The sequence below is a fragment of the Marmota flaviventris genome, chromosome 2 (genome assembly GCF_047511675.1).
Source record: "Marmota flaviventris isolate mMarFla1 chromosome 2, mMarFla1.hap1, whole genome shotgun sequence".
In the NCBI taxonomy this organism is placed as follows: domain Eukaryota; kingdom Metazoa; phylum Chordata; class Mammalia; order Rodentia; family Sciuridae; genus Marmota; species Marmota flaviventris.
The window spans coordinates 98,656,835-98,728,923 of NC_092499.1; the positions used below are offsets into that span (position 1 = coordinate 98,656,835).

Here is a 72,089-nt window from a genome sequence, read left to right on the forward strand (position 1 = left end):
TGGAATCTGATGTAATAATGAACCTTTGCATAATGTGATAATTTAAAAAGCATTCTGTGAGTCTTAAAGCAACTCTTTAAGGAAATATTTTCTATCACCTACATTTGTATAAAGGAATTGAGGTCCAAGAGCTATGAACGAGGTCCATGGTCATACTACACATGGTTGGGCTGGGACCCAGGGCCAGGTTGATACCCCACCCCCAGGGTTTGTCCCAGTGGAAACTCAAGGGTCCAGAAGTGCCCCAGACACTGGAGGTTGAGAGCAAGGTGGTCTCAGTGAAGGTGGACTTAGCTCTTCTTCCTAATGGGAGCACGTGGATATTACCTACTCTCCTTCTAGAACAATTCTGCACCTGGATTATTATGGATTTCTATGTGTCCTCTACTTAGGCCTCCTGATTTGGATCCTAATCTAAGATGGGCCTGATCTGTACCTGTGCAGGGTGTATTTAGAGTTAGGCTCTGGATGAATCTCATCTTCCTTAACCTCAGTTTCCCTCTCTGTAAGATGAGGATGTTAACACCTATCACCTAGATATAGTGACAGAGAAAAACAACATGTTTGGAAAAAGCTTTTTACAATGTATAGAACCACCAAGTATTAGAACTTGGAGATGGAGGGAGAGAGGAATTTACCTGTCAGTTTCTTCCTGACTCCTGTCTTACCCATGCAGGTTGGGTGAATGATCTCCCAGCAGCTGCTAGGGAAGCAGGCTCTCTTCCTGAGCACAGGATTCCCAGAAGCTGTGAGAAGGATGGAACATGGGGGCAGACCTACTGAGGCTTCAGTAATGGCATTCATGATGGAACATGAGCTAGAATCAGGCCCTCAGTCCAGGGGAAGCTGAGCCAGCCCTAGGGATCAAGATTTAAGAGCATCACGGCTGCTAGCAGTTTTCACTGAGCAAATGACTGAGATCCCAAGGAAAGCTGGGGACAAGAGAGTCTGTGGAGGCCCCTAAAGTTGTTGTCATCCAGTAATGGATGCCTGTGAAGCCTAGAGATTCCCAAGGGAAATATGGGGCTAGAGATTCTGAACTATCAGGGATGGGAATTAGAACCAGCCAGATATGGCTATTACTGTTAACATGACCTCATGTTCAACCCTAGTATTATCTGGAGAAAAAAAGAGTTTGCAAAGAATTTTTATTATTTTCTTTGGACCGCACACATTGTACATATCTATTTAGCTCTAGTAGAGTCTAAGGCAAGGTTTTTGTGGTAAAGAACAAATTATTTCTGTTCATTTCCAACCCATTATGGACTGAGACTTTTAAAAAATACAATACAAATAAATTACTAGAAAATGAAATTTAAAACAAACAAATTCAAACTACCAAACAAGTCTTAACTAAGTTCTGATCTTGTGCTTGAATGAGGTGGTCGTGTCTAGTTGTCACATTACTAAATGCCACCTCCGCATCTGTGTCCATCTCATCAGGAACCCCAGTTTTCAGACCAGCCTCAGCCTGTGCACACACTTTGAGAAGCAGTAGCTGCTCTTAATTCTGGATTCTCTGGAGAAGAAATAAATCTTCACAACTACAACAGAGATAGTAATTTGTAACATATGGATAGTTTCCTTGAGGAGGGAAAGAGGAAAATCCGTAGCACTTTATTTATCAACACCACACTTGCCAAATGATACCATCACATTAAAGATATGTAGTTGTCCACAATGACCATGATGTGCTGAGGGACAGTACTGGGTTTCTCAGCATCCCTGGAGAGATTGTCCTCCTCCCTTAAACTTGAACAGGTTCAAGTAATCAGATAATAAAAACTACAGGAACAATAAATAACATATTACTCCATTCATATGCAACTTTACCAAAGTTGCATTACTGAGAAAAATGGCAACAAACAGGGATTGACTTTTGGGAGACAGGGCAAGAATGGACAGTGGGCAGCTCATCACCTTTCTTTTGTTTTCTGTGTATTTTCAGCGTTCAATCCTAACTGCATTTCATATTTTGGCTTTGACTTTGGACTTTGGCTACAAAGCAAATGGCATTTTATTTGATTAAAAAATAAGAATTTCTTTTATCTCAAGTATTAGGTACATTAGCAATCTCGTTTTAAAATTGTCCTCAGGTTAGGAAATACCATGATGCTCTAAAGGAGTAGCCAGTACGCAGGGGCCTGAGTGAGGTGTCATTTTAAAGGAAGGTGCCTGTCTGTTCAGCTGACATTCTAAAATCTCTACAGTCAGAAGAGGGGTCACACTGTTATTCTAATCATTCTGCCACTGCTCAGAACATTTTTAGAATGCCTTTTTTTTTTTTTTTGGCATTGCCTTCAGAGAACAGTTTTGAAGAAAAATGAAAAGAAATGATGTTGACTGTGTATGACAAATGCCACTGGCCTAAAAGGCTCCAGCCTAAGTGTCCCTAACTTCCTGTTCACTTCAAACACACTTTATGGTAATTCGATACAGTCACATCATTCAAACACATTTTAAACTACTAGTGCCTTTGATGGCACATTTAAAACAAAGACCCCAAACCCCACTGAAGACAGTGATAGTTACAATGAAATTAAGAGTTGTCACAATGCAATCACCACTACAAAGGATGAAGTTGTCTTGGAGGATTTGTAAAATCACATACAGTTGGGGCTCTATTCACTTAGTCATCTGGGCCACAGTTTGAAAAAAATTCTTGCTGCCCTGACCCCTCACATTGGTGAAGGCCAGTGTCCCTACATGTCCCCTGGGTGTCCTCAGCACCTCTGCCCTGTATTCCTGCCTCTTCTGCTTGGGAGTTACAACTCCTAACACCACACTGCATCACACCTACTACTTGCTCAGTATTTTGTCTGGTAAAATCACTGACATCATGTGTATAGAGGTCCATTTCACAAGCTGGTCACCCACAGTATAAATGTGACTGCCAAGCAGAAGGGATTTATGAGGCAGTGGCTGCAGCACAGGGATGGAGCAGTCTGTTCCCAGCAATCTGTGGACACAGCCTTAGATGCCCTCCTTAGCACACTGTGAGGGGCACAGTTCTTTTCATTTCAAAGCACCCAGATCATAGATACTGGCCAAGTGTCAAAAGAAAAACCACAGGAGAGATATCTAGGGACATGGCCAGCACCCTCAGAAGGAAGCAATCAACTGTCCTGAAGAAATAGAAGTACTGGTTGCACTATAATGAGAACCCCCAAAATTCTTTTATATTAATAAGTTTTATTGTTTATAGTGTGCAGTAACTTTAGATTCTTGGAAATAATTAAAATAGAATATTCTAGAAATGTATAAAGTAATAGAATCGTAGGAAATACCTATGTCAATTCAGGCGTAGGTAAAACAACTAGTGGAAACTATGTGAAGCAAATATTTGGGGAAAATATAAATGCATTTGTTTCAAAATCTGAGATCTCTGAGGATACCTGGATAATGCCCTAAATTTATTTACTATTATAAATAGATAATGCCATTTTTCTGTCATTGATTATGCTGGAACACCCTTAGAGTTTAGGTTCTAACTTCTACACGTCTGTCATGCAGAAGACCCATTGTTCTAGAAGTCCTGGCCATCATTCCAGGTCTCAGGCACACAGTGCTCCAGAGCATCCCCAGGGTTAATATACTTAAGCACTTCCTTGTCCCTTCTCCAATCCATCATGTGACCCATTCTTCCTCCATCACTTCCCCTTATACAATGTGTTCTCTAGGTTCATTATCCCAACACTCCAGTTTTATTAAGTTAGTTTCCCTCCTCCAATGGCCATTCCATAGCTGCTGCCCCATCTAAGTCATGGGAAGAACCCAATCTGTAGGAGAGATGAGAGGCAACTGAGGCACTGATCACAGATCCAGGACCTGGTGGCAGAGGGGGTGACCCAGTGAGTAGAGGTACCAGAGACATGGAATCTGAGTTGGTCACTTGGAACAAGGTCCTCCTTTCACTTTGTAACCTGCTGGTTGCTCTGTACTATGCTTGTCAGGGCCTGTATATTTGCAGTTCATCTGGGTTTGTGGCAAAGTTCAGGGCACTTTTTCCTAACCCATCTGTCAATTACAGGAGAACATCCTCAACTGTTTGCTCCACTTTCTCTTTATAGATGAAGTCTCCATATTGTGCACTGAAAAAGTATTATGAATTATTTAAGACCAATACATAAAAGGTTTTAGCCACATGGATGACATAATTACTTTGCTAATGTATTTTATTTTCCATGAAAATTATACATGTTTATATGATTTTCAAGCCCGAGTTGAATCTCCAGGACCAGTTGGTTGGATGAATGAGACAGAGAGAGGTCACATTGTCAGTCTGAGGAATTCAGCTAAGGAGGGTGCTAACTGGCTGTAAGGGAGATTTCATCACCAGCTTCTCCTGGCACTATCCAGCTGCTCGGCCTGGCTACCTGTTTATCCTGAGGAGTGGGATGCATAGGGAAAAGGAAAGGGAAGGAGTAATAAAGATAAAGATGGGAGGTCCCCTGGGGCAGGCAAAGCAACCCTTCAAAGAAGGCACTTTCCTCTATCTGCCTTCTGTTTTGCCTCATGGTCTGATGTTTTATTCGCTTTTCTGCTCAATGCTTTCTGTAATATCTTTTCAACAGCCATGGAAAGATGCCACTTTTGAAGAATGTGTGTGAGAGTTAATCTCTTCCTCACTTCCCACCCCTCTGTGTGCGGGGTAACTCTGAGATCAGAGGGCAGGAAACCATAAGTGTGAAAGTGGAGAGCAAGAATCTACGAAAGGAGTAAGGTGCGGGGGGAACCAGAGCACCCACCCGTCAGAGCTCTGCTGAATGTCAGAGATTTAAAGCCCATGCTGGTAGAGACTAATGTTTAAATCTGACAGGTCAACCAGAGGGAAAGTCTGGTTTTTTGTTTCATTTGAATTCCATAGGCCAGATACAAATTTTGAGAGAATTCCCCATCTGACTCCTCTGCTTAGAAGAACAAGCCTAGACACAGAATTGAGGTGGGGGGATTAATCCAATTGGAGATTATAAATTGGTTCTCAACCATCTCACACCCATCAGAATAGCTACTATCAAAACAAACAGAAAATGACAAGTGTTGGAGAGATGTGGAGCAATTGGAAGCCTGCGCTCTATTGGAGGGAATGTAAATTGGTTCAGCCATTTTCAAAAAACTAGAATTCAAATCCCACTTCTGGGTGTATGACTAAAAGATTTGAAAGCAAGACCTTGAATAGGTAGTTGTATATGCCCCGTGTTCATGGGGGTGTTATTTACAATGACCAAAAGGTAAAAGCAATCTAAATGCCCATCGCTGGATTGGGGTCTGCAAAGTTGGGTTTGAGTCTCTCCTATTGAGCCCCCTGGCCTCCACTCCCATCCCCCAAGAACCATTTATCCATACAGCAGCCAGCCATATTGAACAGAACATAAGCCAAGCCATGTCCTCCTCCCGCTCAAACCCTCCAATGACTTTCAATCGCGCTTAATTTGCACATATATTAGTGGTGTGCTGGGAAATATTTAACAACTGGCTATCCTGGAGGGCAATCTAGAAGAAAGGAAAAGAGCCTGAATTTGTAATAATTGCCAATTTTCATGGTATAAATACTTCTACAAACTACCCACTTGACATTAACCATTTCACAGAACTCCTGATTTTTTTACCAAGTGGCTCTTGAGAGTTAGAATGACCTAGACCCAGTATATCCCTCCTACTTAAAATTCAGCTTCTTTCTATGGCCCTTGAGGCCCAGAGAGGTCTTCCCATCTTGCCAATGTCATCTTGTTTTATGTTCTCTTTGATAATGTCACTGCAGTCACACTGTGTATATAATCAGAGACTCCATGACTGGTCCCATGTGAGGGCTTCTCACTTGCTGTTCCCCCTACCTGGAGCTTTGTTCTCCAGGTTTTGACTGGTTGATTATTCTTTGCCCTTTTGGCTTTAACTTCACTATTTCAGAGAAACCATGCTTGGGCATTGAATTCTGAAACAGAGCCCCTCCCACATTACTATCTCATCATTCCCTTTATTTCCTTCATAGCCCTTAGACTACCTAAAATAATCTTGTTTATTATTTGTTTCCTTACTTATTTTGTTTTGACATGTAAGGTGCAAAGGAACAGGCAGTTAGGGCAGGGCCTGCTGTGTAATATGTGTTCAATAAATGTTTGTTGGAGAAATAAGTGATTAATAGGACAAGAATAAATTACTTCTGTTGTAAGTTGGAGGTTGTTTAAGCATAGGAAGAAGTGCCACACTATTCTGGAGATTTATAAAATTGGTTTTAGATTTTTTTTAAGTTAACATAGTTTTATTTTGATGTGGCAATATGTATATATAGACCTCTTAAGGGGCAGTATTTTCTTCAAAATGAACTATTTGAAAGACCTCTAAGTCAGGAGGAGAGAGGAGGAGAAAGAAAAAGAAAAGATGTTCATTCATTTTCCTAAGGGCCACCAGAGCAGAAAGGACATTCAGCACCTTTGCTGTCCTAATATGCTGTATTCTTAATGACTTATAGTAATTCTTTCCTTGTCACTTGCCTCAAGGACCATGCGCAAAGATGCACGGGCCATTCCTGCATTGTCATGGGTAGAATTTCTCCAGAGTGAGAGTTCATTTCTCTTTGCCTGCTTGCTAGACCTGCACGAGTGGTAAAAGTAGTGACTGCATTTTGGGAAGGTGATAAACATGCCAGAAGGGTTGCTCTTGCCCAAATAGAGTGCAAATCTTAGCAGTGAAAGGAGATACTATTGAGATCTTAGTGATTCAATTAGTCTGGATATGAAACCACTCAGAAAAAGAGATTATTTCCAAATACATTGGCTTACTCAGAAGTCCAAGTAGGGAATAAGATAATTATTTGTGAGCCAAATGTGTTCCACAAACATCCTCATTCCCCCTGTGGCAATGTTAGGGCCACATGCAGACATATTAGTGTTTGGGGGGTTGGAGTGTTCCAGTTGACTTACAATGGATGCTCAAATCATCTTTTCAGAGACCAAATTGCATGTTTGACCTGAAAGTGAGAGTGTCATATGCATTAAATTACTATCAGGGCTTAAACACAAAGGGGGAAAATTGGTGTTATAAAGCACATTAGTAACTTAATGGAAGTTTTGGACATTACTATAAAGCTCCTCTGGCCTAATGCATACTTACAAATGGCTCTACTTAGGCTTGAATTGGTGAAGGGCAAACAAATAATCATCAGGATATGTACAGTGATGCAGAGAAGTCAAACTGGGTGAAATCAAACAGCTCCCAGACTTGCATCCCCAGGATCTGGCATTTACTGTGTGACTTTGGACAAAGTATTCAGCTTCCTTGTGCATCAGTTTCTGCTTCAGTGAAATGGGGACTTTTCTTCCTTCCTCACTGGGTGTGTGAGTGGGTGGGTAGAGGGTACACATAGAACACTCGATGTGAAGGGGTTGATGTTAGAAACTGTAAGTCACAGGTCCAATGCAGGTCAAGGATGGGTATGCTTTGGCTGGCACTGTGTTTTAAGAACATTGAATTTGAAGGCCTTTACTCTCAGCATTCTCTTTCCCACACAGGTTATTCTTAGAGCTGCCCGATCATCTGACATGTTACCTGCCTGCCTCCTATGGACATTCTGATTTAGGAACACCTGTGACTGAAACACTGTATAGGTAGGACCAGTTTCACATATGGGTGAAGTGCCTTTTAGGGGTATCTGGAAGGGACCCCCTCCTCCCCCTCCTCTTTTCCTTCTACCAGCCGTGCCTGCTGATGCTTATAATTCTCTTGTGCAATTCTCTAGGGGAAAAAGCACCTCTATTGAAAGAAAGATAACATTTTGAGGCTTAGCTTTGCTTTATAATTTAGGTAGATAACTTTAGCAGGCTAAAACAATGTTGAGAGTGGTTTTTAATTTTTATTTTTCTGTAGTTATAGATGGACAGAATGTCTTTGTTTATTTTTATGCGGTACTAAGGATTGAACCCGTGCCTCACACGTGCTAGGCAAGTGCTCTGCCACTGAGTTACAGACCCAGCCCCAAGAACAGTTTTTGATAATAGAACTGGAGACATTGGCCACATGTGTTGGATTGTGTGGGTAGGAGAGGGAAACTACCAAGCAGGTAGGCCTTGGCTACATTTTACAGGAGAATAAAAATAGATGGAGGATTTCCTTATCTGTAAAATGGGGATAATACTTACTTCATCATATTTTTGGGAGAATTAAATAATTGTATAACTGATAAGTATCATAAATTCTGTTCAACTCATTATCAAGTTTAATTTAGCAAGCATTTCTAGAAGTGGAGGTCAGAGAGTCAGCCCCAGAGCCCAATTGACACTGGAGACAGAAAGGTCCAGTAAGCATTCTTTCAGTGGGTCAATGCTACACACTCACGTAGAATATTTGCAACTTGAACTGAGAAAAGTGCTGCTTAGAAATAAAAATAACAGTTTTCAACTGGCATTTCTCAACAATGAGAGGGCTTTCTGAATGTGATTAATTTCTACTTGGGTGAGATAAAAGTGTGATCTCAATGAAGGCACTGGAGTGAGAGTGTCTAGCACACCTGAGAGGATATGAGGGTACAATTGTCCTTAACATTTGACAGTGATAGAGCCCTTATATGCATGCATTTCACTGGCAATTTACACATTCTAGTTCTTCAGAACTGATGAAAACAGAATCGACAACACATTAAAGAGTGACAATTAAGTACTTAACAATGAGGCAAAGTCTGAAGAGATGGCAGGACTCTCAAATATATGTCCATCAACCTACTGAAAAGCCAGTGGTATTCCAAGTTTCTTAGGCTAACCCTGTGCAAACAGATGGGGTTTTTCTACACAGGCTAAATGGGGTGGGGGGCAGGAAAGTTCAACAATTACCCAGATGTTTTGATTCTAGGAGAGCTTGCTTTGATCATTCAAACCATGTTTCTCAGCCCCCAACTTCCAGATTCTCCCCAACATATTTTCTGTCTGCATTATCTATATACAAGTATTTCAACCTCTCATTTCACTGTATGGATATAGGCCTTGGCTACATTTATACATATAAAATACACAAGTGTTTGGGAAGTTCTGGATGAGTGAGGGAAATGGATCCAGCCTCTCCCTCTACCACGCAACTCTAACCAGAGGCAGTGTAAACAGCATGTCCATAATCATCCGGTGAATTAACATCAATACATTAAATCTCAAATTCTGGCTTTATTCTCAGGGGTTTAAATTATTTGGAGGATGATCTAGATCTGACCACAGACATGCTCAAGTACCCAGGCATATTCCAGGTATCTTTAGACCATAGAGAGAATCCAAATAATTCCAAGCTCAAGTATTTCCTTCTCCACTAATGCACATCTTTGACTGTTAGAATACTTACCTCTTCTTAGCTTGTTTTCTGGGTCAATTGAAAGTATGTACGGGCAAGAGTGTCTCTTTGAAACTCATCTTGACAGCAAATATGGAGAGACTAGGGTGATGAGGATGGGGACAGATGATAAGAGAAGGAAAACAGCTCCTGCTCTCAAGGAACTTATACTCAGTTTCTACTCAGCTGCCTCGTTGCTAAATAGTAGGATGTGAGGGATGCTCAGATGGGATGTGATGGCTGTTGACGCAGTAGACATATTAACATATTTGTAAATGAGCTTAATTTCTCAATTTTTTAGTAACACCCAATAAATACACTCGAAGTGATCATAATCACAAGTAAAGTGGTATTTGGAAAATTGACCCATTTATTTGATTCCTTATACAGAGAAAATTCCAGGTGTACATTTTATCCATGGCTACATACAATGATTCAATAAACTAGATAACGGTTAAATTTCTAAGGTAACTATTAAATTTGAGGTAGGATTTTTTTTTAAAAAATGGTTTGCAGGGGTTCTACATCAACCATGTTCCTTACTGATTGTTGCCCTTGGATTTGGGGGCATGGAAGGAAAGGGAGGGAGACAATGTCAAAGGAATGAGGTAACAGGAGCACTCCTTAGAAGTCAGAACCCACTGGGCTGTAGTACCAGATACAGATTCAGAGGGCTTTCTCACTCCTAAATGACTGATGCTGTGGTAAGGGCTATGTGACTGTTTAAAGTCATCTCTTGTTATCCATGCTATTTTGGAGCTGAGCAACAATGCAAACATGGAAAAGGGATTTTTATTTGAATTTGGAATACATCATGTGATTTCTACCCTTTATTACCTACCCCCTGATATCAGATGTAGAGTCCTAGTTATATTTTACCCAGGCTATTACTAAGTTAGCTTATATTACCTGAATCTATACCTACTATAGCAGAGGTATTTGAGACATGAATGGAGAGACTGGGAAAGGATATTCTTTGATTCAACTTTTGCCACAGTCAGATCACATGTGGATACATAATAGGTAACTGGGCCTAACTCACGAGAAAAGTCAAATGCTGAAATTGTCTAAGTATTTCTTCAAAGTGTCTGAATGTGGCTGTTCTACCATCACAAAAGAAAAAAGAAAAAGAAAAGAAAAGAAAAAAGAAAGCTGTTTTATTCACACTAGCAGATGTGTTTGGCCCTAGGTACTCAGACTTGGCCTGGCTTTTCTAATCAATTCCAGTGCTTCTGCCCAGACATTAAAATGCCCTGGGGCAGGGCAGTGGAGATCCTGTAGGAAACCAGATGTAGGTGTAGTGGATTACTTATCTTTTCCAAAGCATATTTTGTGGAATTGGTCCTTTTGGACTGCAGTTTCTTCACTGACTACTTTCCCCATGGCCTCTTTTCTCTTGCATCCTGGTTCTCTAGTTTGGACGAGGGTAGATGTCCCATAGCTCCCATCTTGCTGAAGGCCCATAGGAGGTATGCCTTGGGCCCAAATGTTCACTGTGAGGATGATATTACCTGGCAAGGGTGAATGGTTCCCATGTGAGCTACTGATGAGAAATGCTCCAGAGTAGTCACTGAACAACCTTCTTTAGTGTTTGAGGCACTTGTCTGAATTTCTTGGGGTAAAAATCATTTCTAGCAGGTTGCTTGTTTCATCTGGGTGCAAGGACAAGTCATTTTTCTTCTGTATGTTTTCAACACACTTTCCTTGCAGTGTCTTCACATGGAATCGCCTCAGAAGTGTAACCAGGACAACTTTCATCATCACCATGGCAATGTACTTTCCTGCACAGCTGCGGGGCCCAAAGCCAAATGGCTGAAAATACCTGTAAGGAACCTGTGAAAATGATCAGACCATTAGCCAGAGTGTTCAAGGCCAGAGTCATGCAATACAGTCTCTGATTTCACTCTGAAAACACTGGTCAGTCAGAACACTCTGTTTTGGGGTCTCAGCCATACTGCTTCTTCACTGATTTGAAGGACTGAATAAATAAACCCCTTTCTGATCTATTGTGATTCACCTTTTGTGCAGACTCATCCTCAGTCTCCACTTTTGCCATTCATGTAAATGAGCTGGAGTAAAGCAAAGCAAATCAACTTTTTACAGGCAATGCTGGGGTACTCAACTAGCTCTGGAGAGTACCCACAGCTCTCCTGCTGCTTTGCAAGTCTCCAACGCAAAGACTGTTTCTGTGTGATGCCATATAAGCCTGATGAAAAGGGACAAATGCAGACAAAACATGTCAGAACTAAGCATCTGTTTTTAGTTATGAAGAAAATTAATGAGGACCATGTCCGTCTGTCTTGTTCGAATCTGAATTTACATAGTGCCTGGCACATAGATGTTCAATACATTTTTTTGACTAATTGGCTGATTTACAGGATATTATCTAGATTGCCTATATAGAAACAGGATAAATTAAAGTACTGAATTAACTTCATGTTTCTATGATATATGCAAGTGGGAAAAGAGAGCACTGAATTATCTGGATAATTCAGGTTTAAAAATACTGTTGTGGCTGAAGTTGTTGTTCAGTGGTAGAGCACTTGCCTGGCATGCATGAGGTCTTGGGTTTGATCCTCAGTGCCATGTATAAATAAATTAATAAAATAAAAGATCCATTGACAACTAAAAAATTTTTTAAAAATTAAAAAAATACTGTTGCCTAAAATTTGACAGAATGGAGGCAGAATCTCCAATATAAGTCAAGTATAGAAAAAGCAGAATCTCTTCCACTTATTGAGTCTTACTTAGAATGAGACCTGCTGCTCATAAGGCTATTTGATGAACCAAAGTCAGATCTTTTGGTCTCACTTAATTTCCATCTAAAGCAGAAATGGATTTCTTTTGCTTAAATAGTGCTAGCTGAATCTGGATGATGACAAAGTGATCAGTTTAAATGGAAAAGTAGATTCACTGGGTTCAATATAACTTATCTCACTTTAGCAAAATTAGGGGCCTAGATTTTTCACATGTTGAGCCACCATGTTGCTCCCACTTAGATATTTTACAGAGCTGGAGACCCAGCAACCTTGGCTTAAGCAAGAACTTGGTAGCCGTGTCTAAGCCAGAGAACATGTGTGCTCCGAGTGAGCTGGCAGACGGGAATGGGTAAGAAGAATGAAAAGCGTGTGGTGCAAACACAGACCCAGAGCAGATTCAACAGTTGAAACTGCCAAGAGTGGTACATTCAGTTTTAAGAAGGGCTCTTACATTCTTCTCAAAATTTTCAAGAGTAAATTCGTTAGGCTTGGGGAAAAACTCGAGTCGATGCATTCTTCCAATATTTAGAATAATGTTAGTTCCCTTTTTCACTGGGTAGCCATCAATCACATCATCTTGTAAGGCTTTGCGCATGACCAAGTCCACGACGGGCTGGTACCGCAGGCTCTCGTAAATGAAGTTTTCCATCACTTTTAGTTTTTGCACATCGTCAATGTTTATCTCTCTCTCACCTGTGAGAGAAAAGTGGGCAAGGAAGGTAATGTTAGTTTCAATATGTGTTGAGTACTGACACTCCTATTTTTTTCCATAGAACAGTTTACTTTTGACTGAAAAACAATTATGTCTATAAAAATTCAGATATCAAGACAGTTATCTTAAAACCTGGAAGATTTCATAGAAACATTGAGATTTCCTGAAAAGTCAGAAACACTGGACCCACATTCCCACAGGACAACAGTGGGCTGAAGATGAGGGGCCGATTACCCCTTTAAAGGGGGTCCTGTGGACCATATCTAATTCCCTTCATACACCATTCAAATCTGCCTGGCTTCTGAAATCTGACTTTTAGACACAACTCTAAATTCTAGGAGTCATTCATTTCCTCTTTGGACTTGTGAGCAAACTCACAGCACAACCATCCCCAAAAAGGGTGCATGGGCTGCTGCACAGTCAAAGTGAGACAGTGGATTCAATCCATTGCAACAACATTTTTTCCTCTGGTTACTGTACAGTCACCTGCCCACATGTCTCCACATCTCTTCAAGAACAACCTTTCACAGTAGTGTGGCAAGAACTCCCCTCCAAAATAAAATAGGTATTTCAGATCAGTCTTGGTGGGACTGGGGATTGATGGGCACACTCACTGCCTCAGACTGGTATGACATTGCTCAAAGAGGCTTGAATTAGTCCCAGAGGTGGCAGAGCTTCAGCATTTCCTCAAATGGGCCACCACTTTTGAAGAATCAGAACTGGCCCAGGGTTCTGAGTCTAACCAAAGTAAGAAGCCCTGCCCCACATGTATTGGTCTTTGTACCCAAGGATGTAGTGGAGTATGTTTAACTGGGGTGGAGAGGTAGAAGGGAGGATGATGGGGAAGGTGACCAAAGGCATCCACTAGGAAGCAAATGAGTACAGGAAGGAGGACAGACATTTGTGCAAGTGGCTCTGCTGTTTTTCTGTCTTTGCAGAGGTCTGCTGAAGGATCAGGAGAACATCAATAAGTACAAACACGTTTCACCTCTTGAGGAAACTGTATCAAAGTTATATTAAAGGCTTATGTATTATGGTCTCAAAAGCAATTTCCCTCTGTGCCTTGAACTCCAGCCTTCTCTTCACTCCACTGGGCTTGATGTGTCCTCTCCCTCCCACCAGCCCAAGTGTGTTCCTGCAAAGATTACCAATATGAAGGAGATTCCAAATAAGGACCTCTGTTTTTTCCCAGAAGGCGGTCTGATTCTTGTGACTGTGGCAATGCTTTTGTGGAGAGTTACTACAGGATGGTGCTGAAACAGGCAGGGCCATGGAAAGAGAGGGGAGAAAGTAGAGGGAGACCTGGTGGCTCCCTGCAGAGGAGGAGGAGAGGCATCAGGGATGAGGGTGAGCCTCACTGGGTTGGAGTCCAGAAGGAAACTTTTCACTCCCTTGTCTTTGCTGTTATTCTCTCCTCTTCCTTCTGTCACCGATTGGAAGTTCATTTGTGACTGAGTTGCTTGAAATCCAGAAACAATGCTGTAAATAGCAGCCATTTTTCCTGGGTGGACCCACAAAGGCCTTTGAACTGATAAAGCAGGCATAGCATACACAATCCCAAGTTTTTGAAAGACAAATCCAACAATGAGTTAGGTTTGTATACACATAGAAAAAGATCTTGAAGAATAAACAGCAAATAATTAACACTGGTTAGCTCTGGGAATGACAATGAGGTCAGGAAGGACAGTGGAAAGGATTGGGAACTAATCCTTTTAGTTATCATTTTCTACTTTACACTTCTCTCTATTTTCTGAATTTTCCCAATGAGCATGTATTATTTTTATAGTAAAAAACAGAGAGAACCATCTTTTCAACCTACCTGGCATAGTCCAACTGTGATAGAATTACTTGTTTTATTTTTCTCCAAGTGGATTATAAAAAGAATTCTGTGTTTGACCTCCTTCTTAGGACATAAGAAATTGGCAATCAAAAGGATTATCTTTTAAATTCTATTATTTATTTGATAAATTCTTACCAACAACAGTCTGTATTTCCTTCATTATTGCCTCTTCAACTTTAGGGTGATTTGCAATGAGGAACAGCATGAAGTACACAGTGACAGACATAGTGTCAGGTGCTGCAATCAGCATTTCCAATACGCACTGGTTCACATTCTCTCTTGTCAGATCTCCACGTTTCTGAACAATTCGAAGAGGGGGAAAATTGAAAAAGTAATCAGTTTCAATAAAATAAGGGGAAGTGACCCTCAAGCTCAACAACCTCAATAAAATGAAATTATAGAAATTACATGTCTCTATAATTGACTATGAACATTTCACGTGACAATCTACAGCTGAACGATGAACAGTTTAGACAATTATCTACATGTAGTCTAGCCTCCATATCCTTGGGCTCCAATCTATGGATTCAACAACCACCTGGACATTGAGACTACTTGAAAAAACAATAGTGTCTGTAGTAAACATATAGAGACCTTTTTTCTTGTCATTATATCCTAAACAATACAGTATACCAACCATTTACATAGTACTTACACTGTATTCAAATAAGCAATCTAGAGATGATTCTAAGTATGTGGGAAGATATGTGTAGGTTTTATGTAAATATTCTGCTTTCTATACAGGACTTGAGCATCCTTGCATTTGAGTATCTGAAAAGGGTTCTGGATGAACTCCCTTAAATGCAGAGGAATGATTATATTGAAGGTCTTTAATATTCCTCTTTCCTGATTTCATATGCTGTATTGTGGTACAGAAGAGTTTTCAATTTTAAAGATCAGTTTTACTAGAATGTCTGCATGGGATATTTGGGTTGGGTTTATAGTACTTCTAGGGAAAATACTTAAAAGCAGAAATATGCAACTATTATAAAAGGGAATCTTTACACACACATGTACATGAACAGTCATAACATGTTGGGTAGGGAATTATGGTTAGTCTAGATCAGTACCTCAGCAAAAATCAATTCAGTGGCAAAATCCATACAGTCTTCTAGTTTCTCTGCTGTGGAAACCTTTTGCCTTTTTTCTTCTACCAAAATATTTATGGCATCTTTCAAATCCTTGCTGGAAAAAAAAGTCAAAATATAATCTCAATTTAAGCCTCTAGAAAAACATTGTTTTCCTGTGTGTTTAAACAAAATGTCCTGCTTCCCTTGAAGCCAGTGGTGTTCACGAATAAAGAAATTCATATTTTATTTCTTCACTAACATTCCTAAATTACATATGTTTATACTTTGTTAAGGTATCAGAGTTAACTAAGATATCTAGACTGGTAGTAAAATTAAAGCTGTGACTTTTTAGTTAAGGGTTAAACACTGATACCAAAGGCTACACTCAGCCATGTTTTGCAACTTCTGATTTGGTAGGCAGTGTTTAAAGTAAGAGCCCATGTATGTCTTTGGTTGGGGCAAGCACTCTTCAGTTTGTCGTAGGCGCTTCCATTTCCTGCCTTCTTACAGCCTCACAGCCCAGTTTTATTTGCCAGGCCCTGAAGACTATTGAGTATAAAATTCCTGTACTAGACAGTAAACTCAGGTGGGTACTATTCTTGATATTTATTCTCATACCTGTGACTTTTGCCTTACTGTAAGGTGTAAGCACTTAGTGCTTACTGTAAGTGTAAGCACTAGGAATAAGTAGCAGTATGAATATGTGTATGCATATTGTGGTAAAGGGAGAGCTCCTTGGACAACCAGTGAGGTTCTAGCCCAGGTTACTCACTTTCTATGTAACCTACTTTACATTTCTGAGCCTTATGTTTAGATGAACAATAAGGTCACCTTGAGGTCTAAATTCCATTCTTGTCTTAGTCCTTACATGTATGTGTTCATGTGTAAGCATATTGTTCCCTCATCCTAGGGGACAATATTCTGTGTTACGTTAAATGTACATATCTTTATTTCAAATTCTTATTGATATGGTCACAAATCAATAGCCTCTATTTTTAGTACAGTTCATCAAGTAAGAGACGAATCTTCCATCAATGTTCCTCATTTTAAAAAAAATTTCTTTTGAACATCATAAGGAAGATATTTAAACACTTTAAGAGAGTAATTGTGTGGCTGTAAATGAGGATGCATGTATTGTGTATCTCTATGAGTATACCTATACACACACACATACACACCCTTCCAGATATCTACCAAAGATGTATTCACATTCATTCATTCACCTACCCATCCATTTATTCAGCATATATTGGTTGAGCATCTTCTACATAAGGAAGACAGATATCTATTCAATTGGTGAGCTATGATGATTCTTTTCAAGTAGGCTTAGAATGCTGATAGCATTTCTACTGGAGCACTAGCCCCCAAATGGCCTGGAAGGTGTTTGGATGCCCCTACATTCTGAATTCATAAACAGTTCTTTCATAGAACTGCAGCCACTATTGAGCATATACTTCCTTCCTGAGCCAGAATTCAAAATTTTGCATTAGTGGACTGTGAATGCAAATTAGGATCTTTCCTATTCAAGTTACAAGTTGGCCCTAATAACTGCATAAATGTATGCATCTGAATTTATATGCCCTTCAAAACTGGAAGAATTGAGTTAAATGACAGTTTTCAGGAACTAGGAAATCTCTGACTTACAAGCATGTATATCGAGAATGTACCTGTGAATCAGTTATTTGGAATTCTGAATACATTTTTAAAGACTAGGCTACCAGCCTAGACTATAAACACCTATTCCAAGGTATTATGGGGCTGAAAAGCTTTACATTTACAAAAACAAAACATAGAAAACAATACTACTATGATATTTGGAATTAAAAGAAGCAAAAATATAAAATCGAATAAAGGTAGAGGTAGGTGTCCATTTATCTTCCCATAAATGTATTTTTAAAAAGTACTGACATTATTTTAAGTGTTAGGTGGAAGAGATGAAAAGATTTCTCTAGGTCTTTGTTACTATAGGAGATATAAATTAGTGCACTAATCATTGGCAACTGTGATATACAGAGGAAATGCTGCTGAGCTCCTTTCTATAGACTTCTGAGAGAAATAAATATACAGTTTACTGCTTTGTTCTATGGCCAAGGCCAAGGCTAAACTAATAACTTAAAAGAACACAATGAAACTCTTCAGAATACCACCACCACCAAGTTTGATCACAGTGAAGAGATAAATCCTTTATCTAATTCATTAAAGTCACAGTAAGCTCTGTGAAAGAAAAGGAAATGTGTAAAGAACCAACTGTGCAAATCATTTACCTAATACTCACCAACCACACGAGACCATGCAAAGCAACATCAAGTTAGGTTCCTCCCCAGAAACTAATATTATTGAATTTCAAAATCCACAGAAAGGATAAAATTGGGTCTTCAAAAATCTCTGGGACATTTTAGAAATGAAGAACTTAAGATGGTTAGGGATGCTTAAAGAAGATATAAATATAGGAAAAAGGGAAATTAACATATTTAATGCCCACTCTGCTGTGCTTAGATCTCATTGCTCTATATATGTGACCTCATCAACCTGTATTCCCACTCTAGAGGGGTTTATATTTTACTTTAAATAACTCCCCAAGGCCATTTAGTTCTAAATGGTAGGGGAGGATACAAACTGGGACTTTCTGCCTCTGAATCACATGGGTTTCCCACTGGTGGTCAGAGGAGGCAGTGTTTGGTAGCTGGGGAGCTGTACTTTAAAAACCCATAATTAGTCTGTAAGCTTTGGGGCATTTGTCTAGTTTTCTACTGGACTACTTTAAGACTAAAACAATGTCATTTAATGACAGTTTCAGGACCTCCAAAACAAAAAATATATAACAAAAAAATCACACATTTTATTGAAGTTCATTATAGTCATTATGCAATAATTCTTTGGGGACTACTATCAATTCTTTGGTTTGAATTATGTTAAATGCATTCAGAAGCAATACAACTACAAATTGGTTCTGTGTTTCCATTTTTCCAGATATGAAAAGAGAGTTCTCACAGATATTAATGTTAGGATTAGCCAACCTTTCTCAAGTACACTGCTGTGTCCTTGTTCCAGAAATGAGCTCTCGGACCACACACTCAGCACCCTGGCTGAGAAGCTGGTTGGCCAACGGCTTTTTTTTTACTCTCTCATCTAACTAAAAACAGCCAAATTACTATTAGTGTTTCATTGGCAACTTAATCAAAAATCCCCATGGGCTCTAGAAATGTAAAACTTACCAAAGAGGCCAACAACAGCAAAGACACAATGGAAAATAAGAAACAAAAAAATCCTTTCTGATTGCACTTATAAATCTTCCAAACTTGTGTTACTTACACAGGCTTTTCATATTTTTTGTATAGCCAAGAAATCTTAAAGAAGATGTTTGGCTTGAGAAGGAGAGCCTGCCATGCATCAAAATAACCCTGGATTTTATCCACCATGGCACTTTCTGAAAAACAAAAACAAAAATAGAGCCATTGAGCAAAATGTGAGCCTAAGAAGAGTATTTTGAGCAGAGAATATTCCCTACAGATTCTCCTTCCTGTCTGGGGCTCTAAGCTGAGCAAGGTTCCATCACCAGTTAACAATTTAGTCACATGAGTACCACTAGACAAAAACTAAACATTTTTCAACTATCAAATATCAGCCACCATGCTAGGTGCTTTACAAAGGATTGATTTAATTCTTATCATCTTACCAGAGGAGTAGTAGTTTTATCATTTTGCATATGAAAAAAATTGCAATTCATAGAAAATGAGACTTGACCAACATCATACAGCCAGTGTGACAGGAAGATCCTCAGGCTAGAGCCCAGTTCTGTCTGATCTCAGGATGACGCTCTTCTTCATTGTACCGGGTCCCAAAGGCAAGTTGAGAGTTTAACAGGTGCCCAGTGTAAATGGAAATAAACATATCCCCATATGCATTATGCAGGTTTTCTGACATCACATTCTGTACTCATGAGTTAACAGAGAGATTTTCAATTCACTTTACAGAATCCTTCCTAACAATTGAAACTTGGGAGAACCAAGGAGCAGGGCAGTGAGGTATGTAGAACAGGATGGAAAGGGACCAAGCAAGAGGTTGTGACTAAAATAGTTCAGAGTGAATGGAGGCTCCTATCCACCTGGCAGTCAGATGAAATTTCTATAGCTCTAATAAGGATCAGTTATAGCAGAAGAAATGAGGCTATGGGAGCTGGGGAGGAGAAACAGAAAGCTTACAGCTTGTCTACCTGCTCAAATGCCACAAACCAGGCCATGAGTGGTCTATCTCAGGTGGTTTGGGCAAATGCTAAATTTCATGTATGGTTGCTCTGCCTGGACTATTCTTCCTTCTGATCTGAACATGGCTCACGGCTTCACTCCATTCAGGCCACGTTCAGATGTCCTCTCCCTAGATGCCTTTCCTGATCACCTGTTCTGTACCAGCCATGCCCACCCCACTGCTCCCGCTTTGCTCTTTTTACCCTGCTTTGTTTTTACTTCAAGGCACTTATTACTGTCTAATAAATTTTCAATATTTACTTGTTTTATTGTCCATGTCTCCCTTAGAATGTAAGCTCCTTGAGGGTAAAAACTTCACCTGTATTATTTCTGTATCCCCAGAAACAAGAACAGTGCCTAGCATAAAACAGATCATCAATATGTATTTACTGAATGAAAGTGTGAATCAATGAACACTGGTGTAAATTAATTCAGGAAAAATCACATTAACCTGGATGTAACATCAATAATAGAATGGAATTAACATATTCAATTCAATTATTTCATTGCTTTTTGGTGAAAAAGTTTTAGTATTCACTTACATAACATAGTGAGGAAAGTGAGACATCTTGTCAGGGTTATTATAAGTATTAAATGGCAAGCATGCATGGAAAGCAATCTTTCATACTATTTGGTACATAGTAGATACTAAATTAATGGCAGCTATCATCATCATTTCTATCATTATCAGCAACAGCAGCAGCATCACCATCATTTTTATCAAACAGAATCAAGTTTTCATATTTGATAGCTTTTTATATCTATATATATGTATGTACACACATATATACATGTATGTATACACACATATATGTACATGTATATACATACACACACACACATATATCATGCCCAAAAGAATGGTTAGAAATGGTTAAATATACCCGTTTTATTGGTGGTAGGATACGTTAATGACCAAATTATCTGCTAAGTCTTAATCAGAGTAGAATGCTATTTCTTAAAGCAATGAGGATAGATAGCAAAGAAAGGCTGGCCCCTACTTCATGGAAATTTATATCTTATAAGTGAACAAGGCAGAAACATTGGGGGATGGGGTGCCTTAGGAATACTTAGAAATGTTTAAACAAGAGAACTGTACAAAACAGCACATGTTTAGTTGGTTATCCCTCTCATCCTCTTGTTTCATCAAGGGCAGAATGTCAAATCACAAGAGTGAAAAGTTCAGTACCGTCCAAGGGAATCCCCAAGAAAAGCATATTAGAGGTGTCCAGCATGATGCGCCGCATGAGGGTCAACACGTCAATGTAGCCCGACATATTGGTGACCTCCTCCAGTCTGTCCAGGTGCCTTATGATGGATTCAGCACAAACTGCCACCATGCGAACAAGGCCAGGGCCTGTTAAAGCTAAAGAACACACATCAGAGAATCAGCTGTCACTCACTCCAGGGCTCACAAACCACCAGGCTATTTTGGCATTTTGTGTTTGGAGCTCAATTGTCCTCACTTTTGCATTCAATGATAGGTTAGAAATTTTCATACTCTTTTTTATACTTTCCCATATTTTCCTAATTTTCTACAATCATTCCCTTAACTTTATGGTTAAAAGTGGATGAATGGATATTATTTTAAACAAGCTATTTAAACTTAAGCTTTCCTTCATGCTCTGGCAAATCATTTTTGAGATTGCAAATGAAACATTTAATATTTGTGGTCATAGTCATGATCAGTGATTTTTCATATTTGTTTTATACATTTCCCCTTTAAAGACAGTTTGGATTTGGCCTGGCTTATAATTATTTTCTGTTTCAACAGGTGGCAGGATACCACTACAGAACCAGTGAAAATGACCCTTAACTATTTGACCCAAGGTGCTTCCTGTTTAATTGTACATTATAGTTGTAAAAATGCTAGCTTTTCAAATCACCAAAAATGTCCTTGTCTTAATTTCAATTTCTCTTCAAATTGCTTCCAGATTTATTTTACTCAACCAACGACTTGCTAAGTGATTCCTAGTTTGCTTTTCAATGTTTCCCATGAAACTGGAAATTCAGTGGCAACTGCTTATTAGTCAACAGTACACCAGGCCCTTGATACATTGTTTGCCAAATAGAGGCTGAAGGAAGGAAAACAGGTAGAGTGAACTGGCCCTGCCCTCCTCTTTGCCTTGTTTCTGACCACCAGGGAAGTGGCTTTGGCTTATGGGTCCTGATGGTCCATAATGAAAGCTTAAGCTCCTCTGTCCCTCTTTGATATGTTTTTTTAAAGCTTCCTTTAGGAGTAGTCTCTTTTTGTAGGTCCTTTTATTATTCAGACTTGCTGTTAAGAGTCCTCCAGACAAGATAATAAATTCTGAGGAACTTTGTAGGTAACTCCAAAAGGTCACTTTCTCAAAAGAATGGAAACAAACAAAATAAAACAACAATACAACAACAAAAACTTTGAAGTGGCAACAGCCCATGCATCAAGGCAGACTTTGCACCTGAGAAAGGAGCCCTGAGGAGTGATTTAGACATTTAAGATTTCCATACATGAAAAAAAGAAGATTGAGGTAGGAGCATTCTTTCTGATTTCAGGAAGAACCCAGCAGACAGGAAGGGCCAAGGCATTGTTCTCTGGGTGGCTATCACATCTGCAAGTGGAACAAATCATTCCTTAATGATTCACCCTTTGCATGGAAGATTAGCTTCCAAAATCACTGGTGGCTTTCTTTTTAGGGTGATACATGATTTGCCTCTGTGTCTAAGAGCTTGAAGCCACATTTCACACTGATAGGGAGAATGTAATATCATTTCTTATAGGCAGTAGTGATTATATTATTTAATTTCTAAAAATATGTTTAAAAATATTATTTATCTAGGCCAAAAAAATTGAGCAAGTAATCAAATTTCATCAACATGGATAAACTTTTGGTAATTTCAGGAAACATATACCTTCTTTCCACCCTCCTGCCTCTTCCACCACCTTCCAGGATAAACCCTTTCCTAAGGTGCACCTAGCTTTTTTTCTGTAGACACACCCAATAAGTTTAAAATTTCATTAATGTTACTGGTTTTGATACCAGTAAATTTCATTAATGTTACTGGTTTTGATACCAGTAACAAAACCAGTGTCCACCTTTCTATTGTATCTGAAAAACCAACAAAGAGCCTAACTCCAAAAAGAGATTCCTCAAAAAAATGCTCAGGACTCTCACTGACTATAAAGAATGAGGCACCACAGTGAACTTTTTTATAAGCTCTTAGCTTCATAGTTTGGGACATTTAATTTGGGTGCAACTGCAGCATTTTTATTAGAAAATCTGATCTTACATAAATAGGGCTAATCTAATTAAAAATTCACAAAGATGTTTTGATTAATTTAATTTGCTGGTACTACAGTTTCTTCTCTCTCTCTCTCTCTCTCTTTTTTTTTTTTTTTTTTTTTTTGTGTGTGTGTGTGTGGGAGGTTTACTGGGGATTGAACCCAGGGGCACTTTACCACTGAACTATATCCTAAGCCTTTTTTATTTCATTTTTAAAATTTGAGGTCTTACTAGTTGCTAAGGCTGGCTTCAAACTTGTGATCCTCTTACCTCAGCCTCTCCAAAAGCTTGGATTATAGGTATGCACCACCACATTGGCCTTAGGTTCTACTCTTTTAACATTTCGTATACCTGTGGACTCCCCTCCATCCATCCTAAATCACTTCAGTAGCTCCTGACTGTTCTCACTGCTGATAATCATGTTTTTTTTTTCTAATTAATCATTCACTCTGCCAGCAGAGGAGTTTTTCTAAAAACACACATAGATCTATATCATTTTGCTAAAATCTTTAGTGATTCCTCAAAGCTCTTGAGATAACCTCAAGAGTTCAGAAGGGTCTGGTGGCTCCCTCCACATGACCTCATCCCTCCATGTATCCAAGCCAGGCACCAGGAATTATTGACAGGTCCCTGGATATGTCATGTTGATCTATCCTTCTTTGCTTTGGCATATTTTTTTGCTTACCCCTAGAATGTCTTTTGTCATACTTGCTTAATTAGTAGCTTTAACTTCTTTCAAAATTCATGGTAAGCATCCACTCCTCTGAAAACTCTCTCTTTATCCCTTGGTGGCTTGATGGCCCATTGGTCTGTGCTCTGCAGCACTGTGCACACCTTGAGCATTACTGTCATCTAGGACAGTATTTGGTCATGTGCTGGCCTGCCCCTTCCCAATCCCAAAGTTAACTACTTTCCTAAATACTAGTTCACATATTTATTTAGAGTCAAATGACAAGGTAAAATAAAATTTATTCTTCTAGGGGATCTTAAGGCATTATTTAATATGTTCTTCACAATAGCACAAGAGTATAAGTTTTATAATATTTATCAACTTCTGTGAATAAGAGAACTGAAGTGCAGAGAAGCTAAGTGACTTGCCCAAGGTCATAGAGCTAGTTAGTGGCAGCACTGGGATTTGAATGAACAACCTATAACCCAGAGTCTTACACTTGTACATTAATCTATTCTGCAGTATTGTAAGGCCTGGGGATATTGATTTGCCCAGAATCTACTAATATGTTACAATGGAAAAAGGGAGTTGGCAGAGATGACTCAGTGAAGGTCCTTGAGAGGAAGAAATTATTGTGGATTATCCAGGTGACCCAAACTTATCATATGAGAGGCTGACTGAGGGAAGAATACTGACCTAAAGTCCACCTAGCTCCAGATCACATCACTGACAAGATTTCCAGGGCATACTTATCTTTCTTGATGCTTAATATTAATGTCAAAGGATGGGCGTTAATATTCCCAACAGTTTCCTTTCCAGGAAGACATAGTAAAAGAAGAAAGTCACTGAATAAGGAAGCTTGAAATCAGGTCTCCTGCAGGACTTGCTGTGCTTCCTGGGTGAAAATCATACCCCTCTAGGACTTTATTTTCTTAACTATAAAACTCAAGAGACCAGATGAGGCAACATACACAGTCCTTCCCTGTCCTAAAGTTTTCTAATTTTCTTCACAAATTGTTTTCTCATGAAACGTCATGATTGTTAATGATTCAATAACCATCAATCATGTTGAATCAAACATATGGCTGACACTGAATTCTTAATTGAAATGATCCTATGAATACCAGTCTCTTTCTTCTTCACATTCATGAATTTGCTTTCTATGTTCACAGGAAGAACCGAATTTGTGGGGGTTATAAATGCAGGCTCTGGTGTTACATCTTGGGGACTACGATTTACTAATGTTGGAACCTTGGAGAAGTTACTTAACCTCACTATTCCTTAGTTTTCTCTTCTGGAAAATGCAGGTGATAAGAGAATTCATCATATAAGGTTGCTGTGGGATTAAAATATCAAGTGTTTAGAACAATATCTAAGATATAATAAAGGTATAAAGAGCATTAGCCCTTCTTCTCATTAGTATTATTTCAAAGCTGTGAGACAGCAAAATTTAAAATATAATTTAAAAAATTTTTTTAGTTGCTGATAGATCTTTATTTTTTTAATAAGTGGTGCTGAGAATCGAACCCAGTGACTCACACATACCAGGCACGTGCACTACCACTGAGTCACAGCCCCAGCTCCTAAAATATAATTTTAAGAAAGTCACATTCATAGATAAAATAGAAGTATGTAGCTGAGCCCCTGCTTACCTTTCATAAAAAAAGGTCGTACTGCTCTCCAGAGGTCTGGATTATTGTTAAATATGATGCCATTCTCATGCATACCAATGCACTGCAACCCAAGTTTGCTGCCAAATCGGGAGATGTAGTGACTGTGCTTCATTACATGGAACATACTTGAGGACCTGAAAAGAGAGCAAACCGCAGTGTTAATTCACCATGGAGAGAAATCATGGTGATGCATCTTGACTGTGATGGCTCCCTTAGCAAATTCAGGTGCAATGCCTAGTTCCTAGTATTCAGATTGAATGAATACATCTGTTGGCATGAGAGCACCATCTCCAATTGAATCAGTTCTACCTACTGACTCCTTGTCTGAGCATCACAAACAATAAAACAAACACCACATTGTTCTTTATTTCCTCTTCTTCTCTAACCCCAAGTCACCAACCCATTAACCACCACCAAAGTCAGAGCTGCAAGGCTGTTATGAAGAAGGATCCTCTGCACCACAAGAGTCAGGAGAGCTTCCAGCCTCCTGGTTTCCATTTGGCCCCACTTCAGACAGTGCCACTGCCTGTAAGAGTGAGTCACAGAATTGGAAGTTGCTAGAATTATTGAGGTCTTGTTTTGTTCGTTTGGAACCAATATTTCTGACTTTATCACCCAACCCCTAGAGTCTCCCATCAGGCCTAGTCCCTCCAGTATGGTATCATGGTAGGCTCAGAGGAGATCACCCTGGGTACTTCTGGCCCTGGGCTTGTTCAGAGCCTGGATGGGCTGGCCTGGAAGGCTCACTGTGCTGGTGAGAGAAATTATCTATGAGCACTGTGTCTCAATTTGTCTCCATAATGACTTATCAAGGTCTCAGGGTAACAGTTTTCTCCTAAAATATGGGATGTTACAAGTATAGGGATAGTGTAGTTTGCATGGTGCCCCATATGCAAATTCAAGATGCATAAAATACATTGTTATTTTCTTTATTTCAGATGTGGCTATTTTTTTTTAAATTCTGGTGAATTGAATATTTATACAAGGTTTCATGTATTCAGTGGCACTTTGTCTCTCCCTCCCCACTTCTCTGAAATTTTGTTTCTCAACTGCAAATTCTACTATGGAGATTTTCAGAACACATAACCCTTAAAATTTGGGAGTGGCTACACATACCTGATTCTCATCTGGGCTGAAGAGGCTATCCTGATACTTGCTCTTCCCTCTCAAAGTTGACACTTGGCTCCTAAAGGATGACTTTACCTTAGTGAGCTTGTTCAGGTAATGCTTGCCAAAATACCTTCCCATAGAAGTTACTGTGTCAAAAGAGTTCTGCTCTAACTGAATGGATTAGGCTGTGAACTCCATATTAATCAAACACATTTGTGATATATTCCATGGTCCTACTAGAATTTTAAATTTTTCTCACCACTGAAATAAAAGCAGTGGTAAGAAATGAAAAAAAAAAAACATTATTATGTAATTAACAATTACTTTTCAGAAAATAAAATATTCTCCTGATTTTGCTCCAGAGAATATTCACCAAATGACTTCAAGTTTTGGACAAGTTATCCTCTTAGTAGCAACAAAAATGAAAATGAGAATCTAGATGTTCCAATATATATTCCAGCAAATTAATTTTACTGGCAGTTAAAATTGTGTGCTACATAGAAAAACCATACTAAAGGGAGGACTGAAATTCTTAGTAATTAAAATATTTGAAACTCTAACTTTTCTTATCTTCTCCTACCTCATTCTATAATTATAGTAGAAAGTAAGTAAATTTTATATTTTTTGTTCACAAATTTGTACCTAGAAATTCTAAGTACTTTGAGGACAAGCAGAATACTATTTTCCTGATATGGCCCCTAGAGATTCTGGAAAGTACGTTAATAATATCAATTTATTTCTTTGAAGAATTTGCTCATCAATTTTAAAAAGAATGAATAAGAAACTTCAGTCAAAAACCCAACTAAGTGTTAGCTAACACTACTTTTTAAATCTTTGTGTCCTTTAGGGGGCGCCAACATCTCAATTATTTTCAGTCAGAAGCTCAGACTTGGCTAGTGACAAAGCCAATCAGGCAGAAGTGGTACCCAGAGCGCAGTATCTGTGACTGGCCACAAGAGAGCAATTTAAAACAAGGTTATTTATCAAAGTGAGGCTGGGTCTATCTAAGCAAAGTAAATTGGGAGAGTGAAGAAGATAAGGTTAAGGAAGAGAAAGGAACCCCAGCCCAGACTCCTCCTGGCCCTGGCCCTGTGTGGGCTGGCCGGTGACACTGGCTGAGGAAAGCTTCATACCATTGGGAAAGCGAGGATTTCTCAGCACTGAGGAGACACAAACAGAGTCCTCAGGCTTAGAAGGGACAGTGGACAGTGTAAGATATCTGGTTATTTGGGTCATTCTTCTTCTTTAAACATGACTAAAGTCAAAAGACATTTCCAAAGAGGGTAAATCTATTGTCTAATCAAAATGAAAAGTAGCCAGGTAGTAAGCTCTTAGATGGCAGGGAGGAAATACCTCAATTTTTATTTTATTAAATTTACACACCTGTGGCCAGGTTTGACTATGGTGAGTGCTAGAAAGAGGAGAAGGCAATAAAGGAAATAATTGGAAACAAACATTTAAGAATACTTGCCCATGCGTACACTGCTCTGCGTCTGAGACACAATTTCTATCAGTCCTGTCACCTCTTCACTGTCCTTTGCCCATTCTAACACTAACCCAGCTTAAAGTCTAGGGTCGCAGCAAGAGAAATACCATTCTCATAACAGAGATCTTACCATAACCACCCTAACCAAGTGATCAAATCAAGCTAAACCCAGCCCTTAGCTTACTCTGTGTTTGCACAGATCACACAGTATGTGTGCGCCACACTCATGCACACATACTCACACACTCACCCTGCTGACAGGTCTTAGTTAAATTCAGATGGGCCCTTAGTGCAGCAAGAAATCCAATTCCAACTCCCAAGTCTATTCACACTTCTACGTGACTATTCTTCTCCACCCTCACCCTCACTCCGCGCTGTTGGGTCTCAGATAGAGGCTCTATTCCTATTTTTCTTGAGGAAATAGAAGCAACTAGAGGAAATCCCCAGAAGCTACAACCACCAGGATCTGGGTCAACATATTCAGTCTTCCCCCAGTTACTATGGAGGAAATTCTATGTCCCATTCAAGGCCAATCCTTCCTCTTGCTTTGGGGACTCCTTCACATCTCACCTAGCAAACCCTCTCCTTCTCCTGTATCAGCAATTTCACTCTGTGGTTGGTTGTTCCCACCACAATCTGCATGCTGTGATTTTCCTTATTGTGAACATGCAAACTCCTTCAACTGTGCATCCCTCTCCAGCTAGTGGCCCATCTCCTACCTCCTTTGTGTCAAACTCCTTGGAAAAGTTACTACACTTGCTACCTCTAACTCATCACCCTCTATTCTCTCCTCTGGCCAGAGTTTTTCCCCTTACCATTCCACTGAAAGTGTTCTCTTCAAGGTTACCCATGACCTGTCTGGAAGCAACACTCAAGTGTCCATCCTTTTACTTGGCCCATCAGCGGTATCTGACATGGTTAACAATCCCTCCTCCTAAAATGCATTATTCACCTTGCTTGCAGACCCCCATTCTCCCTTGGTTTTCCTTTCTCTGTTTGGTCGTTTCTTCTCAGTCTCCTTTGCTAGATTCTGACTGCCTTAAACTGGATACATACTAGTCTCCCCTATCAACATCCACTCGGATGTCCACTGGGCATGTCAAGTCCAACATGTCTGAAGCTAGACATGATCTGGACATCTCCCCACTCCACACTTGTTCCTGTTAGCTCAGGTAATGATGTTCTCATTCATCCAGGCATTCAAGACAAAAAAAAAAAATTGAGCATCACTTAATTATTCTTTCTTCCACGCCCAACATCTAACCCAACAGCCAAATCCTACTGGCTTTTCCTTCAAAATGTGACCAGAATCTCACATCATCATCTTACCACCTCTCTTGCTGGATTCTGAACCAGTCACCATCATCTCTTGCTGAACAGGTCATTCTGCTCCCATCCCTTGTCCCCTCACTGCCAATTCTAAACAGAGCAGTCAAAATTATTCTGCTGAAACATGAACAAGCCAGATACGTCACTCCTCTGCTCACTCATGCAGGGTAAAATCCAGAATTGTTAAAATATCCTGTAAGGACAGACAAGCTCTTATGCCTAATTTTCACTTTAATCTCATGTCCTTTGTGCTTCCACTCAACTACTCTAATATCTTTGTAGTTTGGTCCTTGAATATTCTTACCGCAGGACCTCACCACTTGTTATTCCTTCTGTCTAGAATAATTTTTCTCTGGATTTCGATGTGGTTCACTTCCATACTTCCTTTAGGTCTTCATTTAAATGCTAGTTTCTCAGTGAGGACTGCCTCAAATTGTCTATTTACAATTATACGTCCATCTTCTTTCCCTACTTTTTTCTATTTAGTACACGTCCACCTAACAATCATGTGACCAAGCATCAGGTTTGTCCAGGACTGTCCCTGTTTTAGCACAGAAAGTCCCACATCTTAGAAAATCCCCTAATCTCAGGCAAATTGAGACTGTTGTTCACACTTCTGATTGATACATAACTTTATAACATTGATTGATTCAGTCAATGCTGGACCACATGTATGATGGTGGTCCTATCAGATTATATCATCTTCTGACATCACAGTCATCTTAGTGTAAGTATTCTGTATGATGTTTACACAATAACAAAATTGCCTGATGATGTATTTCTCAGAATATTCCCCTGTTGTTAAGTGATGCATGATCATACTAAATATTTTACTTGCTTAATATTGGTATATTAACAATATATTGCTTCACAAAGGTAAGGATATTTGGCTGATTTATTCCCAAAGTATAATATTGCTGATTCCCCAGAGTGTAGAACTATATCTGATAGGCAGAGCAAGTTCTTAGTAAATATTTATTTAATGAAAGAATGGAAAGCCAATTATGATTATTAAAACTTAAAATCATAGAGTGCTTAGTATGTAATAGATTCTTAATGGATATTGAAAGAATAACTGGGTGAATCCCTTGTAATTTTACACATACTTAAGAAAGGTATGCAAATAAAATCCTAATAAGTATATTAATTGCTAGAAGATATACATATAAAACTTGAATTAGTATGTTAATTACTAATTCCCCTTTATGGTTGTTACTCAAAGGTTTCGGGTATTTATGACAGAACTAATGTATACATGCAGTGGACATATGATATCAAGTACAGCATCTGTAAACCCTCGCTTAAGTGTAGCTGCCTGGGAGCTACGCAGGGGAACTGTGCATACTTCATCCACAGATGACCAGAGAGAGACCTTATCTCAAAGCCCCAGGTTGTTCAGGCAGCATGACAATAGCACTCATGCCTGACTTCCTTACCTGAAGTTCTGCAGCCCCTAACACTTTGGAGTTAAGCTGGCTGGAAAAGTTGTATTGAATGCTACACGGTTGGAATGACTACAGACTTCAAATTTTAAAAAGAAAAAAGTAATATGGCAAACTATTCACTTAAAAATAAAAAGCTTTCCAAGGTCCGATGGGGTCTTTTCAAGAGGTACGGGTAGTTCTGGAAGGGACTTGAAGAGCAGGCGGGGAAAGGAGATGGGGAAAAACATGTCCTATTCCTGAGGGGAGCTCAGCCTTTAACAACAAAATTGAGCGGCTCTGAGGCAATTAAGGAGAACACAAAGACTCCAACAAGTGAAAAGCCTGAGAGAACAGGACAAGAAAAGACTCGGAGAGCTGGGGGAAGGGCAGGTAGGCTGTGTCCACGCCTCTGTGTGAATCAGTGCCTGAGATGGTCAGAGTGGCTAAGGTCACTTTCCTAATGAAGATAGGCAGGGTGGCCAGATGCCATCCTAATGGCAACAAGCATCCTACTTCAGGGATTGTCTTTGGACACCCAGGAAATGTATCGGGGTGACTTCAGTGTACCATCTGAGTATCTCCTGAGAGGGATTTCTGCCTGATTCTCCACTCTCAAATCCATCATTCTTCACTCCCAATCTAGTCCTATGGCACCACCACTGGCTGGACTCAAGGGTAATGCAACAAGACAATGTCACTTCAACTGTGCTTAGCTGTTTCCCCTAACCCACCACAAAAGCCCTCTTGTACCAGAACCTTCTTCCTCTTCCTTTCTCTTTAAATGGGAGGTTCCCAAGCTCTGCAGGCTGCTGAGGAGTCTTGAGGAGCTTCAAACACCACTAATGTCTGGGTTCCCAATTCAGAGATTCTGATCTCAAAGGCTTGGGCATTGGGCTTTTAAATCTCCCTGAGAGACTCTAATATGCATCTGGGATGAGAAGCCACTGCTTCAGATGCTGACCATGAGTGGACCCCTATTGGATAAATATTCTGAGGGTCACTTCACCTGCTTGTCAAGGGAAGCAGGTGTCAGGGAAGGCAGACATGCAGAACTGAGGAGGGCTGGAAGACAGCATGCTGAGCTGGGGGCTGAAAAAGCAAAATGTTTCAATCCCCAAACCAAAGGACAGCAGTTCCAGGATTTTTTTTTTTTTTTTTTTTTTTGAGACAGTAACTAGTTTTAAAAGTGACTGTAAGTACTGATTTTTTAAATGAGAACATATTACGATATCAAATTCAAGCCAGGTATGGTGGTGCACACCTATAATCCCAGCAGCTCCAGAAGTTGAGGCAGGAGGATCAAGAGTTCAAAGCCAGCCTCAGCAACTTAGTGAGATCCTAAGCAACTCAGTGAGACCCTGTCTCTAAACAAAATATAAAAAAAAAGGGCTGGGGATATGGCTCAGTGGTTAAATACCTTTGGGTTCAATCATTGGTACCAAAAAATAAAAAATAAAAAGGATATCAAATTCACTCAAATTTGACTGACCAGAGCTCAATTGACCAGGACAAGTAAAATCAAAGAGTAATTATGATCTATTGAATATAGCAATGGTTCTCAAATTCAAGTGTGCCTCATAATTACCTGGAAAGCTTGTCAAAACACGGGCTATAGGATTCTACCCTCAGGCTTTCCTTTTTAGTAGGTCAAGGTGGGTCCCAAAAATATGCTTTTTTTTTTTTTTTTGTACTGGAGATTGAACTCAGAAACACTTTTAATGAGCCATATCCCTGGTCCTTTTTTTTTTTTTTTTGAGACAAGTTCTTGATAAATTGCTTAGGGCCTCGCTAAGTTGCTGAAGCTAGCTTTACACTTGTAACTCTCTTGCTTCAGCCTCCTGAGCTGCTGGGACTATAGGTGTGTGCCATCACACCTGGCAAGAATTTGCATTTTTAACAAGTTGTCAGGTTGTTTGAGGCTGCTGGTCCAGGAAGAACATTCTGAGAACCACTATAGCAGTGTTTTACAATGAACCCAGGGCAATGACATGTCTACCTGCAGCCATTTATGTTTAGTTGTATAAATGTGGTCTGCCTTAGCTATTCTGGAAAGGGCTTCAACACCAAACTGAATGAAACAAAAAAACCCTGGCAAAAATTGAGGTATTGGACAGATCCAAAATAACATTACCAGGTAGTCTGAAATATTTGGAAGTACAACATATTTTCTCCCACTGCTTCCTTTTTTCAGAATCTGTTTGAAAGAATTGGGCTTTGAGGATACCATGATATTTAATGAAATGAAATACATAACCTTGGCCTGAAAAATTCATGCAGTTTCCAGAAATGCTTTACTTACATTTTGATCAATAGTTTATGTATTGGGATGAACAATTCCAACAAATTACTAAAACGCCTTGGTGAGTTTTCGCTTGTGGGTAAAGCTCTGTCAGGGATTGTAAATTAAAAAAAATTATCAGTGAGACACTGTTGGCAGATAGCTTTGTTAAAGTGCTTGTCAAGTTATTTGAAGTTTAGTGAATTCTGCCTTCTTTGAAATGCTTCACTTTTTTAAGATCAATAGAAAACTAGTGCACAGTTGATGTATATTTGGTTAATTCTAGAGTGAGGTCAACATACTAAGGTAACTCAGCAAACACGATGATGCAGGGAGTTAGGACATTGTTTCTTAATGGGTGATGCTGCTCCTGACTTATTTGGAATTGCCAGGCCAGGATACTGGCACACAGTCTTACAGGGATGGCAGCGCCTGAATGGTGCCATAGCCTGCTGTCTGCTGTCTCTGAGGACTCTGAGACTAGTGTTAGAAATACTCTAGAAAACTACTGGTCAGATCCTGCATCTCAAGTTTTGTTCTAATTTTTTATTTTAAATTTCTTGAGTGTGTGTGTGTGTGTGTGTGTGTGTGTGTGTGTTGTTTAATGCTTACTTGTAGAGATAAGACCAAATTTTTAGAAAAGCAGAAAAGATAATGCCTCTCCCTAAAGTCTGTTTTGTCAACACCACATCGTTTGGATTCTGAGCTTCCACATTCACTGCTCAGAAGTTTTGAATAATTTCCCAACTTTCCAGACTTCTTTATCTATGTACCTCTGGCTTCAATCCAATTATTCTGTTTGCATGCAGTATTACCTAGGAATTACTCACCTTCGTTATAGCAGTAAAAACATAGCCTTACCAAGATATCAAGGAATCAAAATTACTTTTTTTTTAAATAGCAAAAACTTCAGTCTTGATTTTAAAGTATGCAAAATGATGATGATGATGATGATTATCTTGGGTTCTGGTGATTGAACCCAGACCCTTGCACTCTACCACTGAGCCATATTCCACCCCTGTGTCTCTGATTTTATTAACAAACTTACTTGCTGATAATGAGTGTTTCTTCTCCACCTATCCAGACTCTCATGAATTCTCCATACATCTTGTTGTAGTAGTTGCAGGCACTGCCAATCCCCATCCACAGGAATCTACCATGGGAAATGAGGGGCCCAATTCCCATACAGTAGCCAGGACCTAGGATAGTCATCAGAACATTGTATTTTAGCAAACCAGAAATAGTTGTTCTTTTATATCTAAATGTTCCTTTTTGGGGAGGGGTGCTATCTTCAATGTGTTTTGTTGACCTTTAGAAACATTATCACATATGAAAGGAAAGCTGCTGAGCTAATTCTAGCTCAATGACCTCTTAGGGCCCCAGACCTGTGGATAATGAGAGTAGGTGAGCAAAGTAGCTGCTACTTGTTGCATGCCTTCTTTAGGGCTATTTTAGGGGTGACACATAATCCTCTGACTAACCCTTTAAACATTGAAAACCCTTTTACAAAATTTGAGAGATAAATGTTCTTTATATCTATCTGTGATTCACTAAGAAAGCAATTTAAAATGGAAACCAAGACAAGCTTAACCTGGGCTCTTCATCCCTCTGTGAGTAAAAAGTACTTCAGGAGCCCATTATCACACTAGCTCCATTTGGTCTCAGTCATTTCAGTCTCAATGAACTGGAGGATGTGTGCTGATCTCTTCCCAAGTTACACAGTGCCAATGGGTTTTGCATACAAGCTAATTTGTCTCATTGGTAACAAGTGTGGAACCCATGAAAAGTGCCAAGCAGGAGAACTATTTGGCAGTTTGATTTTGTCTGAAAACTTCTGGTTTTGAATGCCCCAGTTGACAGAACGGATATGTCAGAACTGGGCAGTTTGGAAATAATCCTTTTAACTGAGAGAAGCAAGATCTGCAAAGATAATGTCTAATCGAAAAACATTCACATCTTCTTTTTCCTCTCAAAAAAAGATTCAGTTTAAGAAAAGAATCTTAGGCTAAATCTCATGATGCAAAATAAAGCTAAGAATTGAGGGATTAGGCAACAAGTCTTCTCAGTGTCTAGACTAGTTTGAGTCCCGTGATCTCGTTTTAGGCAAGAGCAGTGGCCACTCACATCCTTCCTTATATAGTCAGGGATAAGATTTCAAAGAACCCAAATCCAGGCAATGACTGGGGAACTTGATGTTGCTTACAGCAGAGAACAAACTTGGTCATTTGACTTTACTGGTTTTGGCAAACAAACTAAATAAAAACATTCAGGATGGTCTTAGGAGTTGTAAAGTAGTCATTTTTGTAAATCTTTCTTCTTTAATTCCATTCTGTCAGTTCAATAGTTGTGAAGCCAAAACATGCCTGACTGTATAAGAGAACACCCTCACCCCTCAGGGCTAGAGCTGTACAATAATCTAGATAATCAAAGCTTTCAGTGGAATTATCCAAACAATTTTTAACCTTTTACTTTGCAATGACTGAGTTAATAAGAACAATACTGTCAGCTCTTTTCCCCTTTTAAGAAGATCTTTGTTAATATCTATAAAACCAAAATATTATCAAAGGGTCATTAATCTTGTGATTATTTTAATAACAGTATATATTATATAGTAGATGATTGACTTTATTAAAATAATTCCATATTAAAATAATTCCATTGAGTTCTTTAAAAAGATTTGAACAAATAGATTTGATTGAACATATATTTCCCTAAAATGTCATCAGATATAGAAAACTTTAATCAGTTAAAATAGGTAATAACAAACTATATTACTGGATATTTATAGCTTAGCCATACTGCATGCTCAGTGTTTCCTTAATGAATTTTCAAAATTCATAAATTCAAAATTCATAAATATATGCAGATAACATAGAGAATGAAGTTTGAATGCTATTCTTATTTAAGATATTTTACATTTTGATAAAAAATGGAAAAAATATCATATAACACACATTTAGTTCACAAGAGCCAAAGAGCTACTTGAATTTGAGTAGAATTATTCAGCATTCACTCACTCAATATGCAAGTCCCATGAGAAACAAAGACATACAAATAAAACACTGCTCTTTCCATCTTTTATCTAAAGGTTGGTGCCATGAAGAAAACCTTATTATCTGGGAGCCACCATTCCAACTGAATGTATAACAGTGAGCTGGATATGGTAGCACACCCCAAGAGTCCCAGCTTCTCAGGAGGCTGAGGCAGGAGGATCACTTGAGCCCAGGAGTTTAAGGCCAGCCAGGGCAATATAGTGAGACCCCCATCACTTTAAAAAACCAATTTGCAAAACATAAAATTTCAAAATGAAAACATTTTAAGATATAAGATATGACTGTGGAGAGCTGTATCTACTGAAAAAGGGAAATTGCAATAACCCTGAAGTTGAGGCTGAGAACCTTAGTGTTTTAACCCTGCTGAAGAGGAAAATGCTCTGGGAGGATAGAAACTTGGGTAAAATATTAGGGGAATATTCTGATTGCTTCCACATTACTCTGCTGTCTGCTTTGGGAATGCTTATCTAGGCATGCAGTGATTGCAGGAGCCTCTTTCACACCCTAAGAGGAGTAGTAAATCCTTCACTGCATTTTTGTGCAGAGACAGCCTCCTTGAAGCCAACAGCTGGGATTGCTCACCCGCTGCTCTAATCAAGAGCTGTTGTATTCCACACCTCAGAATATACCCCAACAAACCTGTGTATACATGTGTTCACAGCCATGCCATCCACCAGACTGGAGATGCCCAAAGTGTCCTTAACAGTAGAATTGGTTTTAAACCATGAGATGTTCATAGACTCAATACCACATGGCCATGACACAAACTTCAGCTGCATGCCACAACATGGATGAATCTTACAAACATAATATCCAGCAAAGGAGCAAGACAGAAGAATAAATACATGAATGCTTTGATTGTTCAAACACTTAAGACTAGGCAAAATTAAACCATTTTGTCTGGGTATATAAAATGAGGAGACCAAACTATTAAAAAAAAAAAAAAAGTACGGGAGTGACTGTCACAAAATCCAGGAAAGTATTTAACTTCCAGGAATGAGAGAGTGACTGAGAGGGCACACGAGGAACTTCTAGAATGCCATTAACATCCTATTTCTTGTGCAGGACCATGATGGCAAATCTTCCATTACACTGTGCACTTTTCTGTGAAATAGTTTCTTAGTGGGAAAAAGAACATGTTGCCATGTCCTCTTCCAAGTGCCCTGCTCTGGGGATGTGGTGCCCAGAGCAGAGTGTGGCATCTAGAGGGAGAGGACCCACATTCAAGGTTAGGATGGCTGTGTGTCCTTGGAGAAGGGAGAGCTGCCAGGTGCCAGGTTTTGAGAGTCCTGGATGGAGATCCGTGGCCTTAGGGCATCTCTCAGAACTGAAGCCTACAACCCTATCCCCCACAGAAGTCTTTCCTCCCCCAGATTCTCACTGCCCCCTCCTTGGCACTATGCCATCTAACTGTCGGCCATTTCCCAGGCCAGAAACCACACCTCTTGTCTTCACATGCCCTCCACCCTTAAACACCTGACCTGGGAGAGCTTCTCAGAAAACACAAGAAGCCTAGATGTGAGTCCCAGTTCCATCGTCTACTAACAGTACAACATCTGCCCTCTTTGAACCTCAGTTTTTTGATCCACAGAAATAGGCATTAACATCAACCTCACCAGAGTAATTTATAACTTAACGTCTTTTAATCGTTTTGCTTCTGAACTCCCTTCAGTTTTTGACAACCCTGAGCTTCCCCGGAACCTGTAAAACCAAGAACCCAGTGATCCCTGATGCAAGGGAGCTGGCAGGAGGAGTTCAGGAGAACAGAGCAGCAAGAACAACCACCCCAACAAGGACCATTTTCTCATCTTCCCACTCCCAACCAGGAACCACAGGTTCTTAGTCTGTGCCACCAGAAGATTCTAACCAGACCTCAAGTTAGCACAAAGCTAGAAACTCCCTGGTCAGCTAAGTGCTCATCGACATGGGACTGAGGACCTCCCAGGCATCCCCTATGCTCTCACATTCCTTCCACTGGGGAGCTGACAAGCCATTTCCCTTCTCTGGGCTTTCACCCCTCACTTGTAAAACTCCCCGGTTTCTCACTCTTGTCATAACATGTCACCTGGCAAGGCAGATCACTTGTTCTGAACCTTTTATCAAATGAAGGAGCTGGGCCCATCTTTGTGGCTCTCAACCCTGTCTACCCATGAAAAGTTACCAGAGGAAAGTTTTTAAAACATCAGCCTGGGGCCCCACCTCTGGCAGAGCAGAGGCCCACTGTACTATCAATGTGATCTAACTGCCAATGATCCTGGCCCAGAAGTGAAGGACAAAGTGAGATGCCACCTAGCTTTCTGACCCAGGGCTTTAAGCTTCCAGTTTTTACACTTATTCTGCATAAGATGAACTTCAGACTCCAGGGTTCAAGGGAATATCACCGGTGCTTGCAACAGGAGAATCTAGGGCAGTTGGGTGTCTTTTTTTAAATGCATTTTCCCGGGCATGGAACATCTGATTTCAAAAGTCTGGGGGAGGACCTGGGAATCTGGGCCTCATTGATTCTTCTAATAACTAAAAGAGAACCTGTGGCTTACTGGATGGGCAGACAATGCTGACCTCTCTCTCTTTGCAAGCTGCACTGATAATAAGTGGATTAAACTTTAACACCTCAGCCTATGTCAGGGAAGAGAAGGAAAAATCATTCCACCCCCCTCCCCGCCATACACATTCACTTCACTCCTACCATTCATTGACCCTGACTTAGGAGCCCACTAGGTAGAGGAAAAATCCATTGAAGAAGAGGCACATCCAGAGTGGGAGTTCAAGTCAAAGACCAGGAAATCTTTCTTCAGCTCTAAGCCTCCTCCTCTGGAGATGACCCAGAGGCTGGAGAGCAGAGAACAAAATTAACTAAATATCCCAATAAATTTGGCATTCAAGTAACCAGGCTGAATCAGACGGAAAAACAGGCAGTTAACTGGGACATTTTGAAAAGAATCCAGACATGCAATATTTTGTACCAGTCCCATGTGCCCATTTTCAGTTACCCTGTATTGAGGCTCAACACACTTAGAAATATGTAATTACTATGCTCTTGAAACTGTGTTATTGGATAGCTTATGGGATTGGGAACAGGTGCCTGCCAGGAGGCATTTACATTGAAAACTAAAGCAACAGTTCTGGTAATTCTGAATTAATCTGAAAATTAAAGCAGTAGTGGTGGAATGGTAGGATTTTTCCATTGGGATTATCTAGATAATTCTATTATTCTTTACTTTTAATTGACCCATGGGCCTTGTTAAAGATTCCATCAGGTTGTGATGTGCCTATAAAATGGTGGTGGCCGCCATTCTTCTTCCATTGCCCAGGTCCTATTCAACTTTCATGGTGATGCCACAATCACTAAACTGCCAAGAAGAGAAAACAAAGAGAAAGGAGAAATGCAAGAAAGGGAGAGGGTGCAGGTGAGGCAAAGTAGGAGGGAGAAGGAATGGAGAAAGAAGGGATTCCAGAGACACTTCAGCCATAGGGCAAAATTGGAATGGATTTAAATATATATTTTTAAAAATTAATAAAAAACCTGGAATTCTACCTTGCTCCACCCCATCTCAAGCTTGCTTTAAAAAGCACTTATGTCAAGTCTATTTTTCCAAAATAGTGTGTGGACTAGATGAGTTTATCTAAGATATTTTTAAAATGCTTTCATTTAAAATGTGCAAATAATAGTTATAAACCTTTTAACCTCAGTCCTCATTTGCTCTCATGACCATGGTCTTCAGAGATCTTACTAGGGTTTGCTCTTTGTCCTTTTGCAAAATTTTCTTTACGATCATGAATCAAAAGCCTGAAGAAACAATATCCTTAGACAAAGAAATAAGCAAGTGACTTACCTGGTATTGAAGATGTGTTCTCATAATTCCAAATCAAGAGAAGAAGGCCCATGAGCAGCAGAATCGGCATGGTGCCGACAAGCATGACTTCTGGCACCATGCCAGTGACATTATAGTGCATTGGATTCAGCATTTCCAAAACCATCTTGCTCTCCTCAGCCTCAGACACAGCAATTTAGAGCTCTATGGAAATCAAAGGGGCAGAAAAGTTATTAGAGAATCCCCTAACTGGTTCGTCTATGACTCCAGCTGCTTCAGAGAATGCTGTGTTGGGGAGATCAGTACTTTGTTTTATAATGTGATTGGACTTTAGACAAGACAAATTTGTGGTTACAAGTCAAAACAAGCAAGCCCAAGAGAGATCTTTTGGCTTGAAGTGCAGCATTTCTGACCTTGGTAGAGTCTCAGGTTCTCTTATACGCGTGGTCTGATAGAACCTTATCATCTTGCCCTTGAGTGGGTAGAGTGATGCACATTTCCAATTGAGAGCCAAATCTCTTACCAAAATACAAGAAAACGAAGCTCATTCCAGAAGTGGGATCATTCTGTGACTTCATCAGCAGATTTTTGCTTAGGCAATCTTTTTTTCCTTGAAGCCAAATCAATTTAAAAAACAAATAAAACAATCTGGCAATCCCTTTCCTTAATCAAATATTACTTTCCCAATTAGTGAGTTTCTATCGCAAGACAACAAGACCCAGACCCACTTCTTGAACATCATTGAAATGTTCTCAGAGCCTCCCATTGGGTTGTCTATGGAATCCAAAGTAACTCATGCAGAATGTCTTTCTCTTGTGACTTTAATAAGGATCTAAAAATCTCCTGCACCATAGCCTGATTAAGCAGTGTCCCTGGAGTCAACATCAGAAGTAGTGGGGAAAAGAAGAATGGGAGGGGAAGAATAAAGGCAGAGGACAGACTGAGTAGGATGCCACCTGTAAGAGACTCAGGCCACTCTGCAGCCTCATCCCAACAGGGCTAATCCTGTGTAACACAATCCCTTGTCAGTTTGATTGCTGATTCTGCTCGTGTTCAACAATCATCTGCTGTGGAGTCTGTCTTTACAGCCAGGTTTTATAATACCTTTACTCTAGAAGAGAGTTTCAGGGGTGGTAGTTAGTAGTTGAAGAGGCCTTGGTTGAATAAACTCGTATGGTGAAAAGTCACCATTAAATCCATTTTCCAGTAGCAGTTGATATGCTGCAAGGTTTGTCTTTTTTTAGAAAGTATCCAAATCTGGGGCTGGGATTGTGGCTCAGTGATAGAGTGCTTGTCTAGCACATGTGAGGCACTGGGCTCCATCTTCATCAGCAGATAAATAATAAATAAATAAATAAATAAATAAATAAATAAATGGTATTGTGTCCATCTACAACTAAGAACAAAATATTAAAATAAATTAATAGAATATTATTTAAAAGAAAGTGCTAAAATTTGGTGGGACTTGCCATACTCTGAAACAGACTTTGGCCCAGTTTTACCTAGTAATAAAAGTTTAAGTTCATAGAAAGGGCTTCTAATTGGATGTCAGGGACTCTGTGAATTCCCTGAAATGTACAAAATGTCATGTCTGCTCACATGCACTTTTGAAGGGAGAGAGCTACAAATTTCATCAGATGCTTAAGGAAGATGTAATTTTACCTCTCCCCTGATCTATAAAAGATATTAAACATCTAAATACCAATTTCTGGCAACTACAAAATTTTCACAGGATAGTTAAATTTACTTAGTTGCTTCAACATTTTTTTGATTCATTTATTATTTCACCACTTAAATAATCATTAACACTTAAGTGCAAGGAACTGAAAAAGTCCATGCATATGTGGGGTAGTTTTGTTTTTGCTGTTTTTTAACATACATGAGTTGGCCCTGAACATTTAGAATTGTATCTGTTATCATCTGACTTCTTTATTAATGAATAGCTACTTTGAATAGCTTGAGGTTGTTTGTTTGTTCTCTTTGTTTTAGGTTTTTAACTCCCAAAATGAAATTTTTACATCATTCTGAGTAAGCTGTGAATTTCTGACAAGCAGGAACTTTGACATTTCTATGTCTGACAAAATGTGAAACCAAGGTTAAAGGTGTAAATGAGGAAACTGGTTATAACCAAAAGGATGAAGATGTCTGGAGGAAATCATGCCAGCAAAAACCTTCCTATTAAGGGAACTTTCAGAAATATTTCACAACATTGAAAGTGCAAAGTATAAGGTGTTGAAAGCTCATGCAGATCTATAAAGGATTATGATACTTTGCCAAGACAAAAAAAAAAAAAGAGAGGCTCTGTGGAGATACAGAGAAGAAAGCAACACTGTCCAAATATCCTTGATCACTTTTTTTTTTTAACTAAAAAAGAAATTAAATTACACTTTAATTTAAAATTAAATGTAAATTAAATTAAAAATTTGCTGTTTCTAGTGTTTTAATTTATTGCATGCTTGTTTTTACTACTTTTTTAAACTATATATTTAAAACATATGATAAGAGAGTCTTTAGTGTTTGACAGAAAAAAATGTTTTTGAGAGATTTTTTTTAATATTTATTTTTTAGTTTTCAGTGAACACAACGTCTTTATTTTATTTTTATGTGGTGCTGAGGATCGAACTTAGCACCCCCAGCATGCCAGGCGAGCGCGCTACCGCTTGAGCCACATCCCAGCCCAGACAGAAAATTTTAAAGGTCAAGGAACAATTTTAATTACAATTTATTGTAATTATAATTTTTCTCTTGATTTTTAGGCTTGCATCCAAGTTTCAGCTTGTGTGGGCAGGACAGGGCAAGTTGAATGAGCATGGTGCTAATAAGGAGAAAGAAACATCAGTAAGGAACAGAGAGAAGGTTGGAGACCCAGACCTCAGAAAGCAGGAAACTGTACAAGAAGCACCAGGACTGCAGATGGGGGAAGGGACACCGGTCTTCACTGCCCTCTGAGAGTTGTCTTGTCAGGTCTTGCCATTGTTATCTGCAGGGCAGTCTCTGTTGCTTAGGCATCCCATGCTGGCTGGCACTGGGGTTTTGGCTATCTGATTTCTCTAGGCTTGTGATGCTGTGCTACATGTAGCCACAGATGTCTTAATACTTCCACTTAATACCCTGCCATTCTCTTACTCAGAGTCCTCATCTTGGTTGGGGCAAAAGCCTGAGTAGACAGAGCACAGCCTAGGTGTCCTGGTGACCTTGGTGTCAAGACACATCAGAGCCCCACAGTACCAGAATGTACTTTTTTTTTCTATTAAGAAAGAAATTAAATTACATTTTAATACCAGAAGGGATTCCCAGATACCCTGGTACAACCTATGAAGGGAGGGGAGGCAGGCCCTGAACTCGCAAATGTGCAACCCAGCCTGGTCAGATTCTACCACATCCTACCTGTCAACATGGAGTAGGGGTGGGGCATGTTCAGCAGGAAATCTACCCAGCCACCTTGAGTCTGAGGGCTGGAAGCCAAGCCTGCCCTCCTTATTCTCTCTAGCATTCCTGGGCCGTCCCTCTTTTATGCCCCCACTCTGGGGGGAACAGAACCCAGCCATGTTGGTTCCCCCTGATTCTCCCTTTTCTTTGGGTCCCCATAGGGGAACTGACTCCTAGGGCTGCCATTAGAGGCCAGAGACATGTGAACTTGGCCCATTGGGGCTGACAGGGTCTTAAAGATGGAGATTTTTAATGATTGATTTTTAATGGATGATTTTCCATGTGAGGAAAAACTTCCTGTTGGGGGCAGGAAGTGGTATGGCTGGAGAATATTCTGTTTCTAGCAGTGAGGGGACTGCTGAATGATACTGGGCAGGACAGGGCAAGGGTTGGATGAGCATGATGCTAATAAGCAGAAAGAAACATCAATAAGGAACAGAGAGGAAGTTGGGGACCCAGAGATCAGAAAGCAGGAAACTGTACAGAGAGCACTGAGACTGAAATGGGGGAAGGGACACTTTTGTAAAGCCTTATAGGCTGTGATAAAGATGCTTGAATTTGTCCTAAGAGAAATGAGAAACCAGTTAGGGCTTTAAGCAGGGTGTCAACAAAATCATATTTGTGTTTTGAAAACCTAAATCATATGGCTGCAGAAGAATACAATGGGGATGGTGGGTCTTAGAGTGGGCAAAAAGAGACCTGTGGAGAGTCTTTTGTCATTTTTCAGGTTGGAGAGGCAGTTACTTAGGACATGAGTGGTAGTAGAAACAGAGACAAGTGGACCAGACAAGAGACATTTAGAGTTAAAGTGATGTGATTAGGTCATGATTTAAATGTAGTGAGGTGTAGAGAGGATAATGTTTAAAACGGCTCTAAAATTTCTATACTATGCACCTGGAGGGATGGTGATACCGTTCTGTGAGCCAAAGCCAGTGTTGTGGTGTGGGAGGGAAGCTCATTTAGTGTTTATGGAACTCATTTTGAATTTATGAAACTGTCGAATCATCCAAGTTCACGGGACATAGAATCTGTGACTCACGGGAGAGGTCTGAGCTGAAGATATATGGAAAGAAATTAAATCCTGGGCTATGGAAGACACCAGTCAAGGAGGATGCGCAACCTGAGGAGTGTGTCTCTATAAAATTTAATGCAAGAAGGATAAACCCAGGAAGAAAGATGAATTTACAGAGAAGGCAGGAAAGGAGTGGCCCAAGGAGTAGCTGAATACCAGCAGAAGCAGACTGTGGCTAAGTATGAATATCCTTGATGACAGGAGGCTTGGCTGAGATGTTACAGCAAAGACTAGCAGAGAGGGGAAAATTGAAGTCAGTAAGTATCCAAAGGGCATGAAAAAAATCTTTTTTTAAAAAAAAATTACAACAGTTGCTATTTTTTAAGAAGGACAAACAGTGTGGATAGAGTGTCATAGTCCCTTGAAAAGAGTGGACAAGACCTATTGACTGTAAACTTTGGTCTCACTTTCTCCAGGAATGTTTCACAATGTACAGCACGTGTTATGGCTCAGCCTTCATGATGTCTTCATGGAAAAAGCCCAAGCTTATATCTCCATCTTCCAGAGGAGAAATGAGGCAAGTAGTGAAGGTGGGAGGGGGCTGATCAACAATCTATGTGACCTGAAGGTCCATTCTCTTAACCTAAGCTGTACTTTATGCCTTATCTCACTACTGTTTATTTCCTTTCCTGGATCCTGCAATACCAGTCTCTCCGTATTCTCCTTCCACATCCCTAGCCTCTTCCCTTCTTCTCATAGCTTCTTTTCCTTACAAACCAAGCAGCTCATACCACCGCTTCTGTTTCTTTTTGACCCATTTCCTTTCTCTCCCGGATTCTGCCTCACCAAAACCATCTCTCAGAAGTGACACATGGCCTTTCTACTGTCTCATCTGTACCTTCTCAGCTTCTGTTTTTCCTCTTGATTTCACTCTGTGGCTTTGGAGTCATTTGTTTGTATTTGCTTGTGTTTGTCCTCTTGTGGCTGTCGAGGTCAGCTTTTCCTTTTCTCCCATTGCTCCTGATTATTCCTCTACACCTATCCTTATTTCTCCTTCAGCTCCCCAAACACAAGAATTTCCCCAGCCTAAGTGCTTGCCTGGTGGACACCACCACTTAGATGTCTCACCATCTCCCCACAGTTAGGTCTAAACCCAATCTGTCAACTTGCCCCAAAGTTCCTCCCCTAAAAAAAAAACCTTCTTATACATCATTATCCAGTCTTCCAACTTCAGAATCTCAGTATTTTTCTTCCTTCTCCCCACTTCCTTTCCTAGTGATATCTCTTCTCTCCTATCTCAGTCTCTCTATGTCCAGTCACAAAGTTCTAGGTATATTCCCTAAAATTGTTCTCACGGTGCTTCCCTGAATTTCCTTTACCTTCTGCTCCCATATCTTAAATTTTATAATGAACCCAAACCTTACCTTCTACTCAGTCATGATCAAAGTATATTCTCAGTGGCCAGTTGAAGGCAAACTCATATCTTCCTACTAGACTCGTGCCAAAAATTACCTTACCTTGAATTCTCTGACATCCAATTGTTTTCCAAAATCCTCTTGTGAAAAATCTATTTCTGGACCCTCAGCCCCCTCTCAGCACCCCAAACTATTGCCTTCAGGGGCTGCACAGGTGATGTGAATGTGGAGGTAGTGGACAGACAACCATGTTACATAGACAGCACAGCCCTCTTCTTAAACCAGGCCTGCAAAACATTTCCCCATGAGTCCAGTCGGCCTCCAGCTGTTTGCAGCCTTACCTCAGTGTCTGAATCAACTGCCATCACCTTCAAGGAGCCACACATTGGGACCACATATTTGTGCCCTTTCTGCAACTGCCTTTGTTTAGTAAGGCTTTACTGCCGGCCATAACTGACTTAGTGGCATTACAAGGTCAACCATATAAAACTCACTTTTATCTAACAAAGAATGTTGTCAAGCAAAGTAGATAAAATCATTTTTACTTATCAGAACTGGATGTATTTTTGTTAATTTCCTCAAATCCTTTTAGGAAAAAAAATGGGTCATTAATACATTAAAGTATACATACCTCCTTTTGTTCCCTCTACTTCTAGAAGGTAAATTGCCCAAAGAATGTGTCTGTCTCTCTCCTTTGTGGCTGTATCCCATTTCTAGAATAGGGTCCAGGCCCTCATGCATACTCACTATAAACCTATTGCCTGAGTTTGCACTGTTTGCAACTTTGTCCCGTTTGTGTTCCCTTTGGTAACCTCTCTGAGATTCCTCCCCTTGGACCTTAACCCTTTCACTGTCCCTCACAATGTGGCAAGGTTGTTAAACTCAGTTTTATCCTATCAGTCCCTTGCTACAAACTCTTCTTTGCTTCTAATTGACTGTAAGGCTTCCAAACTCATCCTCCTCATCCTCATTTCTTGGCTCTCTCCTTCAACATCTGACTCCTCATGGACCCACAAATATCCTACCTGCTGGGTTCCTCCTCCCACTGGCTCCTGCTCTTCCTGGTCTTCCTGGTCTTCCCTACTCCCTGACCTCCCAGGAGAGGTCTGCTTCCTCCTCTCCTTCTCTGAGCCATCTCTTACCTGCTATAAAAATCCTTCCTCCTTTTCTCTTTGACATGGGTCCTGGGGTACTCCTACTTTCAACTGCCAAGGCACTAGATAAATCAAAGTCATTGAGGGCTTCATTAAACAAATATTTATTAAAGACCTTGTCTAAGGGTGGTACTACATTCAGTTCTATTTCTAGACATTGAAGGTAGGAAGATGAGCAAACTAAAAGTGCTCTAAGCCAGGACATCTTAGGAGAGCCATGGTTCTCTAGAACAACAGGCAGAGCTGCCCACAAGCTTCTGCATCATAGAAACATATCAGATCTTCTAATAATACAGTTATCTCCCTTTAAAAATGAACCAACTACATGAGATTCAGGGGAAAATGGCTCATTGTCCATGGTCACGTCGAAGCAGGGAAGGTTTATCAGTGATCACCTCTTGGGATCTGCTTTCCATGCCCTGGCATTGAGGTCATGACACTAGAGCCTCTGGTCATTCTTTCCAGAAACCTTCTAATTCCTGGGAATTTCTTGAGCTAGGACAGGGGAGAAATGAAGGGAACCAATGAGGAAAGCCCAAGTCAGTAGATGTACAGTTGGCTTGAACCACCTTCAGGGCAAGTGTCTTTGTCCACCCTGTACTTCCAGCCCCTGGTGCCATCCTTCAATAATCCAGTGTGTGGAATGAATGAAAAATCTAGGAGGTGCCGCTAGGAGACTTCAACCCTAGGCTTCCAACTGCACAGGGAAGACCACTAGAGGTACATGAAAGACACCTGCTGTTTAAACCCACATTTCACGTGAACGTGCAAATCCAATGCTCTCAGGCAGCTGTCAGGCAGGACTGGGGCTTTCTTACTCATCTTTGAGGTCCCCAAACTTCTAGCACAATACCTGGCATAGAAGAACAAGTCACATATTTGTGGAAATGCTCACTCCCATCTTCACAAGAGCTTGCTGGCCAACCAGCAGCAGGCCTGGGACTTAGGTAAGTTTCTATGGTGTCTTTTTACCTCAGCTTTGATCTTTGCCACTCCAGTGGTGCCTCTTGCCCCTCAGCAGAATGATCCATGGTTGTCCCAGTGGGCTGTAGGAGATGCAGTCTCCCAGAAGAGCTTGCTCCAAAGCCCGGTTGGCTGTGACTGCCTTATAGGCCTTCTAGAGCTTGATTGTTCAATGCTTTTCAGGCCACAAGACAAGGTTTGGTAGTATTTGGGGACCAGAGGCCCTTCATAGGCCCTCAGGTCAGGTTGTATTGGGGCTTCCCAACACCCAAACCACAGTTTTTCTCACTAGGATTCCTGTCTAGGGAGGAGGCAGAAAAGGCCAGGAAAAAAAAAAGTCATTTCTCTAAAATGTTTTTCACCATTTCACTTTTTAATTCAGCTTCATTAGACTTACCATGTTGCATGGCCCAGTGGAATTTTTTGTTGTTTCCAAAATTTTGGCTTTTAACTTGAAGAGGGAAAAGGCAGAAGTGACAGCATCACAAGAACAGGATTTGGGGTCAGAAGACCCGAGTTCAAGCCTCAGTTCTGCAGCTAACTGGTCCTGTAACTTCGTTCACTTTCCAAGCTGCCTGGACCCAGGCTGGGTAAGTGAACCCTCCCTGTCTCAGGATGCTGAGGCCAGGGTAAGGTGAAGCCCCATGAACCTCGCACCAGCAGTGGGAGTCATCATTCCTCAGACTTTAAAATCTCCATGGCACAAGGAATTGTGTGATTTTGTGACTTTGGGAGCAACAATGGAAGGTCCCCATGTGGATAGACAATCTTTAGGGCAACCCAGATGCCACAGAGGCTATGGAATCTCTGGCCAAGATCCAGAGCCACATCTAAGCCTTGGTGTCCAAAATTTATCACCCTGAGGTCCTCAGTTCTCATTTACCTGGATATGCTCTTTTATGGGTGGACACACCTCCCATTGAGGACAGCCAACTGCCTCTGCAGTGGGGCATATTTCTCCACTACCACAGCATATGTTCCTCTGGGACCACAATGCACATCTTTTGTCTGATGCCCCCATAGAGGTGACCACGAGTGCCCAGGAAATGTGAGAGGATGAATGAGTGGTTAGCATCTTAAGCTTTCTAGGCCTATGTTCATCAAAATATGATACATGCACATATCCCCAGAGTGATGTTTTCAGTATCCTATCTGTGATTCCAAATGTCAAGCTCCAGCAATGCAGAGGCCCATAGCTACCACCCAAACAGTCAGATAGCAGCAGCATCATTGGCCTTTTCTTGTGAGCTTATCTATTGTTTAATGAACAAACTGTGAGGCCATAGAGATGTCCTAGAGCAGGGCCACTCTCTGGCAAGGAAGCCACTGGCTGACCCCAAAGTGTTGGGGTTACTTAGCCCCCTTGGACCTCTATTTCCTTATCTATGAAATGAGTGGATAGGGCCACATGACTCCTTGTAGCTCTGACTCTGATGCCCAACATCCTTAACCTTCATCAACTCCCCACCCCCTGCCCCCAGTCCTTTGCCCCCAACCTTCCTGAGTTCTTTTCTTCTTCACTCCTGCCTTATGCCAGCCAGTGGTGCCTGTAGGCCCAGAGTTAAGCCCAGGGGTCAGGGAAGCTGGGGTCCAAATGACTGACTTTGGCCTCCATCTTTAAGTCTTCTCGTTCTCTTTATAGGCCCAGACCCATTCTGAGAATCTTATAAATCTGTGTAAACTGTCTCTGAGGAAAATTCAGGAATCGACATGCAATGCATTGAACACAATACTGGGTTCCTGGAACCCTCGAGATCTATTGACAGGGCCTCTGTGAAGAATTCCTCAGTCTGGTTCCTTTCTCCACTTTCTGCCTCAGGTGCCCAAGATCCTAGAGGCTCTTTTCAGATCAAAAGCATCTTCACTAATTAGTATTGTTTCCAGGTTGTAAGTGAATTAAATTTCTCTAGAGGATTTTCATTTTAATTGGACCCCAAATCTACACTGAAGGCTTGATAATTAAGTGATGAATTGTTTGGCCCATGGAACCAAAGAAGAGGACCATGGCTATCTCAGCCTGACACCATCCAGGGCTGTACTTTAGCTCTTCAGTAGATATCAAGGCTCACAAGATGTCTGGGCTTCTGCCACAGCAGGTCTCATCTCATGCATGCCCAAGCACATTCAGGCTACTGTCTTCAGTCCCCAAACTAAATTAATCTGCAACATCCTAGCTGCTCTTCTAGGCTCTAGGAAGATAGAAAAATGAGGTCATTGCCCTTCAGGAGTTAATTGGGGAAATACAGCACCACCCATACTTCGATAGTAAAAGTCAGATGGCAAAAATATTCAACCAGAAGTAAAAGCCACCATGGGAAGGGAGGAGAGAGTGGCTTTCTGGGAAGGTCAGGCATGTCTTTGTGAGCAGATCTTATATTGCAAGATATCATATTGAGAGAAATGCACTGCAGCTAGACAGAATGTGAAAAGGTTGACAGGAGAATCTGAAAGCTAACTGCTCCTGTGTCCCTTCTCATGCCATTTGCTTTCCTGGATCCAGGTGGGCTCTCTATCACTGCATTCACTGCTATAGCTCTGTCTCAGTTTCTTCATCAGCAAAAGGGAAGACATGTAGTATTTCTTGATACAGTTACTATGAAGAGAAAACGAGATTAAGAGCATATTAGGGTCTTACCAGATGCATGGCACACAGGAAGAGTTCAATAAAAATTATTATTAGTCTTCAGTCTATAAGGAGGAAAAAGTTATTAAAGGACAGTCTTGGCAATAGCTAAAGGAACTGTCTCTGGAGTGGAGTTGTATCCCCAAGGTCACTCCAGAGTTGTGTGCTATGGGGCCAAAGGAGCCAGATAGTCTCTAAAGTCCCTATAGTTCTGTGATTCTATGGCCCTCTTGTCACCTATATATCTAGCGATGCTGAAGTGACCAGAAAAGAATTGTGGAATAGTTGACATTTGCCTCCAGTGTCCATCCTCACCCACAATGTTTTCTCTGAATCCATTTCCCCCCATTTTCTGTCCACCCACTTTCCTCTGCCCAGTCAGAGGAAATTGTCTCACCAAATGGTGTCCAGGGGATAACCCTTCAACTTGTTCTCTCTCCTGGGAATGTTTTCATAACAGGTGTCCAGAGCAGGTCCTTGGAGGGTATGAAAGAAATGTGTGGCACTTTCTCCACTCTAGGGCAGCCTGCAGGCTGGTAGGAAACAAAAACTAACATACGTGATGCCATTGACAAGTCCAAGGAGATAGTATCATAGAGATGCAGTCAAAGCAGGTTTCGTGTGAAAGGTGCAATTGGTTCTGGCCTTGAAACGGTGGTTTGGATTTTCCTGGTGAGTAGAGGAGTGGGCTTTACAGACACCAGGCAGAAGGAAACAGTAAAGCCATTGGGGATAATGAGACTGAAGAAGCTGGGTGCATTTTGGGAAGCATCCGTGTCTATGGTAGAACTGTGGAGGCAGCACAGACGGTACAGATGATGTGGGAGATGCTGTGGAGGTGCTGCCTTCTCACTCCACCTCTGGCTTCTGATTTGTTCATGCACTTCCATGCTGCGCTACAAGAAACCTAAAGGAAGTTTTGAGAAAACATAGAAAACTATACTAGCTAAACTGCCTAAGGTGCTAATAGCAGAAGCAGGCATCTTCAGAACAAATTTATGAGCCTTGAAAAGATTTTAAATTCCTGTCTAGTTTAACTCATTGTCAACAATGACTGAGCTTGATCATCCATTTTTTCTCCTACATACTTGGTTTCAAATGATCTTCTACTCCTTTCCAAATCAAGTCTTTCTTCAGTGGGGTGAAGAATTGGTCCCACTGAGATATCTGTATGTGGGGTTTTTATGTTTTTGTTTGTTTGTGTGACTACTGATAATTCAGTAGTCCTCTATAGTTCTGGGAAATTCTTGGTTATTATTTCTTTGGAAGTAGCCTCTCCTCCATCCTCAAGTATTGACCTGAAAAAAAATTGGTCTTATGGACCCATCCTTCATATTTTTTACTTGCTTTCTTCATATTTCCCATCTCTTTTCTCTTTATATTTCATTCTGGGACAATTCCTTAATTGAATCTCCTAGCTTGTCCACTGCTATTTGTTTGTGCTTTCAACCCATTCCTCAGACTTTTACTTCAAAAAATCAAAATATTAATGTCTGTTATCTGATCATTTTTACGGATAGCATATCTTCTGGCATCTCCAGTGCTAAGCCAATATATTCTGGAGTCCTGTCTTGATTGGTTTGCAAGTCTGCTTCCTCAGGTTTGGACTCTTTTGTAGTATTGGCGTTCACAAAATGTTTGGTGATTCTTAATTATGAGCTCCTTTTTGTAGCTGAGATTCCATGTTAGTCAGTTGGCTGCCTCTGTTCACTTTCTGGGGGTAGGAGGAAGACAGGATGAATGTTATGTGGGTTTTAGTCCAATCTGTTTTCCAGAAGACTAAAGAGAAGTGGGACACACCACTGGTTAAAGTATTTTAGCAGTTCGAATTCTAGGTTTGGATATATCCTGTGTTTCTAGCTCCAACCTTCTACACCCACAGCTTCTTTGGACAGAACTGCCATTTCAGTTACTACTTGGTAAGGGGAAGGATGATGGATAAGAACTCCTGGAGTCAGTTCGTCAAGCTGTTGGTTGTCTCGTTTCCTCCTGCTCTCATAATCCATGTAATCCACTATTTACATATGTGGAACCCTCTAGGATATTGCCCCACTTTTGTAGGAATTCTTTTCTCTTGTGTAAACTATTATCTCTTTCCGTTACCAGATTTATCCCATCAGTTTTTATGCTTCCAGAATTTCTGCACCAAGGAGGTTTCTCCCATCTTGGTTTGTTCTGTTGTGGATTAAAAAGTATACTGTCTAGCTATCAATTCCAGAGATTCAGGGTGAGAAAGAGGCTGGAGCTTGTGCTTAGTCCACCATCTTGAATTAGAAGTTCACTGAGGATATTAAAAACATGGTGCCATTGATTTTGGACAGCAAATCCAAAGGGTGATCTCTGGTAATATAATTGAAATGAGCAGTCAAGTTGCACAGGAGATTCATCATGTCAGGTTCAGCCATGTAATATCAGATGTACTAGTTACTCTCAGTCACATGGCCCTGAGAACAGACCCTGTGACAATAATAGCCCCATCACTGATGTCTGAAGGTGCTCTAGACCTCACCTGGGGAGGGACACAAGAGTTGGTTGGATAGGGTGAATAGAGGAAGCATCAAAAGATAAATATTGACAAGAGACACAGTTGAAGGCCTAGATAAGCAAACATAGGCCAGGCCAGGAAGGTCCAGCCAAAATAAAGAGAAGCAAGCAGAAATGCAAGCATATAACAATGTCTCCCAAGAAAATGGGTATGATAGAGATTATTGCCAGACATGAGAATTCTAATAAAGTAATCAAAATTTACATAGCAGGATGAACTTTCAGAGAGGCAATGGGCAAATATTTAATAAGTGATAGGAACAGTTTGAGAAAAGCTCAGAATGATCTTTGGATCATGATCATTTGGAGCTTGGAAATAAGACTTGATCAGTATTGTTATAGTTATATGGTATTGTCTTGTTAATATAGTTGTATTATTGGGGAGTAATTCACTCTATGGCCCTGCCCATACTGTGTGACTTGGCACAAGTGACTGTATCACTCTGAGCTGTCAATTTCCTTGCCAGTAAAATGGAAATGATAATACCTTCCTTGCCTTGATATAACTTAGATGAAATATCCATAAATTGTAAGATCATTTAATATAAACAACTGGCATAATTTTGCCTGAGGCTCACTCTAACTCTCCTGGAGTTTGGGAGAAAGAGTTAACAATTCAGCATTCCTTGAAAGAGAGAAAGCAAGCCATCTCTAGACCCTGGCAAAGCATTCCAGGGGTTCCTGCAAGGCTCAACTGCCACAGCCCGTGGACATACAGGTTCCCCCAAGCAATCCATTCCTCCCCAAGGGCCTTCTGTGCTAAGTACCATGCTAGATGAGGGGAACGCAAGGAACACTGCACCTTACAAGGCTGTGTCTCTAGAGCTCATGATCTAGGGGTGAAGGTAGGCCTTGAACTGGCAATTATAAAAGTGAAGCGAGTTTTATCAAAGGGAGCTGTGGGGTCCTGTGTGAGTATGAAACAGAAATCCTCTTCCAGAGCCCCCAGATGAAGTTAGGTGACCTGTTCAGTAGGTTCTTAAAGGTGAGGAAGTACCAGAAGAAGGAATGGCAAAGGGGCGACTTGTTCCAGGGAGAGGGATCAGTGTGTACAAAGACCCTGATAGTGAGGAAAGCAATGCTCTAGCCAAATATAGGAAAGATCCCCTTTCCTCAGTGATGCAGGCAATATTCCAGCTATGGGGAGCAGACACTCTGTGTCCTGAGGTCTCTGCCATAGCTGGGCAGTCCGTTTCCACAAGGTTTCTTGACCATGAGGGATAAAGAGAGGATAGCCCTGTATGCAGGTGGGCTTGCCTGAGTTTGACATTTTCACCATTTTTCATTATCAACATTGATGACATGGGAAACAAAGAAGGGCCTGTCTCCATAAAAACCCAGTGAAAGTGACTCAGAGGAATCTTAACAGAGTATTTGAACAGACTTCATTTTCAGTTTATTGGGTTTATGAGTGGAGGGAAAACTTTCTGATATTCTGCTCCTCAGAACTGGGCTAATGTTAGGAGGCCCTTAATTCCCAGAATATCAACTAAATCTATTTCCCAAGGTTAGTTAAGACAAAATTTGTGACTTTTCAGCTATTGATCCCAATTTCTACATGGAAGCTGTTATCAGTGGTCCTAAGAAATCAGTCAGGGAGTGCAGAGGAAAACTTCCACTTGAAGTTCAGACATGACCTAAGGAATGAAATTACTCCTGTACAGGCTCCGTGGAGATAGCAAGCTCTTCAAGGAAGGATGAGTGATAAGTCTGCTGAGGTGCTCCCTGTTCACACCCACACCAGTGCTACAGGAAGCTGTCATTTTCTGGTGCTATGGAAACTACCCTACTGAAAATTATGCTCTCAACCAACTGATAAAGTTGCCCAAACATTTCACCTGAATTTAGAGTATCCTTGCCCAATTTTACAGGAGCCCTAGCTTTGTTCACATAGAATCAGACACTGAGAGTGTTTTCCACCAACAAACACTTTAATGAACAAGGTGATATCTGTACTACTACCAAGACAGGATCAGAAGTGGGCATTCCTGAAGAAGTATTTAAACACTCATCAATAATTTATCAAATAAGCTAATCATTGACTCTAGAGTTACTGCTGTCCAGCCCCACCTTGGGAATATCTGAAACAGATCAAATCAGCTGCAAGCTCAGCTATACAATTTTTAGAACTTGGGAAAACTATACAAGTTTTTTTTTTTTCCAAAGAAACCAGAAGCTGTATTTATAAAGACATTGGAGGGTTTCTAATGGTTATTCAGCTGACCTGAGTGTTTTGGAATTGGTGAATATGTGAGGGGAAGATAAGACACCTTGGCACATAGCCCATGAGCACAGCAGGGGAGGGGCAAGAGAGAGGACCATGCATGAGTCCTTCTGGGTTCTCCTATAAACATTCTGATCCAGTAAGTCAGTAAAGTGTCTGGTGTTCAAAGTGGCATGTGGTAAATCCCAAAATATACCATTTCATAGGTCTGTAACCTTGGTTGGGCAAGTTACTTAACCTCCTTGAGCCTCAGATCCCATAGCTGTGTGATGGAGGAAACACCTGCCTCCCAAGGTTGTGATAAGGATCTTTGAGCTCATTTCCATCAAACTCCCAGTGAAATGGCTGGCACATACTGACTCCCCAAGTACACTGACTAGCAGGCACTCCCCAGTAAGCCAGAGCTACCCTTCAAAAACCAAAGGTGTCAAGACAGAGAAAAATATTCCACTCAGAACTATGTTCTGAAAAAACGAGGTCAGATGAGCAGGTAAGCATCGGGTTCCTAATTATGGCTGATCTGCCCAGGACAGATTCTGGCACCATTATTAATAGAACCCCCTTACATCTCAAAAGTGCCCAGTTTAGGCAATAAAGTTAGGGTCACTTAACTCTTGTGACTTGTTAGTGTGGTTTCAGCAGCAGCCACCTACATCTCTCTACCTGCAGTATCAATAATACAGTCGCTGCTGCCATGAGTAATTATAATGCTCACCTTCAACTGAGTGCCAAGCTTCTTAATTACGTCTAAACCTCACAATCATTCCCATAAGCAGATTTTACTTATAGTCCACTTTGTAGATATGGCTTGGAAAGATGAAATGATTTTCTCAAGAGTTCATATTTCACCCAGTACAGAACATGGGGTGCTGGGTGCAATGTACTACTATACTTCAGGGTAGGAAATAACAACAGGCCTCTGCTGATCTCCAGTCCAGGCAAGGCAAAGAAAGCATGGTGAGGGAGAGGTGATTCTGTAAGGGTGAAAAGAGTCACCGGGAATTCCCCATAGTAATGAAACTGGTCTTCCATGACCCTCAGGGCCTCAACCATGAACACCTCCAAGAAGGGTGAAGCTCATAAAACTGGGAGCTCTTGATTGGGCAACTAACAGGAGATCGACCTCCATGCTGTGGTGTGAGGAATCTAAACAGTCCTCAGCTTCTCGGACATTGTGTTCCATTCCAAGAGAACCCAGAGCCCAAAGGTCAGTCCCACAGAACACCATTCCATTGCAATGTTTTCCTCCAAATGTTATCCCAAAGCACTAAACCATGTAACACAGCAGCAACAAACAAAGATCAAGAAGTCTTTCCCCAACTTTTCATGGTGTCATGGAGAATATAGTAACTTTTAATCTGTTAATCTTAATGCTACTTACAGATCACAACAGGCTTTTTTGTGTACATATGTATACATATGGATAAATAAATGTACACAAATCCATATATTTACATGCATGCAAGATCATAATAAGAGCTAACATTTATTGAACATTTACTCTCTGCACTGTTCTAGGTACTGTTCTGAGCACTTTGTGGATAGTATTTTTATTTAATTCTCATACCAACTTTGGGAGGTAGGTGATATGAAAGAAGTCCAGAATATAATAGCAGTGTGCCCCAGACCAGCCAGCTGTTGAGTGGTAGAGCAGAGCTCAGATCCACAGTGTCCAGCTTGGAACAGTGCTCTCATCCTCTGTTGCTTCTTGCCTGCTCCTCTCCTCTTTTTTTTGCATTTAACATTATATTTATATTCTACCTACTTCCAAAGGACTGAAGTTTCCTTGAACAGGCTTCTAGGCAGGACCCTACCAGTGGATAGGATTCTTTCCCTCCTTTCCCCAAGGGCTGCACACTTTCCAATCACAGTCCCTTCTCTACAAAGTGTGAGGTTTCCCCCATCAGCTCTCCCTCTGTTGCTTTCCTTCCGTGTCTACAATTATAGTCAGCACTTGGTGTACACCCTTGGTGATATTTCTATTGTGTCTTTATTACAAGGTAGCCTAGGTTCTTGTTTAATTTTTAGGCATGTGATTTCACTCTCCTGTAAACTACCCTGGACCTCTCCTCTAGCTCCCTTCCTGCAAGCTCCTATTAGCCAATGCTGCACATTGTGATTACAAAAAAGCCTCCATCTCTGAGAGGATATCCTTTGGAAGAGCCTCCTTCAGCGAGCCTTGGCTGGCTGGCTGTGTTCCCTTATCCCCATACTCTCCCCTGACTCAGACTTCTCCCTCAGTCTCCCTCTCCTATTCCAGTTCCCCCGGAAAGGCTGACAAAGGAAGAGAGCAATATTGATCTGTGCTCTGAAATTTTAATTTAAAGCCTGTTGATATTGTTAACAAAGATTTATAAAAACTAAAAGGATTATAAGAGTGATTTGCTTTTTTAAAAATGCAAATTAGATTTATTCAATTTGATAAATTTAAATCCAAAACACAGGGGAGTAAACTTAAGTGGATGACTAAATATCCAAGGAACCAAAGTCAACTATAGCAAATAGTGCTCACGACAAATTTGACAAAAGCTTGAGAAAGTGGGAAAGCTTAGGGAGCTGTGGGCTATGCACTTCCCCCTGCTCCCACCACCCTTTACAAGCTGTGACAGTTTGGGCAGATCACCAAATCATTTTTCCAGCCCCAGATTGTACATCTGTAAAATGGGGCTAATGACCTCTGCCTCCAACCATCCAGGGGACACAGTGACTGTGAGAGGAGATAATGGGTAGTGAAAGCACCTAGAGTGTGGACAAGTTCTGGGCAGAGTTGGGACTCATCGTGATTATCACCAAGAATCTCTGTCAAGTAATCACCAAAAGCCATTTTTTTGGCCTAAAAATCAATGGTGTGCTCATCACACAACAATAAGTTTGTGGCCTATACTATATTTAAAAATAATTGTATGTCCGTGCAACACTTTGGCTATGTTCAAGAAAACACAATAGAATGAGGGAACCCAGGGACAAACTATGTTCACTTCCTCAGTTTCAAGGGAGATTTTGGAGGTGAATTGGACACTGCACGCAGCTCTGTTTTGCTCTAAGGAGAGCAAGAAAACTTTTGTAAAATTTTCTTGTAGAGTTGCCAAGGATTGGGGTCGGGGGAACAGGGAGCACAGCCCACTCAGGGCCAGAGAAACCAAGAAATGGTGGCACAGTTCTCTAAATGGGAAGTACTCAACCCTGAAACTAACCTGATTCAATATCTTTAAAAATAAGCCCAAAGAGGCATTTATACACAATGGAGTATTACTCAGCACTAAAAAATGACAAAATCATGGAATTTGCAGGGAAATGGATGGCATTAGAGCAGATTATGCTAAGTGAAGCTAGCCAATCCCTAAAAAACAAATGCCAAATGTCTTATTTGATATAAGGAGAGCAACTAAAAACAGAGCAGGGAGGAAGAGCATGAGAAGAAGATTAACATTAAACAGGGACGAGAGGTGGGAGGGAAAGGGAAAGAGAAGGGAAATTGCATGGAAATGGAAGGTGACCCTCATTATTATACAAAATTACATATAAGAGGATGTGAGGGGAAAGGGGAAAAAATATCAAGGGAGAGAAATGAATTACAGTAGAAGGGGTAGAGATAGAAGATGGGAGGGGAGGGGAGGGGAGGGGAGGGGAGGGGGGATAGTAGAGGATAGGAAAGGCAGCAGAATACAACAGACACTAGTATGGCAATATGTAAAAAAATGTGGATGTGTAACTGATGTGATGCTGCAATCTGTATACGGGGTAAAAATGGGAGTTCATAACCCACTTGAATCAAATGTATGAAATATGTCAAGAGCTTTGTAAGGTTTTGAACAACCAATAAAAAAATAAAATAAAATAAAATAAAAAAACAAAAATAAGCCCAAAGAGGGAGTGACAGTTCAGATGCCAGGGCTGCAGCAGACTGAAAAGCTCTGCAGAGATGAAGAGAAACACCAGACAGATGGGGGAAGCTACAGGAAGCCAGAATGAGTGGGCAGAGAAGAGTTCGCTGAGGACTTTCAATGTGGGCAAAGACAAGTAATGCATTTGCAGGGGGTGGGGCCCAAGTTATGCTTAGGATTCTTTCATTTACCAACTTTTCTAGAATCCCAAACCCCAATTAAGTGCAAGGCATTTTTTTAGGGGGGAATTCTGATATTTGAGGGACAAAGACAGGTAGGAAGGACACTAAGGAATATTGTTTCAGCCTTTAAGAAGCTTATGATACAAGGGGAGAAAGACATGAATTACAAATAAAAAATAGCAAGGCTTTATGTGATAACCCTACTGGAAAAGAGAATGTACATATTAACCAGGAAGAACAGCAGAGGGATTGACTCTGATCAAAGGAGGGCCACAGTAATCAGGAACTGCTCCCAAGGATGCAGTCTTTCTGGTGTGGTAGATTCTGCTGGCACTCCTGGTGACGGCATAGGATACAAATTCAGACATATTTTGAGTGTCTTCCCAGAAACATTGATCCTAAATGACTGATGAAGCCTTAGTCAATATTGGGAAATCTTAGGGAACGTATTGATTGTGAAGAAGTGAGGAAGGGCCCTAAACATGAAGAAGTCTGTTTAAGGCAGCCCAGAGCATATCCGAGTTAAACCACACTATGATGTGCATCTATGTGACTAAAAAGGGCTGGTCCTGTCTAAAAGGTTGCAGTGCTAAAGCAGGCACACACAGATAGCTTGGGTAGGTCACCAGCTGAGCTATAGAGACATTACCTTGGTTTTCAGGATGTAGAGTCATTTAGAAGCTCAGAGATGGTGTCTCGGGCTTAATCAAAGGAAAGAGCAGGGTTTTGGCCAACTAATTACATGTCAAGGAAATAAAGGCAGTAAGTATGCTTCTCTGGATTTTCAGGATATTTTCTTCAACAGTTCTAGTTGAAATTACCATTTCATCACAGATGGCACAATGCCTTGATATAGCCCACTACACGAGCACTCGTTACACACAGCAGGCCATGACATTGGCCATCTGAACAAAGCACTGAGGGGTAAAGAGGAGGAACAGAGCCACCATCCCTGTGGCAGTTAAGAGCATCTTCACAGAGAGCACAAAAGGGGAATAAGATTCTCACGAGAGAAGTGTGGAAGAACAGCATGGCTACAAGGGCCCACAGATGGAGATGGTGGGTGAAATTCTGGGGTCTTCAGATTTGAGCAAGCTCTCATTGCCCACCAACTCACCCCCATATTTCAACTGTTATTCTATCTCTGAAAGTGTGGCTTCTCCCTTTTCCTGCCTAATCTCAGTCCCACCTGTGAGCTAAGGCTTTCATCAGCCCTGTTCTGGAACAAAAACCAAAACAAAGCCCCCTTCCGCCGTTCTCTCCTTCCACCAATTCTCCCTATTTGCTGCTCACAGCTGTCCAAAATTTATAGTGCTCATCAGTTGTCACTTCTCTGCTCGAAAATGTGAAGACCCCCTTCACTCCTCAGTACTAGGTTTTTTATATATTATTATTAACATAATATTTCTCCATTTCTGGCTGAAGAAAATATTTGTACTTCTATAATGAAGGAAAGATAGGTGCACACTAAAATATGAAAAAAGACTGTAGTGACCTTTTGTAATTGTGTTACACGATGCTTTTATGAAGGTAGAGGTGAACCCACCAAGCAGGAGTTGATATTGAAGCTTGATCACTCTTGTATACTGACCCCGTAGAAGAACACACTGTCTGCCCACAGAACTTGAGTCTAGAGCAGGCACAAACTACAAAGATAATCACCCAAATAAGTCCTTCTGTTTGTGATTAAAAAGGCAAAATTTCAGAAAAGAATTAAGCCAGGGACCTAACTTCAGTCACTGCAGAGATGGTATTTAAGGCCATGGAGAAGCTGAAATTGCCAAAGGAGAATGTAGTATGAGAGGGAATTCCAAAGAACTCAGGGGTTTGACATTGAAGAGGAGGAGGAACTGCAAGAAATCCTAAGAAAGGACAATTAGAACAATTCTAAAAAAGACCAAGAAAATTTTAAAAAAACAACAGTTTTATCAAAGGCAAGAGGAGAGAGTGTCTCAAAAAGGAAGATGTAGTTAACTGTATTGAATGCTGCTAGGAGGGCAAGTCAGATGAGGGCAGGATATTGACATTGGCTAAAGCAAGAATGCTCTTGGTGGCCACAGCAAGAGCAGTTTTGTCAAAGTAATGAAATAAGAAGGTGAATGAGAAGGAGGAGAGGTGGAAGCAGTGACTGTGTATGACTGTCAGAAACAATGGCTGAAAATAATGGGCAGACTGAATGGGGGTAGCCAGAGGGCTGCTTGACTTTGTTTGAAATGGAGCATTCTAGCACATATTTGAGTGCTGAGGGGGAGAATCCGTACTGGGGAAGAGGTTGAAGATTGTACCTGCTGGAACAGGACCCCTGATGAGGTGGAAAGGGATGGGACCATCCAGGGCACCGGTGGAAGGGACTGGCTTTGGCTAGAGGAGGGACATGTGCTCCACTGTAATGTCACAGGAGGAGAGGACAGGTGCAAATACAACTGATCTGTTTTCCCTATACCAGTCTTCTTTTCTGGGAATAAAGAAGTTGAAAACATTCCAGCTTTAAGAAGAGGAAGTGATGGTGAGCTTCTAGAAAAGCAAGCCAAAAGTTCTGGGAAGCACTGAGGGCTCAGTGAGCTTGGAGAACATGAAATTAGAGCCATGCCAAAATTGGAGTCCAGTTGTATCTCCAGTAATCCTGATTGTTCAGGTATAGGCATGAATAAACCCAGGGGCCTTTGCCAGGCAAGGACAATTGAGAGGGAAACAAAGGATAAGTGGTATTTTTAGGGCACGACAGGAAGAACCATGGACTCTGAGCTAGATCCAGACGGAAACGAAGATAGAGGGAGTTTTATGGACAGATCAAGAATGGAGGGACCATAGGCTCGAAGTCTCATCGTCGAGGCTGGAACGAGTGCAGTGAAGGGACTTAGGCAACTGAGCTGGAAGATGGTGGTGAGAGTGGGACTCAGAGGAGGTGCCCTCTCTGATAAAGACAGGGTTCCAGCTGCTACCACACAAGTGTGTGCTAAGTGCAGGGGAGGAACATCAGTAAAGTTGCAGCCATCCTGGAACAGGATGAGCAGTCAGGGCATTGGCTGGATCAGCCACAAGGACATTTAGTTACTTAGAATGCTGGTAAGAGTCGGGTGGAGAGCCAGACCCTGGGAAAGATGCTCCAGCCTTCAGTGAGTGGGCGGAAGACTAGGTGAATGAATGGTTGGTATGAGCCTCTGTGAAGATTTTAGCTTTTTAGATGAAAGAGGGAGAGACAGTCAATGAGAAGCAGGGGGCCTGCCTCAAAGACACCAGCACCAGCTCCCAATACTGAAATCTGGGAATTTGTGATGGAAAAACCCACAAAGGACAGGAGAGAAAACAGGATTGTGAGGCATGAGCCTGAGTTTAGTGAAAAGATGGAGCTGGAAGGATCATGGAAGATGAAGAGTCTGATGTGGCTAAATAAAGAATGAGGGAGGGCAGGGAGAAAGTAGTAGCAGTTCTTAGAACAGCAGGTAGGCTTGCTGACAGCTGGCGCACTCCTCTCAGTGACATCAAGTTTGCTTGATAGCCTCAAGTTGAGTCCAACCAGTATTTATTTGGGAACTTTATAAAAGTCAAGACAACCACATTAGGATGGGTATGGTTTCTAGGCCAGAGTCCTAAAGGACTCTTTGAAGATTCTTTTATGTCACTTTAAAGTGTGCAAATGATAAATCACACAAAACAGTTGTAGGATTTGGCCTCCACCTTTACAAAATAATGCATAAGTAATCAGGCATCTGAGCCAATTACATTTTCTTATGTTAAATCTTATGTTGCTTTTCCAGCCTCATCCCCTGCCACTTGTCCAACACTTTTTACTCAGCTATAAGAAACTATCCTAACTTCCCACACACACGGCCCCCATTCAGGCCTCAGATGGTGGTATGCGTGATGTTCCTCCACCCAGTACAGCCTCCCATCCAGTATCCCACCTTTCCTGGGGCTTGAGGCAAGGCAGCCAGCATTCTGTGTTCTCTTCATCCCCAAAGAAGTTTACTTGCTCACACTTTTGGATATTTTAAATAATAAAAGTCCATATTTCTCCTCCCTCACTATGTCAACCAAGCATATTTCATTGCCTCAGGGAAGCAAAATGCAGAAGGGAAAAAAAAAAACATTTTCCTTGCTTTTGATTTTCAAATCCAGGCCCTACAGCAGTAAGAAAGAATTAGCCACAAAAAAATAGCTTGGGGAAAAGGAATGGGTGTTAGATATAAATCTCCTCAGGCTGGAGGGAGAAAGAGAGATGAGATGAGAGGTGGGCTGCTGGGGAAAGAGCCTCTAGGAGCTAGTCTCCTCTCAGGGCTCTCTGAGGGATCTGGAGTGAAGGATTGCATTGCTACTGTATTTCTCAGTTCTTATTGAAGTCCCTGTCATTAACCCACTTAATCTGCTAACTTTTCTCATGTTGGCTTATGCCATGCATTAAATTTGTCTTCTTTGCGATTCTATATAATTTTGGCTACTTTAAACAATACAAGTCCATATTTCATACCTCTTGTGAGAAAAAAAAAAAGGGCAGATGATGTGGCCACCTTAGACTCACACTTCCTTATAGCAACATTCAGCTGTCCCTGAATGTTGAGAGCCGAAGCCAAAGCGGCCCCAGCAAACTTCCAGCTGATTGGCTCCTCTGTGGTGACGCTCATTGGGCTGTTTCCCCGCCCTTTCAGACCACATAGCCGCTCATTGGGGGACTCTTTTGGCTCTGCCCACACGACCCAGCCAATCTGCCTCAAGAGCGGGAAAATTGAAAATGACCTAAGAGTTCCCGTTGAGGTTCTCGCAGGAAGTGCCGGAGGTGGCAATTTGGCTCTCCGGGAGCTCGCATGGTGCAGCGTGCTGCGTGGGTGCTAAAAATAAAGTTTGCTTGACAAGTGGCTCGTGAATTGTGCCCAGCCAGACTGCAGCATTTGGTGGCCCGTACAGGGAACGACTGAGGGTGAGTGGTAAGGTAAACTGCTCACCCCTGAGGGCAGGGTGAGAGGATGGGTAGCCATCTTAAGATTCTTCTTTCATTTTGTTTCGCTTTTGTTTTAAGTTGCCTGTCCCTGGAGATGGGTGAGACAGAAGAAAAACCACTCACATCTGAGGAAAAACTATTTGCATCTGAGGAACAGATAGGGAGAAAGGATGGATGGACATTTCAGGAGGATAGAAAGGCTGATATAATGACTTTTTGTTCCATTTTTGTTTCATTTTGTCTCGGTTTTCTTTTGCATTATCTTAGTGAGGGGTATCTTCATCACGGAAATATGGAATTAAAAATTAGTAAGAACCTAACCAAAAGGGCGTTAAGTAAAGTGCTAGAGGAAGGAGGTATCTCAGTAAAATCAAGAACAGTTAGGGCATACGTTAAGATGATACAAAGGTGTAGCCCATGGTTCATTAAAGAGAGGTTGTTAAATATATCACAATGGAACCATCATGGTGAAGATTTTAAAAAGATACAAAAGGAAAGCCCAGGAACTCTGCCAATTGGCACATTACCATTATGGACGTTGGTACAATCTTGTTTGCTTAGTCTAGGAGAAGACGTCTTAAATCAAGTAAAAGAGGAAATCTCGAGTTAGTCAGACAAAGGAAAAAGGTCTAGAGGAGGAAGGGCTATCAGGGGAGAAGTTACAATAGGAGGCTGCTACTAACACCTTTCTATCACCAGAGGGCGTAAGTGTCCAACCAACAGCTCCACCTATGGAGACAACATATGCTGGGAGGCCCCCAACCCCCGTAGTTGATAGATGGGATCCTGAGACAGGACCTCAAAGATTAGCATGCTCTGTATTTGAGCAGGCAGAAGGGCAGCGAATTCACCATGCTTTAGATTTCAAAACAGTGAAGCAGCTAAAAGAGGCTGTAACAACCTATGGTCCTCAAGCACCCTTCACTGTAAGCATGGTTGAATCCATTACCAATTTGAACATGATGCCAGCAGATTGGACTAGTATGTGTAAAGCTGTGCTAAATGGAGGACAATACCTGTTATGGAAGGTTGCCAATGAGGAATTTTGCACCGAGACGGCTAGGCGAAATGCAGCAGCCAGTTATCCTCAGAGAAATCTAGATATGTTGTTAGGAAAGGGACCTTATGAGGGTCAGCAGCAACAAATTGCATTGCCATATACTCACAAATTGCTGCAGATGCGGTTAAGGCATGGAAGACTTTACAAGGACATGGAGATTTACAAGGTCAATTATCTAAGGTAATACAAGGAGCTAATGAACCTTATGCTGAATTTGTAGATAGGATAAGCCTGAGTTTTGGGGGATACAGAACAAGCAATGCCATTAATTAAACAGCCAGCCTATGAACAAGCAAATAGATGGTGCAAGGAGGGCATTAGACCATGGAAACATGGCGATTTAAACACATATATTAAATTATGTAGAGACATTAATGAACAAGGGCAAGTCTTGGCAGCTGCAGTACAACAGGCTTTAGATGCCAGGCCAAAAACATGCTACAATTGTGAACAAACAGGACATTTTAAAAGGAATTGCCCCATAGGAGGAGGGTTTAACAAAACTAAGTATCAAAGGGGTAGAATACCGGGTATTTGCCCACAATGCCATAGAGGGAGACATTGGGCTAATGAATGCCATTCTCAAACCACCATAGAGGGTACTCCATTATCAAAAAACAAACAAGGACCAAAAAACGATATCATGGAGAAAGGCATCAGGCTCCATTGCCAAAAATCAGACATGGGGCCCAATGCTCCGGGGCCCATGACCACAAATATACGGGGCACTGGAGGAACCCAGCAACACCATCAGGGTAGTGCCCAGAACACATTATCCATTAGATCCCTCACTAGACAAACCAGAGGGAGCGCAGGATTGGACATCTGTGCCTCCGCCAGAGCAGTACTAACTCCAGAGATGGGAGTTCAAATCATTCCCACAGGGGTAAAAGGGCCTTTTCCCCAAGGAACAGTAGGCTTATTGCTGCGGAAAGACATATATGTCCAAAAAATGTACATAAGCCCAAGGTACTCTGGAAGGATATTCTAACAGGACAATGGAAAGGTCCTGACCCAGTGATTGTCTGGAGTCGGGGGTCTGTTTGTGTGTTTCCACAGGGAGAACAGCAGCCGATTTGGATTCCAGAGAGATTAACTAAAGCGATTTCTACAGACCAAAAAGAAGATGATTTGGCTCAAATCCATAACAGCTAATATCCAGAACTCCAGTTTGGCTATCCTTACATCTGCGACAGTGGTTCTCCTACACCTGGAGGCTAATGAAACCAGGATGCTTTTTTCAATATCTATTTTATTATTGCCCCTTTCCCACATCATGAAATTCTATTTTGTTTTTTTGAGCTCATACAGACCTAGGTTAATGTTTTGCTGATCAGTTCTATTTTTTGACTATGGAGTTTTTAAACATTGCAATGGAGATTTCACCTATAAAAAGTTACAAGGCCTTTACTATTATGTTATGTATTGTATGTATTATATTATGTGTGCACACTTGTGTTTTGTGTTGTTTGTATGTGCGTATATCCATATATCATATATGACAAGCGCTCATGAAAAAAATGGATCCAAATATTTTTTTCTTATTCACGTGATTTAAATGGTTTAATTTAAATTGGGTAAACAGCTGTTGAGGATTGTTTTAATATATGAACAAAAAAGGAGGTTAACAGATCTGTTTGTTTACTTTCACCTTTTCTTTTCATTATATTTAATAATTCTGTTCAGGATAATGTAAATTGTTCAGAAAATTGCTTTATTTTAGTGCCCGCTGGAATGTTACATAATTTTTTCTTTAGCCATCATTGCCAGAATTCCTATCTTCATTCCAGTGCCGGTGAAGACAAAGATAAAACCAAACTACAGCTTCTGCAATAGCTATCACAACAAACTGTATAAACTGATGCATCAATGAATAATGTAACTCAACAAGTGATGCTCAATCAAAAAGTCTATTTGCTTTGGGAGGAAATGGACATATTAATGGATTTCTCTGCTTTGAACTGCTATGTATCACTTGTATGTATTGTGAACTATCTGTTGGTGCAGCGACTTGTGGTAGTGCCAGGGTATTTTTGCTGATGATGTCATCGGTGGTACAATTATTCCAAAAGGAGCCGTCAATTGACTTGGTGTCTTGGTATTTTGTATCCTCCTACTTTCTGCTTGTGATGGTCATTCAGCTAAAATTTGGGGGCCAACAGAGGTGAGGCAAAGAACCTCACCCCCCCACACTGGTACGAAGGCCTATCCACAGGTGTGGCTGTAGGCTGGACTGGTAGTCAATGACAGGTAAGATCCAATTGCAATGGTACCAACCTAAGACAGGAGGCTGACGCCTTGAGGTCAGCTCATCCGATGACGGGTAAGGACCATATGTAGTATTGGACAACCTAAGACAGGCACGGTCCCTAAGCCACATGCTTGTTGTTTAATTAAACAGGGAGGGGGAGATGTTGAGAGCCACAGCCGAAGGGGCCCCAGCAAACTTCTAGCTGATTGGCTCCTCTGCGGTGACGCTCATTGGGCTGTTTTCCCGCCCTTTCAGACCACGGAGCTGCTCATTGGGGGACTCTTTTGGCTCTGCCCACGCGACCCAGCCAATCTGCCTCAAGAGCAGGAAAATTGAAAATGACCTAAGAGTTTGGGTTGAGGTGCTCGCCGGAAGTGGCGGTTGGGCTCTCGGGGGAATTCCTAGAGAGCTCGAGTGGTGAGGCGTGCAGCATGGGTGCTAAAAATAAAGTTCGTTCCTGCTTGACAAGTGGCTCATGAATTGTGCCCAGCCAGACAGCAGCACCTGAACAATGACTGCTCCCTCTCCACCAGGCAAGCAGTCTCCACTCATCCAGTGCCAACCATTTCCCATGGCTTATTGGACTCTTTTTTGAGTGTCACCAGCCTGGCCTTCTTAGCAATTCAAGCTTCGTTCCAATGCCCTACTGCCCATGGTGTCAGGCTATACAGGCTACCCCAGTGGTCTCGATAAATCTAGCAGCCACAGAGATACAGCAAATTAGTTTTCCCCCAAATTGCAGGAAATGGCTGGTCTTCTTTGTGCAAAGGTAAAATAAATCTATGTTCACATGTGCACCCCAAATACAGCAGAGGAAAGATTTGGTGCTCACTTCACAAAAAGCTGCCAGACTGGGAGAAGATCCAGAGGAATACGTGATAATCCCCGACATCCACATTTTATACCTAGTGTATTATTCTCCTTAAAAAAGCACTTGCATAGACATGGATCAAGCAGGGCAAACCCTGGCATATCCTCAAAGGTTTAGCCATGTGCCCAAGGTCTCAAAGCTAATTAGTGACAGAGTTTGGAACCCAGGCTGAGTGCCTCTCTCCCAGCGAATGCCTGTGAAGATTATGTCACTTCATCCTACCTATAAGAAAGACTGGGTGGGAGTCCTCCCATGGGGCAGAAGGAACAACACCTATCTCCCCACCCAGATGGAGATGGACAGGCTTCTGCCAGTCATTCTTTAACCCTTGGACTCAAGGATTAGCACAAAATCAGGCTCTGACATTTTTAACAGAACTTTCCAAGTTTATTTCTACTTCCAAATCATATAAGTTTAATAGATTTGTAGAGTATTCTTCCTTTAAAAAAAAAAAGTCATACCTGCTCTTGCCCTTTTAGGGCAAATTTTCTCAAGCTGACCTGGACTATATGGAGGAAGCTGGGGGCAAAGAACTGACAAATCAAGGTGGTATCACCAACCTAAGGAGGGCATGTGGGAAGGTTCCTAGGTCTCATCTTCTCTGTGCTTTCATTCCTGCTGGGTCTTTGATCATTGCGATACCGGAAGGGCAAGGCACTGAATGTGAGCTTTATGCATTTTGCTCCTTTCTCTAGGACCTGGCTATTGTCATGACTACTCTTTTCAAAACATCATTGGGACCTTCACCCCTATTCCATACTGGAGAGGAACTCAAATGGGGAGGCTCTATCCCACACACTTCTCGACCTGAAGAGTAAGACTGCCCTACATTCCATATTCTTCATTACAAGGGTCTGTCATTGCCGGGCAGGGTGAATTGAGCCAAATCTTTCCCTTGAGGATGTTGGAAGCTTTCAGCCCTTCTACTTACAGTCACACACAACTAGAGCACTAGAGCACTAGGCATTCCACACTAGGAGTGCCTGTGCTCATCTCAAGCAGTCTGCTCTTCCACCAGGGTGACCCACAGAGTTTGTGATGCCCAACGCAAAGTGGAAACATGGATCCTTTCATTCAAAGACCAGGGGGAAAGCCTTTCCCTTTCTTCTGCGGTCTTTCTCTTCACCTGTCACCTATAATTATTATTTTCTATTTAATGCTGTGCTCCTTGGATTCAGGGATGCCCGTAGGGCAAATGCAATCCTGTCAAGTGACCCCCATCCTGGGACTCAGTCCCATGGCTGTGCACCTACCCCTGACTCTCCCAGCATCTGGGCCCCAGTGAATGCTGGGGAAGAGCAGTAGAGTAGTAGCTGGCAGCAGAGAATCCGTCCTGGGAAGAAGCAGGAGAGTGACCTGGTGTTGAGCACCCACTATCCCATTAAACTTATATGCAAAATACATTGAATTTAAAGTTTAAAATTTCAATGTGGCAACTGCAGACCTTTAAACCGTGAGCACCACCCATTCTGAGCCCCAGGCTCTATGTGATTTCATTGGCCCCCCACCCTGGAGGTCAGCCCTGTTTGCTCCTCTGTCTCACCCTTCTGGGGAAAGATCCTCCCTATGTAGACCCAAGGAGAGCTAGCTAGAGCACTCCAGAGGGCCCGTTGGCACTAACCACTATCCCAGCCTTCACCTCCTCGGACTGAGGAACAATAGATACTAAGTAGATAAATAGGGCTGAAAGCACCAGACTCACTTTTCCCTGGATTTTCTTCTAAGGCACTCTTCAAATCTTTTTATTATATGGGAGGGTTTCATTTGTAACATCAGACTTCATCTCCTCCCATCCCATTGAAACCACTTGATTGAGGCATAATTGACATACAATAAACCTCAAATATTTAAAGTGTACTCATGAGTTTTAACATATATACTTCACACTTATGAAATCATCACCAAGATTGAGATGACATTTAATATCCATTGCCCCAGACTACTACAGATCTGCATTCTGTCATCATTTAATGAGTTTGCACTTCCTAGAATTCTGAATCAATGTAATTATACAGTCTACACTTTGTGTAATTTCTTTGTGTAGCTTGAGCATATTGTTTTTGAAATTTTATTCACATTCATATCAATTTGTCCTTAATACTGTGGAGTGAGTACTCCATTATTGTATAGCTTTGACCACCGTTTACCCATTCACTCTTTAGTGAACATTTCATTTGTTTTCCAGGTCTGGCTGTTTTAAATAAGGACACTATGTATGCTAGTATACAGATCTTTGAGTGGACATATGCTTCATTTGGGTAAAAATTTAAGAGGAATGACTGTTATACAGTAGGTATATGTTTAACTTTTTAAGAAACTGCAGAATTATCTTCCAAGGTTCCACTGTGTCCCCACCAGCAGTGTATGAGAGTTCCAGTCACTCCACATTCTCACCAACACTTGGCATGCGTCTCTGAATCTGAGCCATTCTGGAGGCATCTGATTGTGGTCTTACTTTGCATTTCCTTAATAACTAATAAGTTTGTGTGTTTTTAAATGAGCTTATAAGGCCATCCATATTCTTCTTTTGTGGGGTATCTGATCAAACCTTCTACCTTTTTTTCCCATTTAGAAAAATTGGCTTATTTGTCTTATTGACATTTAAGAGTTTATATATTCTGGGGTAGCCCATTTCAGGCAATACAGGACTCTTTCAACTAGCAATCTGGGCTTGGGGATTCCTGGTTGCTGGCTACAGAACTGCACTAAGATCTGAAGCCTTTTCCACACAATTCTTTTTTTCTTCTCTTCTTTCATAGGGTACAGACCTGTGCTAGTATCTGAAAGCTTCCTTACAATTTACTCCTAAGTTATTTTTTGTTGTTGTTGTTTGGGTACTGCTATATTGGAATTGTTTTTATTTCATATTTTCTAAATGTTTGCTGCTAGTGTATAAGAATAAAATTAAATGTTGTTTAGTAATCTGGAATTCTGAAACCTTGCTAAATTACTAGTTCCAGTTTTGTCTCTTCTCCTTCCACTCCCCCCGCCCCCTGAAAAATTCTCATGGATCCCAGAACTTTGGGAAGATTAGGGCATAGGTAGCCATAGCTCCCTATTAGCATCCATCTTCCTGACTGGAAATCCCTCATCTTCAAAAATAGCTTCCAGAAGTTTCTGAATAACTCCATCAATTCAAGTTTTAAAGATGAAGAAATAGAGGTTAAATCTCTTCGTTATATCTCATATTTGATTTCTCTCATCTGACTCCAGAGTTCATGCTCTTTCCTCCCACCTCAAGCTGACCAAGGGGCGACTGATTACAAAACAGGTCTCTGCTGAGGCGCTCAGTCTTTAAACCGACTGTCTCACATTCATTCACTCCACTCCCAGGATGCCTGCCACTCAGTCTGGTTTCCCAGCTTCCTCTTCCACCCAGATTGCTTTCTGAGGCTACCAGTGACCTCTATTTCACCCTGTCCAATGAACTGTTTGCAAATCTAAGCATTTTAAAAATTTATCCCTCTGCTGCCTTTGCAGAGAACATCTCATTGGAACTATGTGACCCCCCA

At 41.1% G+C, this 72,089-nt stretch overlaps 1 protein-coding gene across 1 annotated transcript; it reads right to left on the reverse strand.

The window, feature by feature from the left end:
- Window positions 1–10,890: 10,890 nt before the first annotated feature.
- Window positions 10,891–40,195, reverse strand: Cyp19a1 (cytochrome P450 family 19 subfamily A member 1). The gene is made up of 9 exons (XM_027926083.2): window positions 40,051–40,195; window positions 34,213–34,363; window positions 25,517–25,671; window positions 21,121–21,297; window positions 19,000–19,114; window positions 15,688–15,802; window positions 14,753–14,915; window positions 12,517–12,758; window positions 10,891–11,139 (listed from the first exon to the last, which is right to left on the reverse strand). Exons 1-9 carry the CDS (start codon window positions 40,193–40,195, stop codon window positions 10,891–10,893), a joined length of 1,512 nt encoding a protein of 503 aa, XP_027781884.2.
- Window positions 40,196–72,089: the final 31,894 nt, after the last annotated feature.

Bases quoted from the DNA above. Each gene is read 5' to 3' on its own strand.
- Cyp19a1 (XM_027926083.2), bottom strand. From the start codon at position 40,195: ATGGTTTTGGAAATGCTGAATCCAATGCACTATAATGTCACTGGCATG. The intron at 25,672-34,212 runs GTAAGTTTGTTA...CTCTCTTTTCAG, and splicing joins GAAACACTCATTATCAGCAA to GTCCTCAAGTATGTTCCATG. The intron at 21,298-25,516 runs GTAAGCAGGGGC...TGTGTTCTTTAG, and splicing joins ACGACCTTTTTTTATGAAAG to CTTTAACAGGCCCTGGCCTT.